The sequence below is a fragment of the Nerophis lumbriciformis genome, linkage group LG03 (genome assembly GCF_033978685.3).
Source record: "Nerophis lumbriciformis linkage group LG03, RoL_Nlum_v2.1, whole genome shotgun sequence".
NCBI classification, from domain to species: Eukaryota; Metazoa; Chordata; class Actinopteri; order Syngnathiformes; family Syngnathidae; genus Nerophis; species Nerophis lumbriciformis.
In genome coordinates, this window is record NC_084550.2 from 3072345 (window position 1) to 3144433 (window position 72089).

The window sequence follows — 72089 nt, forward strand, 5'->3', positions numbered from 1 at the left end:
ATATATATATATATATATATATATATATATATATATATATATATATATATATATATATATATATATATATATATAGTTTTGTTTGCATATTTTCAGGATATATATATATATATATATATATATATATATATATATATATATATATATATATATAGTTTTGTTTGCATATTTTCAGGATATATATATATATATATATATATATATATATATATATATATATATATATATATATATATATATATATATATAGTTTTGTTTGCATATTTTCAGGATATATATATATATATATATATATATATATATATATATATATATATATATATATAGTTTTGTTTGCATATTTTCAGGATATATATATATATATATATATATATATATATATATATATATATATATATATATATATATATATATATATATATATATATCCTGAAAATATGCAAACAAAACTGTGTTTGGATAATTGATACTTCAAACTTGCATAAATAAATATTAAGGAATATAACATAACTTGGCTTCTGAGAGCTTCAAAATGTAGTGAATAAAATGCTAAAGTTGTTGATAAATAAGCAATTTCTTTTAATAATTAAATATGGTCATTTTAAATGAATTATTATGATAATTTAAAATTAATTATTTCAAATATGTTTATTTTAATGTAAAATTCTATGGCTGCATGTAATAAGGAGTCAGAAAAAATAAAAATAAAAGTACAATTAATTTTGATGTTTTTAGCAAAATATAGTAAAAATGTATTTATTTTTTTTAATTTTTTTTAAATTAATAAATATCTATTTATTTTTAGGTAAGATAAACATAATAATACAATGTATCTCTAGTCTGGATGATTTAGTTCTTGTCACTCCCGTAGTGAAAAAAAGGCTGTCCTCACTCAGGTCCGCATGGCTGAGTGAGGACAGCCGGCTGAAAATCGGGAGATTTTCGGGAGAATATTTGTCCCGGGAGGTTTTCGGGAGAGGTGCTGAAAATTCGGGAGGGTTGGCAAGTATGCCAAAGATGCGCTTACATTGGTAAATGTTCAAATTCTCACTTTGACGTCTATTCTAATTCCAACAAATACAGTTAAAAAAAAGAAAGTGTACGTGTTATTGTACGCCGTGATTGGTCAATCGTATTCCGTTGATAAAATCTCCTCCAATCAGCTGTCGGCTTCTTGCTCAAGGGGACGTTCATAAATTCGAAACTGTCCAATCAGAGAGGAGCAAAGCGCCCAGCGCCCCAAACCGGTAATTTCAAAACTACACAACCCGATTGTTTTCGAGCTACAGAAAATAACTCAAACACCACGTTTGGTTGAAGTGGAGTCAACAGTTTGACGGGATATGGACGAAGAAGATCCCGCGGCGTCTTTGACAAACAGAAAAGGTCTGAAAGTTGATGTTTTTGTCATTTCAATAACGTTACGGTTAGTTTGCGCCAGATGCTAGCTAGCTAGCCAACCAGTTAGCATTAGTCGATGCAAACGTTTGTGATGCTAGCTGTTCAATTCATGTAATAATGAACACGAACATTCATTATTAATGATAAGATAACCTACACAAACTAGTACAAATGGCGATCTTAAAGAAAGCACACCCAACTATAATACAAACCCCGTTTCCATATGAGTTGGGAAATTGTGTTAGATGTAAATATAAACGGAATACAATGACTTGCAAATCATTTTCAAGCCATATTCAGTTGAATATGCTACAAAGACAACATATTTGATGTTCAAACTCAAACATTTTTTTTTTTGCAAATAATCATTAACTTTAGAATTTGATGGCAGCAACACGTGACAAAGAAATTGGGAAAGGTGGCAATAAATACTGATAAAGTTGAGAAATGCTCATCAAACACTTATTTGGAACATCCCACAGGTGAGCAGGCAAATTCAATCAATCTTTATTTATATAGCCCTAAATCACAAGTGTCTCAAAGGGCTGCACAAGCCACAACGACATCCTCGGTACAAAGCCCACATAAGGGCAAGGAAAAACTCACCCCAGTGGGACGTCGATGTGAATGACTATGAGAAACCTTGGAGAGGACCGCATATGTGGGTAACCCCCCCCCCCCCCCTCTAGGGGAGACCGAAAGCAATGGATGTCGAGTGGGTCTGACATAATATTGTGAGAGTCCAGTCCATAGTGGATCCAACATAATAGTAAGAGTCCAGTCCATAGTGGGGCCAGCAGGACACCATCCCGAGCGGAGACGGGTCAGCAGCGCAGAGATGTTCCCAGCCGATGCACAGGCGAGCGGTCCACCCCGGGTCCCGACTCTGGACAGACAGCACTTCATCCATGGCCACCGGACCTGTGCCCCCCCCCGCCCCCCCTCAAGGAAATGGCGGAGCAGAGGAGAAAAGAAAAGAAACGGCAGATCAACTGGTCTAACAGGGGGGATATTTAAATTGGGAACAGGTGTGGTGCCATGATTGGGTATAAAAGTAGATTCCACGAAATGCTCGGTCATTCACAAACAAGGATGGGGCGAGGGTCGCCACTTTGTCAACAAATGCGTGAGCAAATTGTTGAACAGTTTAAGAAAAACCTTTCTCAACCAGCTATTGCAAGGAATTTAGGGATTTCACCATCTACGGTCCGTAAGATCAGAATCAGAATCAGCTTTATTGTCATTACGCAAGGTAACGAGATTGAGGCCATTCCATACAGTGCGATGTGTGCATGCTAGAAAAACAATGTGCAAATATATAAAAATATAAAAAATGTAGAAGTGCAATGAATATGGTGTGAAATGAATATATACATGAAAAAAAACAAAACAAAAACAGGGTGGTTGGTGGAATGGGTTATTGCACCGAAGAGAAGGCAGTTATGAGGGACAATGGGGCAGTCCGTTCAGGATGGTTATGGCCCTGGGGAAGAAGCTGTTCTTTAGCCTGTTTGTTTTGGTTTTAATGCACCTGTAGCGCTTCCCAGAGGGCAGCAGGTGGAACAGGTCAGAGCCAGGGTGGGTGCTGTCCTTGATGATGGCACTGGCTCTGTTGAGGCAGCGGGAGGTGTAGATGTCCGTCAGAGAGGGGAGAGGGCGGCCGATGATCTTCTGAGCCGTCTTGACCACTCTTTGCAGCCTCTCCCTGTCTGCTGCAGTGCAGCTGCCGTACCATACCGTAATACAGTATGTCAGCAGGCTCTCGATGGACGAGCGGTAGAAGGTCAGCAGCAGGTCAGGCTTCAGGTTGTACTTCCCGAGGACTCTAAGGAAGTGTAGCCGCTGCTGAGCCTTCTTGATGATTGATGTGGTGTTGACTGTCCAGGAGAAGTCATTAGAGATGTGGACTCCAAGGTACCTGAAGGTGTGGACCCTCTCTACACGCTCGCCGTTGATGTAGAGGGGGGCAGGGTCGGTGCTGCTCCTCCTGAAGATCATCAAAGGGTTCAGAGAATCCGGAGAAATCACTGCACGTAAGCGGCGAAGCCCGTGACCTTCGATCCCTCAGGCTGTACTGCATCAACAAGCGACATCAGTGTGTAAAGGATATCACCACATGGGCTCAGGAACACTTCAGAAACCCACAGTCAGTAACTACAGTTGGTCGCTACATCTGTAAGTGCAAGTTAAAACTCGCCTATGCGAGGCGAAAACCGTTTATCAACAACACCCAGAAACGCCGTCGGCTTCGCTGGGCCTGAGCTCATCTAAGATGGACTGATACAAAGTGGAAAAGTGTTCTGTGGTCTGACGAGTCCACATTTCAAATTGTTTTTGGAAACTGTGGACGTCGTGTCCTCCGGACCAAAGAGGATTGTTATAGGCGCAAAGTGTAAAAGCCAGCATGTGTGATGGTATGGGGGTGTATTAGTGCCCAAGACATGGGTAACTTACACATCTGTGAAGGCGCCATTAATGCTGAAAGGTACATACAGGTTTTGGAGCAACATACAGGTAAAAGCCAGTAAATTAGAATATTTTGAAAAACTTGATTTATTTCAGTAATTGCATTCAAAAGGTGTAACTTGTACATTATATTTATTCATTGCACACAGACTGATGCATTCAAATGTTTATTTCATTTAATTTTGATGATTTGAAGTGGCAACAAATGAAAATCCAAAATTCCGTGTGTCACAAAATTAGAATATTACTTAAGGCTAATACAAAAAAGGGATTTTTAGAAATGTTGGCCAACTGAAAAGTATGAAAATGAAAAATATGAGCATGTACAATACTCAATACTTGGTTGGAGCTCCTTTTGCCTCAATTACTGCGTTAATGCGGCGTGGCATGGAGTCGATGAGTTTCTGGCACTGCTCAGGTGTTATGAGAGCCCAGGTTGCTCTGATAGTGGCCTTCAACTCTTCTGCGTTTTTGGGTCTGGCATTCTGCATCTTCCTTTTCACAATACCCCACAGATTTTCTATGGGGCTAAGGTCAGGGGAGTTGGCGGGCCAATTTAGAACAGAAATACCATGGTCCGTAAACCAGGCACGGGTAGATTTTGCGCTGTGTGCAGGCGCCAAGTCCTGTTGGAACTTGAAATCTCCATCTCCATAGAGCAGGTCAGCAGCAGGAAGCATGAAGTGCTCTAAAACTTGCTGGTAGACGGCTGCGTTGACCCTGGATCTCAGGAAACAGAGTGGACCGACACCAGCAGATGACATGGCACCCCAAACCATCACTGATGGTGGAAACTTTACACTAGACTTCAGGCAACGTGGATCCTGTGCCTCTCCTGTCTTCCTCCAGACTCTGGGACCTCGATTTCCAAAGGAAATGCAAAATTTGCATGGTTGGGTGATGGTTTGGGGTGCCATGTCATCTGCTGGTGTCGGTCCACTCTGTTTCCTGAGATCCAGGGTCAACGCAGCCGTCTACCAGCAAGTTTTAGAGCACTTCATGCTTCCTGCTGCTGACCTGCTCTATGGAGATGGAGATTTCAAGTTCCAACAGGACTTGGCGCCTGCACACAGCGCAAAATCTACCCGTGCCTGGTTTACGGACCATGGTATTTCTGTTCTAAATTGGCCCGCCAACTCCCCTGACCTTAGCCCCATAGAAAATCTGTGGGGTATTGTGAAAAGGAAGATGCAGAATGCCAGACCCAAAAACGCAGAAGAGTTGAAGGCCACTATCAGAGCAACCTGGGATCTCATAACACCTGAGCAGTGCCAGAAACTCATCGACTCCATGCTACGCCGCATTAACGCAGTAATTGAGGCAAAAGGAGCTCCAACCAAGTATTGAGTATTGTACATGCTCACATTTTTCATTTTCATACTTTTCAGTTGGCCAACATTTCTAAAAATCCCTTTTTTGTATTAGCCGTAAGTAATATTCTAATTTTGTGACACACGGAATTTTGGATTTTCATTTGTTGCCACTTCAAATCATCAAAATTAAATGAAATAAACATTTGAATGCATCAGTCTGTGTGCAATGAATAAATATAATGTACAAGTTACACCTTTTGAATGCAATTACTGAAATAAATCAAGTTTTTCAAAATATTCTAATTTACTGGCTTTTACCTGTATGTTGCCATCCAAGCAACGTTACCATGGACGCCCCTGCTTATTTCAGCAAGACAATGCCAAGCCACGTGTTACATCAACGTGGCTTCATAGTAAAAGAGTGCGGGTACTAGACTGGCCTGCCTGTAGTCCAGACCTGTCTCCCATTGAAAATGTGTGGCGCATTATGAAGCCTAAAATAGCACAACGGAGACCCCCGGACCGTTGAACAACTTAAGCTGTACATCAAGCAGGAATTGAAAGAATTCCTCCTGAGAAGCTTAAAAAATGTGTCTCCTCAGTTCCCAAACATTTACTGAGTGTTGTTAAAAGGAAGGCCATGTAACACAGTGGTGAACATGCCCTTTCCCAACTACTTTGGCACGTGTTGCAGCCATGAAATTCCAAGTTAATTATTATTTGCAAAAAAAAAAAAAAGTTTATGAGTTTGAACATCAAATATCTTGTCTTTGTAGTGCATTCAATTGAATATGGGTTGAAAAGGATTTGCAAATCATTGTATTCCGTTTATATTTACATCTAACACAATTTCCCAACTCATATGGAAACGGGGTTTGTAGGTTAAGTCAAATCAAATCCACTTTATTTAAAATTTACCACAGGGGTAGCCAAAGTGCTGTACAATGAACAGGTTAAAAGATAAAACGAGTACCGAGCAAACACAACACAACACAAACAGAACACGATAAAAAAATAAATAATTAAAATAGAATAAATAAAAACATAAAAACAGGTTCACAGCAGGTGTATTATGGGGCGCCATTGCAGGATGGATATCACTCAGTGTTAAAAGCCATGGAATAAAAGTATGTTTTTAAGAGAGATTTAAAAACAGGAAGAGAGGAGGCTTGTCTAACACTCAGAGGTAGGTCGTTCCAGAGCTTGGGAGCAGCAACGGCGAAAGCTCTGTCACCTCTAAGCTTCAGCCTTGTGTCAGGGACCGTCAACAGCAGCTGATCGGCTGATCTTAAGGATCGGGTGGGGCAGTAAGGCGTTACTGGTAGTATACACTTATAGTTTAAGGATACACACATACTTTTTCCATTATCCTAAAAAAAAAACATAAGTGCCCTTAAATAATGGAGCTGGTCGGATCTCTCTTTGAGGTGGCAGTCGGACAAATTTTAGAACTGTCTGCATTACTTTATTTACAATAAATTATACGATTATCGATCATTGACGTTTACTAATGGATTTTATAATCGTCCATGTCCGAGTTGCGATGCATCTGAAAATCGATTATTTCCCCCACCTCTACAAGACAATACACGATATTTTGGGTTCACAAAAAATGAGATAAGAATGACTTTTAATGCGTATTGCGTGGGAGTTCGGTATGCTTCTGCACTGAAACAAGGACTGATGAAAACTATGAATGTTTACCATTGCACACTTATTATCGACAGAGGTCTGAATACTTGCTGTCAGAATCAGATTTTTTGGGCCAAGTATGTTTAAAACACGAGGAATTGGACTTGGTAGACTGTGCTCGCTAGTGATGGGTTGATGAGGCGTCATGAAGCGTTTCGACACATTGCAAAACTGTATTGATACTGTGTCGATACTGTGTCACTAAATACTGACATCTGCTGGACATTAAAAATCCCTACAGGCAACCTATGGACCGACTCAACTGACACTGATTTGATGCCCTAGTACAGGGGTCACCAACCTTTTTGAAACCAAAAACTACTTCTTGGGTACTGATTAATGCGAAGGGCTACCAGTTTGATACACACTTAAATAAATAAATATATTGTCATTTGTAAGTTACACGTAAGTGTGATTTAAACAAGAATAGCTAAATAAATACATTTATATATATATAAAAATGGGTATTTCTGTCTGTCATTCCGTCGTACATTTTTTTTCCTTTTACGGAAGGTTTTTTGTAGAGAATAAATGATGAAAAAAACACTTAATTGAACGGTTTAAAAGAGGAGAAAACAAGAAAAAATTTAAAATAAATTTTTTAAACATAGTTTATCTTCAATTTCGACTCTTTATAATTCAAAATTCAACCGACAAAAAGAAGAAAAAAACTAGCTTATTTGAATCTTTTTGAAAAAATTAAAAAAAGAATTTATGGAACATCATTAGTCATTTTTCCTGATTAAGATACATTTTAGAATTTTGATGACATGTTTTAAATTGGTTAAAATCCAATCTGCACTTTGTTAGAATATTTAACAAATTGGACCAAGCTATATTTCTAACAAAGACAAATCAGTATTTCTTCTAGATTTTCCAGAACAAAAATTTTAAAAGAAATTCAAAATACTTTGAAATAAGATTTAAATTTGATTCTACAGATTTTTTTAGATTTGCCAGAATAATTTTTTTGAATTTTAATCATAGTAAGTTTGAAGAAATATTTCACAAATATTCTTCGTCGAAAAAACAGAAGCTAAAATATTTATTATTCTTTACAATAAAAAATAAATAAATTTACTCGAACATTGATTTAAATTGTCAGGAAAGAAGAGGAAGAAATTTAAAAGGTAAAAAGGTATATTTGTTTAAAAATCCTAAAATAATTTTTAAGGTTGTATTTTTTCTCTAAAATTGTATTCCAAAAAGTAATAAGAAGCAAAGTAAAAAATAAATGAATTTATTTAAACAAGTGAAGACCCATCCATCCATCCATTTTCTACCGCTTATTCCAAGTGAAGACCAAGTCTTTAAAATATTTTCTTGGATTTTCAAATTCTATTTGAGTTTTGTCTCTTTTAGAATTAAAAATGTCGAGCAAAGCGAGACCAGCTTGCTAATAAATAAATAAAATGTAAAAAATAGAGGCAGCTCACTGGTAAGTGCTGCTCTTTGAGCTATTTTTAGAACAGGCCAGCGGGCGACTGATCTGGTCCTTACGGGCTACCTGGTGACCGCGGGCACCGCGTTGGTGACCCCTGCCCTAGTATATACAATAATATAAACCAAGTCATTGTATTTCATTTAGGATTATTTCATATCTTCATTTAAATAAAAATATATTTTTATCTTTTTTAGATACAGTCAATAAATAATGTGAACATGTATCATAACATGGAAATCTAAGAGAACGTGTTGTGGATGATTGTGGACTGGGTATTTTTTTAATTTTATTTTTTACACATTTTTATAAAAAAAAAAAAAAAAAAGTTTTTCCGACGTATTACATTTTAGACGATTTCTCTTCTTAGTTATTATTTCACCGGCTGTAGAAAAGAGCCGCTCACAGGGCACAGAGGAGGCGTCAGTGCGACACAGTTGGCGTATCGGTCACGTGACCAAAACAGCTCATGATCGGTCACGTGACTTTCTAAAAGCGGTACGCGCACCGACACAGGGTTTTGCTCTATGAGCTCGACGCAAGCGCCGATGCATCGGTGTTGCCGGACCCATCACTAGTGCTCGCTTTCTTCAATGCAAACAATGAATATTAACAATGAACTAAAAATACAAACAAGTACTTAACTACCGAATATGTGCAAGGCTAATAAATAATAGTGCAGTGGTGAATAGAGCAAAAGCAAAAAGCTGATGACGTAACCATGAGTTAGTACATTCACAGTGACCGATTATTTCCATCGTTATTTCACAGCGTTCATCAGCCTGGGGACAAACTGTTGAATGACAGGTTGTTTTGGTGTACAGTGCATACCTGCCAACTACTCCGGTTTTCCCGTAATTAGTACGGTTTTCATCAACCTATTCCGGGTTACGGTTGCAGTGATAAAAAACACGGTTTTTCATTAATTAAAAATTTTCTTTTTTTGTAAGTTTTATTCACGAAAGCACGTAACAACAATGACAATCGACACTGCTTCCCGTAACTTCCTATCGAGCCTAGGGCTGCAGCTAACGATTATTTTTCTATCGATTAATCTATAGATTATTTTTTTCGATTAATCGGTTAATCTATAGATTATTTTTTCGATTAATCTATAGATTATTTTTCCTTTTACCGATTTTTTTTTTTTTTATTTAAAATGAAGAGGAAAAAATAAATGTAGGCCAGTTTTTTCAAAAGGCATGGCTTTTATTTACAAAAAAAAAAGTATGGCCACTAGTCAGTCAACATTGACAACAACATGACAAAATATTCTGTAACAATGTAAACATTTAAAACTTTTAACATTTAACAAAATTAAAAGTAGCTTATTTGCTTTTTAATGTGCAAATATAAAAGTAAACATCCAGTGCAAATCTTAATATTCTGGAATAGTATAAGCATTTCAAAAGTAAAAGTATTGCTTATTTTGCTTTAAAATGTGCAAAAATAAAGATAAACATCCAATACAAAAAAGTGCAAAACGGAAATATTCTGTAACAAGTGTAAACATTTCAACAAAAGTAAAAGTATTGCTTATTTGCTCAAATGTGCAAAAATAAAGCTAAACATCCAATACAAAAAAGTGTACAGTGTAAACATTTCAACAAAAGTAAAAGTATTGCTTATTTTGCTTAATAACACAACAATGATAGTATGATTAAAGTGAAAGTTAATTGTTGGTTTGTACATAGTATATGTAACTGTTAATGTTGTAAAAGGTATTTGCACAACTAATTAACGTTAGCGTTTGTGACACGTCTTGTGCCGTGGGGTTCTTTCAGGACCGACAGACTGAACGCCAGACGGCTTTGCCAGGTTTACAATCTTTTAATTTTACACAAAGTCTTTTCTCTTCCAACTGCGCGGATCGCGCACCTGGGCACGATTGCGGCGTCGCTCCCGGCGCGCCCCGCCTCGCCGCTCGCTCGCCGCCGCCGCCTCTCCACAGCGTTAAAGAGGAGCGCGTCTTTGTAAACACTGAACAGGCACGCCAAACGCGCCTCTCAGAGCGAAACGGTGCTTTAGTTTATGAATTTACAACGCAGATACAAATGACACATTCATGTTTTTGTGTAATAATGACAACGTATACGCACGCGGACGATTGACTTGTTGATGGTGATGGCAAGAACGCTGTCGGGGGTTTTCTTTTCAAATGTTTGTTCATAGCCGTTGTGCTGCTATGATAGGCCATTTCCGCTCGACACAGTGTGCATACAACAACATTATTAGGCCGTTTATTGAAATACTCCCACACTTTTGACGACTTTTGGCGTGCTTTTTTCCCCTCGCTCGCATCGTCTGCTTTGCTTTGTGTGACGTAAATATGCGACGCGCCGACGCACAAAAACAGCGTCGACGTATTTACGTAACCGATGACGTCGACTACGTCGACGCGTCGTTTCAGCCTTAATCGAGCCATTCCGAATGCCATGCGCGAGGCTATTTATAGCACCGCTGTCAAGCACGAGGCACCTGTTGCCATTGTTTCCAAACGAGGGAACGATCATGGAATCAGCCGGAGAAAAATCGCATACGAGTCTTAAACCGAAAAGAAAACTGCAGTCATTCCGTGAAGAATATTCAAAAGCCTATCCGGGAATAATTATCCGTTCCAAAAAGGGTGAAAACTACGCGAATTGCACCTTGTGCAGACAAGATTTTTCGATCGGACACGGAGGAATTAGCGATGTAAAAGACCACGTTGGGACAAAAAAAACACAAGTCTAATGCCGTTGTTGTACCGAAATCTGTTACCCATTGGAATTTGTAACTCCAGGGGGCGATGTTCCCATGACGTTTGTTTGATGGTTAAACGGCAAGCCCAAAGAGGAGAAGAAGAACGCTTGCGTAAATGGCGTAAACTATCCTTAATGCTGAAACGTCAGTTGTCAGAATTTCAGCATTAATAATAACAATGGACTCATTCTATAATGAAAGTACCGTATTTTCCGCACCATAAGGCGCCCTGGGTTATAAGCCGCGCCTTCAATGAACGGCATATTTCAAAACTTTGTCCACCTATAAGCCGCCCCGTGTTGTAAGCCGCATCTAACTGCGCTAAAGGAATGTAAAAAAAACAGTCAGATAGGTCAGTCAAACTTTAATAATATATTAAAAACCGGCGTTCTAACAACTCTGTTCACTCCCAAAATGTACGCAAATGTGCAATCACAAACATACGTATATCAACATGGACAGAGCTGCGTGAAAAAAGCCACCCGGCCTCTTCGCGTAAACTTAAACTTACCTTAACCACTCGCTCATCTTTTCTTCATCCATCCCTTCGAGTTAGCTTTTATGATGACGCCGGCTGGAAAGGTCTCTTTTGGCAAGGTCTTCCTTTTGAATATCACCATGGGTGGAAGTTTCTGGCCATTAGCATGGCAAGCTAGAACCACAGTGAAGGATGACTTCTCATTCCCTGTGGTGCGAATATTCACCGTACGTGCTCCCGTTGTATCCACAGTGCGGTTCACAGGAATATCAGTTGCTGTGAAATAGTAATCCGTGTGCGGATGGAGAGATTGCGTCTTTTCATGAACCGGATACCTGTCGCTTAGTAGGAGCCATTTTGTGGTCTTTACAGATGTAAACACACAAAGGAAATGAAACGTACGGTGATATCCGCGCGCTTTTTCTTCTTCTACGCGGGCGGGTGGTTGCTTACAGTAGAAGAAGAAGCGCTTCCTGTTCTATGGGGGCGGGTGCTTACCTTGGCGGTTGCTTGCGTAGAAGAAGAAGCGCTTCCTGTTCTACCGGGAAAAAAGATGGCGGCTGTTTACCGAAGTTGCGAGACCGAAACTTTATGAAAATGAATCTTAATATTTATCCATATATAAAGCGCACCGGGATATAAGGCGCACTGTCAGCTTTTGAGAAAATTTGTGGTTTTTAGGTGCGCCTTATAGTGCGGAAAATACGGTAAGTCATTGATTTCCAGAATATGTGTAATTTATTAATGCTGAAATTCTGACAACTGACGTTTCAGCATTAAGGATAGTTTACGCCATTTATGCAAGCGTTCTTCTTCTCCTCCTCTTTGGGCTTGCCGTTTAACCATCAAACAAACGCCATGGGAACATCGCCCCCTGGAGTTACAAATTCCGATGGGTAACAGATTTCGGTACAAGTGGAAAACTTTCAACGTTTTTCGTCGCCCAAACAGATTCTTTGGATGTGATAAATGCCGAAGTTTTATTTACGGAGGCAATAATTGAGCAAACAAAAAGGTAATGACACCAATGTTATCTATTGGAATTGTTTAGTACTGTTATACTGTTAAAAGTGTTTATACTATTTATGCTTTCAAGTCCAAGTTGAAGAAATCTTGTTAAATGTTGACAGCATAACTACCAAAATACAGAAGTATGTCCTTAATATTTTTGCAGTGCTATTTCTGTTGAAAAGTTCAAATGATTACATTAGAGATGTGATGTGCCACTTTTCAAGTGTCTGATGGCTTAAATTAATTTTCATTAATTTTTCATATTTTGAATTCTTTTGAAAGGCTTACAAAAAAACTACATTTGAATTGTAATTCCATGCTATTGACAGGACTATTAATTTTAATGAAGTTAGCTTACCATGTTTACAGTATGATAATTGTGATAGAAATGTGAATTTTAGGCACAGAATATTTTTTACAATTGAACAAGGCAGTAGATTATACAAGCTTGGACAGAAAGTTAATAATGACACCAATTTTTTTTAATGGAATTGTTTAGTACTGTTTTACCATTTGTTTACTGTAAAAAGTGTTTATACTGTTTATACTTTCAATTAACAAATTGAAGTCTTGTGAAAGGTTGACAGGATAACTGGCATTAACTGTCAAAATAATTTCAAACTATTGAAGTTAGCTTACAGAATAAACATGTCAATCAACCCATATGATTTTTGCTGTAATATTTTTGTTTTGAAAAGTCACTGTGACTGATAGAAAAGTGATGGTTTTAGCAACATTTTAACCTGTCTGAATGCAATCAATCATTTTGCGTCGGGGGGGGCGCAGGAACCCCCCACCAGGACTTTGTCCTGGACCTACCGGGCCCTGCGGCCCCTGGACCCTGGCTACTAGGTTTTTCTGATTTCAAAAGTTGGCAGGTATGACAGTGGTTTTTGTAACGCAATCGTGAAGTTTGCAACACTGATCCCTCCTGCTGCGTTTGAATGAATGTATGGGAAACACTGGGAGTGGATCCTTTTTCATTTTGTTTTTTAATCTCCTCTTTTACTGATTGATTTTGTCACAGAGCTGCGCAAGCAGAAGTTGATGGAGTATTTGACAATGAAAGGAAAATCCAAATTGCCCGGATCTAAGTAAGATATCAACTCTGCATTATTACCAATAGTTTGTTCTTTTCTTGGCTCAGGTGACCGTGTCATGTTTTAAGACCAAACTACCTAAAGGTCTTTAAATATTTGATTGAATGAACACTTTTCACACCACAGGCCAAACGTCGCTGATGGTCCGGTGAAAAAGTCTGAACCTGCGCGACGACCATCTTCACTCCAGGTGTGCTTTTAAGTTTTAAAAACCAGTACAAAGAAATACTTTGATGTCAACTAATGTGCAAAGGTTCTAATAGGCAGTTAATAATATGATTGTCGCTTGTCTTCTCTCTGCAGCTCATCAAGGGAAAAGAAAACAAAGCCCCCATCAGCAGTTTTAGACAGAAAGACAAAAACGCTCAACCTTTGGCTCCTCTTGCCAAGCAAAACTCGGGCAGAAAAACCTTCGTGGTTCGAAACAAAGAGAATCTGCAAAGCAGCATCCGGACTGAACCGCAGAAATCCAGAGGTTCGCTTAGTGTTTGTTCCACACTCGCTGAAAAGCCAGCTTTCAGGGCGACATACTCGCTTTCCTCCAAGCCCCTCCTGAAAGCAGACAGCCATCCCACAAATCAGACCAATGTCAGGAAACCGCCGACAGGGAAAGCCTCTTCCAATGCCAACTTTTCAGTTATGAAGAACCCGAAAGGCTCACACAGGGCTGCGACAAATATAGCCGCTTCCTTCCCAGCTACGGCTTACACCGTCAGGATGAGTTTGGGACCAATGGTCAAAACCAGGACTGGCCTCATTTCAACCATGATCATACCCAGAGTCTCTGAACCAGTACGGAATCAGAAATCCGCTCCTTTGCGATCCCGCGTTTCATCTTCCTGTCCCGTCTCCAAAATCCCACTATGTCAAAGACCAGCTGTCTCTTGTTTGACTGCCAGCAAGACTCAGGAGTCTCGCCACAAAGCCATCCTCGCCAGACAGTCGCAGCCGCCTTCTTTTAACCTGAAATCAACATTCACCACCTCCTCGTCACGCTCAGCACCACACGCTCAGCCGACGAAGCAGAGACCCGAGCTCGAAGCCAGGAAGACGAGCCAGCGCCCCAACGTCCACGGCGGAGTGGCGACGAGCAGATGCGTCGCCAAGATAGACGATAAAGCCCCTCCAGCTGTGGCACGAGTGGAGAAACCCAAGACGGGCAGAGACACTGCAAACAAGGTGGCGGATGACTCCATTAAGACCGCTCCAAAGAGAAGAAACGCTCCGGCGCCACGGACCGCCACTGCCATCAGTCAACCGAAGGCCGCTGCTCCAAAGGGAAGAAACGCTCCGGCGCCACGGACCGCCACTGCCATCAGTCAACCGAAGGCCGCTGCTCCAAAGGGAAGAAACGCTCCGGCGCCACGGACCGCCACTGCCATCAGTCAACCGAAGGCCGCTCCTGCTACGAAAGCGCCAAAGTCCCAAACTGTGGACAAAAAAGTTACTGCTGAGCAAGAGGCGAGAATGTAAGTAGAGAAAAAACAATTACACATACTGTATCTGACCACTGGTTGTAGTTTACCGAATATCCTGTCAAGAGAAAATTCTACAAAATGTAAACTTGGATATACTTTAGAGTAGACAGTGTTAGGGGTGTAGCGGTACACAAAAACACCTCCCAGTCAACCACTAGTAACATCACTTTGAGCCCGTTGACGTTCTAGAAACCTAAACGGCAGCTCAGCTCGCTCGCAGTCCTGGCTTGAGGTGAAGGCTAATTCGCTTTTAGCGCAACGTTAGCTCATTTTGCGCTGTGTGTGTGTTACGGACAGCAAAGCCCTGTCTGTCTGTTATTTCACTTGACCTTTTTCTGTGTTGATTGAGCTGTGTTGAAGCAGCAAAAAAGGACATTATGTTAAATGAAGAGTTTCTGTCTCTGATAGTTGATATAATAATGTAACTGGATCATTAAGCCTACCGTATTTTCCGCACCATAAGCCGCCCTGGGTTATAAGCCGCGCCTTCAATGAACGGCATATTTCAAAACTTTGTCCGCCTATAAGCCGCCCCGTGTTATAAGCCGCATCTAACTGCGCTAAAGGGAATGTCAAAAAAACAGTCAGATAGGTCAGTCAAACTTTAATAATATATTAAAAACCAGCGTGATGTGGGCGCGCATGGAGTCGTATATCAACATGGACGGAGCTGCGTGAAAAAAGCCACCCGGCCTCTTCGCGTAAACTTCCCTTAACCACTCGCTCATCTTTTCTTCATCCATCCATCCCTTCGAGTTAGCTTTTATGATGACGCCGCCTGGAAAGGTCTCTTTTGGCAAGGTCTTCCTTTTGAATATCATCATGGGTGGAAGTTTCTGGCCATTAGCATGGCAAGCTAGAACCACAGTGAAGGATGACTTCTCATTCCCTGTGGTGCGAATATTCACCGTACGTGCTCCCGTTGTATCCACAGTGCGGTTCACAGGAATATCAAAAGTAAGTGGAACCTCGTCCATGTTGATAATGTTCTCTGGCCGGATCTTTTTTTCAGCTATCTTGTTTTTACAATATGCACGGAAAGTAGCCAGCTTTTCTTGAAAGTCTTTAGGCAGTTGCTGTGAAATAGTAGTCCGTGTGCGGATGGAGAGATTGCGTCTTTTCATGAACCGGAAACTTGTCGCTTAGTAGGAGCCATTTTGTGGTCTTTACAGATGTAAACACACAAAGGAAATGAAACGTAATATCCGCGCGCTTCTTCTTCTTCTACGGGGGCGGGTGGTTGCTTACAGTAGAAGAAGAAGCGCTTCCTCTTCTATGGGGAAAAAAGATGGCGGCTGTTTACCGTAGTTGCGAGACCTAAACTTTATGAAAATGAATCTTAATATTAATCCATATATAAAGCGCACCGGGTTATGAGCCGCACTGTCAGCTTTTGAGTAAATTTGTGGTTTTTAGGTGCGGCTAATAGTGCGGAAAATACGGTACATTGACTCCATGGTGTTCAGGGATGAATAGTCTCTCCTATTGCTATTGTACTATTTTTTTCAGCTATAGTTACATTAATCATTAGTAATGCAGCAGCCTAGTTTTGAATGGCAGGGTCCCTGCTATCACATGTTGATAAAAATATAACATTTACATAATAAAAATCAACTCCAGGCTTCTGGGCAGCACGGTGAAAGAGGGGTTAGTGCATCTGCCTCACAATACGAAGGTCCTGAGTAGTCTTGGGTTCAATCCCGGGCTCGGGATCTTTCTGTGTGGAGTTTGCATGTTCTCCCCGTGACTGCGTGGGTTCCCTCCGGGTACTCCGGCTTCCTCCCACCTCCAAAGACATGCACCTGGGGATAGGTTGATTGGCAACACTAAAAATGGTCCCTAGTGTGTGAATGTGAGTGTGAATGTTGTCTGTCTATCTGTGTTGGCCCTGCGATGAGGTGGCGACTTGTCCGGGGTGTACCCCGCCTTCCGCCCGATTGTAGCTGAGATAGGCTCCAGCGACCCCAAAAGGGAATAAGCGGTAGAAAATGGATGGATGGAACTACAGGCTTCCCAAATGCTGTAAAAAATTAAGCATGATGAGTTGACTTGAAACTGTTTAATGTTGCACTTTTTATATGTAGAAGAAAAGTTTTGTCATTTTATTTAATCTGAGCAACAACTTGAGGCAGTTTAATGTTGATTAACGAGGAGAAGAATTATTATAGTGTTCCTAATGTTAAAAGGATAAAGCCATTGTTTACAAATTTGGTAAATAAATAGCCCAAAAATGTATATTTAGTTGTTTTCTTACTGTACCGAAAATGAACCGAACCGTGACCTCTAAACCGAGGTACGTACCGAACCGAAATTTTTGTGTACCGTTACACCCCTACTGTATCTTAACTTAAATGTAGAATATATGTAGAATATATTTATATTATTCATATATTATGTATAATATATTATATTATATATATTATATTATACATTATTTATTATTATTATTATTTATTATTATTATATACAAGACTCTGCAACATCGCGTGGACATCGGGGGCGGTACCTCTGGATTGGCAGACCGGGGTGGTGGTTCCTCTCTTTAAGAAGGGGAACCGGAGGGTGTGTTCCAACTATCGTGGGATCACACTCCTCAGCCTTCCCGGTAAGGTCTATTCAGGTGTACTGGAGAGGAGGCTACGCCGGATAGTCGAACCTTTCAGGAGGAACAGTGTGGTTTTCGTCCTGGTCGTGGAACTGTGGACCAGCTCTATACTCTCGGCAGGGTCCTTGAGGGTGCATGGGAGTTTGCCCAACCAGTCTACATGTGCTTTGTGGACTTGGAGAAGGCATTCAACCGTGTACCCCGGGAAGTCCTGTGGGGAGTGCTCAGAGAGTATGGGGTAACGGACTGTCTTATTGTGGCAGTTCGCTCCCTGTATAATCAGTGTCAGAGCTTGGTCCGCATTGCCGGCAGTAAGTCGGACACGTTTCCAGTGAGGGTTGGACTCCGCCAAGGCTGCCCTTTGTCACCGATTCTGTTCATAACCTTTATGGACAGAATTTCTAGGCGCAGTCAGGGCGTTGAGGGTATCTGGTTTGGTGGCTGCAGGATTAGGTCTCTGCTATTTGCAGATGATGTGGTCCTGATGGCTTCCTCCGGCCAAGATCTTCAGCTCTCACTGGATCGGTTCGCAGCCGAGTGTGAAGCGACTGGGATGGGAATCAGCACCTCCAAGTCCGAGTCCATGGTTCTCTCCCGGAAAAGGGTGGAGTGCCATCTCCGGGTTGGGGAGGAGATCTTGCCCCAAGTGGAGGAGTTCAAGTACCTCGGAGTCTTGTTCACGAGTGGGGGAAGAGTGGATCGTGAGATCGACAGGCGGATCGGTGCGGCGTCTTCAGTAATGCGGACGCTGTATCGATCCGTTGTGGTGAAGAAGGAGCTGAGCCAGAAGGCAAAGCTCTCGATTTACCGGTCGATCTACGTTCCCATCCTCACCTATGGTCATGAGCTTTGGGTCATGACCGAAAGGACAAGATCACGGGTACAAGCGGCCGAAATGAGTTTCCTCTCCCTTAGAGATAGGGTGAGAAGCTCTGTCATTCGGGAGGAGCTCAAAGTAAAGCCGCTGCTCCTTCACATCGAGAGGAGCCAGATGAGGTGGTTCGGGCATCTGGTCAGGATGCCACCCGAACGCCTCCCTAGGAAGGTGTTTCGGGCACGTCCGACCGGTAGGAGGCCGCGGGGAAGACCCAAGACACGCTGGGAAGACTATCTCTCCCGGCTGGCCTGGGAACGCCTCGGGATCCCCCGGGAGGAGCTGGACGAAGTGGCTGGGGAGAGGGAAGTCTGGGCTTCCCTGCTTAAGCTGCTGCCCCCGCGACCCGACCTCGGATAAGCGGAAGAAGATGGATGGATGGATGGATGGATACATTATTTATTATTGTCTATTGTGAGCGAACTGTGGTGCTGAATTTCCCCCAGGGATCAATAAAGTACTTTCTATTCTATTCTATTGTATCTACATTTTGCTGCATATTTTCCAACTCCAAACTTGACTGAGGATCGGATGACTTATGTGAGCTGTGTTTCTGTGGTTTTAAGGAAGAAACTGCAGGCCTGGCGGGAAGCCAAAGGTATTTCCTACAAGCGCCCTCCGATGACAGTCAAGCCCCCGGCCAAGCGAGCTGTGGCTTTGTCCGAACCTTCCTGGACCACCATGAAGGCGGAGGACGACTCTCGCCTGTTTGTCCAAGCCGTGGACAGATCCCTGTCCGACTGCATTAAACTGCTTGCTGAGGTATTGACTATTAATCACTGTTTGTTGTTGTGACTCTCAATGCTCGCCTTGTGTTGGGAATTGTCCTAATTTGGTCCCATTTTAAAAAGCTGTTGCTAGCATAAAACTTGTGAAAGGTCACATGTTATGCTATTTTCCACTCACTAAATGCGCCTGGGAAGTGCCCAAATAGTGTGTTGTCCAAAAATCTTGCCTAGATTCTGGAATATAGACGCTTTATGTAAGTTTTCATTAAGGACTCCACAGACTAATCTATTTGTGGAGGTAGCATACCTGCCAACTACTCCGGTTTTCCCGTAATTCGTACGGTTTTCATCAACCTATTCCGGGTTACGGTTGCAGTGATAAAAAATACGGTTTTTCATTAATTAAAAAAAAAAAAAAAGGGTGAAAACTACGCGAATTGCACCTTGTGCAGACAAGATTTTTCGATCGGACACGGAGGAATTAGCGATGTAAAAGACCACGTTGGGACAAAAAAACACAAGTCTAATGCCGTTGCTAGCGATACAAGTGGAAAACTTTCAACGTTTTTCGTCGCCCAAACAGATTCTTTGGATGTGATAAATGCCGAAGTTTTATTTACGGAGGCAATAATTGAGCATGGATTTCCAATCGCACTGGCTGATCACATGGGACAGTTAAATGTTTGTAATGCAACCTTTAAAAATCATTACGCGGTGATCACGGTCCCAAAAATAAACTTTTCTTGCATGATAATGTCCAGAAAAATTCGCTTTATATTACTATAGAGTCCTTTTAACGAATGAGTTTGATGGTTTATCACAAACCTTAAATGAAAGAAGTCCTTTGTTCTCCTGCACCATATGCGCTTTGGCCTTGCTTCGTGTTTGGTGCGCAATCCTGTCGGCTGTATTTCACAGCACGACATACTGTTAAAAGTGTTTATACTATTTATGCTTTCAAGTCCAAGTTGAAGAAATCTTGTTAAATGTTGACAGCATAACTACCAAAATACAGAAGTATGTCCTTAATATTTTTGCAGTGCTATTTCTGTTGAAAAGTTCAAATGATTACATTAGAGATGTGATGTGCCACTTTTCAAGTGTCTGATGGCTTCAATTAATTTTCATTAATTTTTCATATTTTGAATTCTTTTGAAAGGCTTACAAAAAAACTACATTTGAATTGTAATTCCATGCTATTGACACGACTATTAATTTTAATGAAGTTAGCTTACCATGTTTACAGTATGATAATTGTGATAGAAATGTGAATTTTAGGCACAGAATATTTTTTACAATTGAACAAGGCAGTAGATTATACAAGCTTGGACAGAAAGTTAATAATGACACCAATTTTTTTTTTAAATGGAATTGTTTAGTACTGTTTTACCATTTGTTTACTGTAAAAAGTGTTTATACTGTTTATACTTTCAATTAACAAATTGAAGTCTTGTGAAAGGTTGACAGGATAACTGGCATTAACTGTCAAAATAATTTCAAACTATTGAAGTTAGCTTACAGAATAAACATGCCAATCAACCCATATGATTTTTGCTGTAATATTTTTGTTTTGAAAAGTCACTGTGACTGATAGAAAAGTGATGGTTTTAGCAACATTTTAACCTGTCTGAATGCTAATAATCATTTTGCGTCGGGGGGGCGAAGCCCTGAACCCTCCACCAGGACTTTGTCCTGGACCTACCGGGGCCTGCGGCCCTTGGACCCTGGCTACTAGGTTTTTCTGATTTCAAAAGTTGGCAGGTATGAGGTAGTGTGGTGATTTATTTTCCCTCTCATGGCCTTGGACGCTAAAGTAAAGTAGACAGGTGATTAGATAACCAGCCCCAGCTGGGCAATCTACTCACCTGTCAGCTGGGCTTCGAAGCCGGGCCATACACACAATTTTGTACAGTTGGCCATGACGCATTTGCAAAATGTGAGTAAAAATATGAAAAGCGAAACAAATATGTTTATAGCTACAAAAAAAACAAGATGGCACTGGCAGTGCTTTCGTATAGGGGAGGAGCCCAGAGCAGCACTCACTACTCTTTGACAACATGTGTTTTCATGTTCAACTCCAAAAATCTCCCGAGTCTCCTCTTTGCACAGAAGTGTTTTTTTTAATTTATTTTTTTACACACTGTAGAGGTTGCCCTCTAGTGGGTTCTTCAGACCACCACACACTGCCAGGAGAGCCAGGAATTCCGGGTATAACACTGTTTTATTTTCATAGAATAGTGCAAAGTCTTTTGCTTTCCAGCAAACTGTCTTTCTATCCTGCGTCCGCTCAGCAGCACCTCCAACTCCAACTACTCGTCTCATTACGGCTGCTGCTAATAAAGGCGACAGGTGATTAGATAACAAGGCCCACTTGGGCCATCTACGCGCCTGTCGCTGTCTTCGAGGCCGGTCCTGGCAACACCCCGTTCCGCGGCAGGCCCGCAGGCCACACCCCCCTCCACATACCTCCACAGGCCGGGAAGCCGTCCGGCCGCGCCTAACCACCCTAACCCTAACCCAAAGGGTGGCTATTTTGAAAAAACTAGAATATAAAACATATTTTCAGTTATTTCACCTTTTTTGTTAAGTACATAACTCCAGATCAGATCAGATAGGTCTTTATTGACATTGCACAAGTACAACGAAACTTTGTTTTCAGCACAAACCCGTTCAAGATGAGACAAACAAACACTGTACAGGGTTACAAAACAGGAACGCTGATGGGTCGCCACAAGGCGCCCCTTAGAAGATGGGGGAAAAAGGTAAAACGCTGGGGAAAAAGATGAGTAAACAAATACAATCTAGACTGGGCTCCTAAGGGGGCCTAGTCTGGAGTGGGAAAAAACCTCCATGCAATGCACACATAAACACGTTACATTCAATCACCACTAACTCGCAACAGAGGGGCGGGGAGTTGGGGCCCTGGAAGGCGACCGCTGCTATGAAGCGCTGCCATCCGACTATCACCCCGAGGGGAAACAAGCGGTGGTGAAGGCGTGGGGTGGGGGACGGAGGGTGTGTGCCCAATTGTCTTGGGTGTGATGATGTAATGTTTTTTTATAGACTGAGGGCGATCTGCAAAAGTTCGACTCCAGTTGTCATTGAGGAGGGAGGCAGGTCAAAAGCGTCCATCATTGAGGTGTTTTTTCAGAACAGCCTGGTCCTGTTTTCACAGCGTCAAGGCCATTCGAGGGAGTCAAATCGTAGATTAGGATGTTTGTTTTCCGCGAGCAGACAAAACAATGACGTGTCTGTTCTATTCGTCCATGCTGGTTGCTCTCAAATTCAATTCAATTTTCCTTTTCAGCAAGCTTCTCACGTGTTCATTCATAGTTTTGATGCCTTTAGTAACAATCTACATTGTAAATAGTCATGAAAATTAAAAAACGCATTGAATGAGAAGGTGTGTCCAAACTTCTGGCCTGTACTGTATATCCATCCATCCATCCATCCATCTTCTTCCGCTTATCCGAGGTCGGGTCGCGGGGGCAGCAGCTTAAGCAGGGAAGCCCAGACTTCCCTCTCCCCAGCCACTTCGTCCAGCTCTTCCTGTGGGACCCCGAGGCGTTCCCAGGCCAGCCGGGAGACATAGTCTTCCCAACGTGTCCTGGGTCTTCCCCGCGGCCTCCTACCGGTGGGACGTGCCCTAAACACCTCCCTAGGGAGGCGTTCGGGTGGCATCCTGACCAGATGCCCGAACCACCTCATCTGGCTCCTCTCGATGTGGAGGAGCAGCGGCTTTACTTTGAGCTCCTCCCGGATGGCAGAGCTTCTCACCCTATCTCTAAGGGAGAGCCCCGCCACCCGGCGGAGGAAACTCATTTCAGCCGCTTGTACCCGTGATCTTGTCCTTTCGGTCATAACCCAAAGCTTATGACCATAGGTGAGGATGGGAACGTAGATCGACCGGTAAATTGAGAGCTTTGCCTTCCGGCTCAGCTCCTTCTTCACCACAACGGATCGATACAGCGTCCGCATTACTGAAGACGCCGCACCGATCCGCCTGTCGATCTCACGATCCACTCTTCCCCCACTCGTGAACAAGACTCCGAGGTACTTGAACTCCTCCACTTGTGGCAAGATCTCCTCCCCAACCCGGAGATGGCACTCCACCCTTTTCCGGGCGAGAACCATGGACTCGGACTTGGAGGTGCTGATTCTCATCCCAGTCGCTTCACACTCAGCTGCGAACCGATCCAGTGAGAGCTGAAGATCCTGGCCAGATGAAGCCATCAGGACCACATCATCTGCAAAAAGCAGAGACCTAATCCTGCAGCCACCAAACCAGATCCCCTCAACGCCTTGACTGCGCCTAGAAATTCTGTCCATAAAAGTTATGAACAGAATCGGTGACAAAGGGCAGCCTTGGCGGAGTCCAACCCTCACTGGAAACGTGTCCGACTTACTACCGGCAATGCGGACCAAGCTCTGGCACTGATCATACAGGGAGCGGACTGCCACAATCAGACAGTCCGATACCCCGTACTCTCTGAGCACGGGGTACTGTATATCTGTATCGTTTTATTGACACAGCCCTACTGGCTATTACATAACTGCTAACTAGCTTACTACCATCATATTGTTTCAGCAGAATGCCAATCACGCATTCAATGAGTCATTTCCTCAAGTGTTAATGTGAAGGTAGTGAGACTGTCTTTGCAACGCAGAGCCGCCAAAACCGCCAGGTGAAGGAGGTCCTCTCCCGGCTTCCCCCCGTCGCCCAGAAGTTTGTCAAATTCTGGATCCTTAAGGCCCGCCTGATGGAGCAAGAGGGCGACCTGGACGTCCTGCCCATGTTTGAGGAGGCCGTCAATGTTGTTTTGGAAGTAAGCGCTCGCCATTGTGGAGACGGTTGAGATCATTCAGCTCATTGCAAAAAGTGTACACGGGTTTTGTTTTGTGTCTTTGTCCGCCTACTGCAGCCTGTGGACGAGCTGCGCACGGTGGTCTTTGACATCTTGAAGAAAAAGGACAAGACCCAAGGTGGCTGTGATGGTGAAGCGTTTTCCTAATATTACACAAGCTGCATGTCACGATTGTCAGGGCTGTAAGATTAGCTTTTTCACTACTACTACTAAACCCCCCATAATTTGGAGCAATATGAAATGTATATGTTATCACAATTTAATTATTAACTCTTTAACAAAGTACACATGTGCACTCATTAGGGGTGTAACGGTACACAAAAATTTCGGTTCGGTACGTACCTCGGTTTAGAGGTCACGGTTCGGTTCATTTTCGGTACAGTAAGAAAACAACAAAATATACATTTTGGGGTTATTTATTTACCAAATTTGCAAAATCTTCCACCAAAAATATTTTTCTTAGTGGAATATTTGATGTGAAGTAATTGGAACCTTGGATAGGTCAATAATTCATAATAACATTGATTTTGATTCAATATTATGTTTTGAGCAATGACAGTTTGAAAGAAAAAAGAAACGCTTTTATTAGTCAACATTGCAACTTTTTCTAAATTACATTTAACCTTTAAGCTTTTTTATTTCACTTTTGTTATGTTTTTGTTTATTTGAATAGTATTTTTAGAATGTGCCGTGGGCCTTTAAAACATTAGCTGTGGGCCGCAAATGGCCTCCGGGGCACACTTTTGACACCCCTGCTATAGATGATAAAAAATTAAATGTGATAAATCTATGGATAAAAAGCAGAGCCTGGCGACGCATGCGCGTTTATCATAACTCTCTCTCTCTCTCTGTCTCTGCCCCTCCCTCACCAATGCTGCTGTTTGTTTTTAACCCCTTCTTAACCCTGAACGTACATTGAAAATACTCGCAACCCTAACTGAAAATGCCGGACATTTGAGGCATTTAAAAAACTCCGCCCTGACAGCTCTGCAAAAGAGGACATGTCCGGTGAAAAGAGGACGTATGGTCAGTCTATCCTAGCCCGTTAGCTGCTAGCATGCCGTGTGTTGTGCCTCGGTGTGCATTGTTTACACAACGAGCGTTACGCTACTTAATATGTCCGTGTGGAAACTCGTTCGGTACACCTCCTGTCGTGATCCATGTCCCGGATCATGTTTTATGTCCTGTTAGTTTTGGACTTCATAGTTCCTGTTTTTTGTGCACCCTTGTTTGTTTTAGTTACCACGGTTACTTATTATTTCCACCTGCCTCTGATTAGTGTTCGCCCGCTCACCTGCTGCCCGAGCACTAATCAGAGGCATTATTCAAACCTGCCTTGCCCTCCAGTCAGTGCTGGAGTATTGTTTGTTGTAGGTACACCTCCAAACCGAACCGGAACCCCCGTACCGAAACGGTTCAATACAAATACACGTACCGTTACACCCCTGGCACTCATACATATAAACACAATGCCATCATAAAGCCTACTGTAACCCTCAAACACAGAGAGCATCCCTAAATTGTGCGAGCACTGTGTTTAAGTTTATTTCGAACATGCTGCACAAAATCTTATGCAAGTTTGATCTAGGGCTGCAGCTAATGATTATTTTTCTATCGATTAATCTATAGATTATTTTTTCGATTAATCGGTTAATCTATAGATTATTTTTTTCGATTAATCTATAGATTATTTTTCCTTTCACCGATTTTTTTTTTAATTTAAAATGAAGAGGAAAAAATAAATGTAGGCCAGTTTTTTCAAAAGGCATGGCTTTTATTTACAAAAAAAAAAGTATGGCCACTCAGTCAACATTGACAACAACATGACAAAATATTCTGTAACAATGTAAACATTTAAAACTTTTAACATTTAACAAAATTAAAAGTAGCTTATTTGCTTTTTAATGTGCAAATATAAAAGTAAACATCCAGTGCAAATCTTAATATTCTGGAATAGTATAAGCATTTCAAAAGTAAAAGTATTGCTTATTTTGCTTTAAAATGTGCAAAAATAAAGATAAACATCCAATACAAAAAAGTGCAAAACGGAAATATTCTGTAACAAGTGTAAACATTTCAACAAAAGTAAAAGTATTGCTTATTTGCTAAAATGTGCAAAAATAAAGCTAAACATCCAATACAAAAAAGTGTACAGTGTAAACATTTCAACAAAAGTAAAAGTATTGCTTATTTTGCTTAATAACACAACAATGATAGTATGATTAAAGTGAAAGTTAATTGTTGGTTTGTACATAGTATATGTAACTGTTAATGTTGTAAAAGGTATTTGCACAACTAATTAACGTTAGCGTTTGTGACACGTCTTGTGCCGTGGGGTTCTTTCAGAACCGACAGACTGAACGCCAGACGGCTTTGCCAGGTTTACAATCTTTTAATTTTACACAAAGTCTTTTCTCTTCCAACTGCGCGGATCGCGCACCTGGGAACGATTGCGGCGTCGCTCCCGGCGCGCCCCGCCTCGCCGCTCGCTCGCCGCCGCCGCCTCTCCACAGCGTTAAAGAGGAGCGCGTCTTTGTAAACACTGAACAGGCACGCCAAACGCGCCTCTCAGAGCGAAACGGTGCTTTAGTTTATGAATTTACAACGCAGATACAAATGACACATTCATGTTTTTGTGTAATAATGACAACGTATACTCACGCGGACGATTGACTTGTTGATGGTGATGGCAAGAACGCTGTCGGGGGTTTTCTTTTCAAATGTTCGTTCATAGCCGTTGTGCTGCTATGATAGGCCATTTCCGCTCGACACAGTGTGCATACAACAACATTATTAGGCCGTTTATTGAAATACTCCCACACTTTTGACGACTTTTGGCGTGCTTTTTTCCCCTCGCTCGCATCGTCTGCTTTGCGCTCCGCCATGACAGTAAAGTAGTGTGACGTAAATATGCGACGCGCCGACGCACAAAAACGGCGTCGACGTATTTACGTAACCGATGACGTCGACTACGTCGACGCGTCGTTTCAGCCTTAGTTTGATCCGTGTTTTTTTTCAATACTCACACGACCTATTTCTGCTCGCAAATGCGGGTAAAATGCTCGCACTGTACAGCCCTGACTGTACTCACTCACCACTATTATACGCGGCAAGAGAGGACAAAAGCGCTTGCCAATGTCAGCCCTGGCATTTGGACAATGCAAAACAGTGGCCCTCTTGCCTCCTTGTTCGCCTGCATTGTTATTGTTTGCCGTTTCTCCTTTATTAATATTTGCCCGTCTCAGCCTGTGAGGACGACGAGAAGGAAGAATGCCAAACTCCAAGCAAAGTGGAAAGTGCAGCTGAGAGTGACGACAAGCACCCCATTGTGACTCCCCCGGCCCCAGTCAGAGCCCACATCTGGGGGGAGAAGACCTGCTCGTCTGTCGTCAAGTACAAGATCACAGTCACTCCTGGGTGAGTACCGTATTTTTCGGACTATAAGTCGCAGTTTTTTTTCATAGTTTGGCCGGAGGTATGACTTATACTCAGGAGCGACTTATGTGTGAAATGATTAACACATTACCGTAAAATATTGAATAATATTATTTATCTCATTCACGTAAGAGACTAGCCCAGGGGTGCTCACACCTTTTCTGCAGGCGAGCTACTTTTCAATTGATCAAGTCGTGGGGATCTACCTCATTCATATATATAATTTATATTTACTTATTTATGAAATATATGTTTTTGTTAACAAGTTAAAGGTGTTTAATGATAATGCAAGCATGTTTAATACATATATCAATCAATCAATCAATCAATCAATCTTTATTTATATAGCCCTAAATCACAAGTGTCTCAAAGGGCTGCACAAGCCACAACGACATCCTCGGTACAAAGCCCACATACGGGCAAGGAAAAACTCACCTCAGTGGGACGTCGATGTGAATGACTATGAGAAACCTTGGAGATATAGTTAATATTGTTAAAAAATTAAAGGTGTTTAATGATAATACAAGTACGGTATGTTTAATACATATAGTTAATATTGTTAACAAGTTAAAGGTGTTTAAAGATAATACAAGCATGTTTAACACATATAGTTAATATTGTTAACAAGTTAAAGATGTTTAATGATAATACAAGCATGTTTAACACATATAGTTAATGTTAATAAATTAAAGGTGTTTAATGATAATACAATAATGTTTAATACATATAGTTAATATTGTTAACAAGTTAAAGGTGTTTAAAGATAATACAAGCATGTTTAACACATATAGTTAATATTGTTAATAAGTTAAAGGTGTTTAAAGATAATACAAGCATGTTTAACACATATAGTTAATATTGTTAACAAGTTAAAGATGTTTAATGATAATACAAGCATGTTTAACACATATAGTTAATGTTAATAAATTAAAGGTGTTTAATGATAATACAAGAATGTTTAATACATATAGTTAATATTGTTAACAAGTTAAAGGTGTTTAAAGATAATACAAGCATGTTTAACACATATAGTTAATATTGTTAATAAGTTAAAGGTGTTTAAAGATAATACAAGCATGTTTAACACATATAGTTAATATTGTTAATAAGTTAAAGGTGTTTAAAGATAATACAAGCATGTTTAACACATATAGATTCCTTTCTTTCATGAAGACAAGAATATAAGTTGGTGTATTACCTGATTGTGATGACTTGCATTGATTGGAATCAGACAGTGGTGATGATAACGTCCGCATTTTCGAACGGAGGAGAAAAAAAGTCCGCCTTTCTGTCCAATACCACATGAAAGTGGTTGGTTTTTGGCATCTTATTTGTCCAGCTTCCGTACTCCTTTGTATACACTTTACAAGAAATACATTGTCGGCAAACTCCGTAGCTTGCTAGCTTGTGCACGCCAGCTTTCTGAGACTCTTATTTTGTTAGCGCAGGCAGGATGAAGCAGAGCTTTTATTGTGCAACTGTGCAGTCGGTCTTTGGAGTTTTGACGACAGGTACGGCGCCAGAGTCTGTTGAAATAAAGTGTTTCTCGCCTTCCAGTCGGTAATTTTAATGAGCTGGCAGCAGCCGGCGTCATCTCAGAAGACCCTCGGGTGCCGTGAATGTCAATCAAGTGACGAAAGTGACGTCATAGTGAAGATTTACTGTATGATCGCTCATTTTTAGGACTATTTTTTTAATGCCTGGCTGGTGATCGACTGACACACCCTCCGAGATCGACCGGTAGCTCGCGATCGACGTAAAGGGCACGCCTGGACTAGACGTATAAGATTTCATGGGATTTAGCGATTAGGAGTGACAGATTGTTTGGTAAACGTATAGCATGTTCTATATGTTATAGTTATTTGAATGACTCTTACCATAATATGTTACGTTAACATACCAGTTGGTTATTTATGCCTCATATAACGTACACTTATTCAGCCTGTTGTTCACTATTCTTTATTTATTTTGAATTGCCTTTCAAATGTCTATTCTTGCTGTTGGCTTTTATCAAATACATTTCCCCAAAAAATGCGACTTATACTCCAGTGCGACTTATATATGTTTTTTTCCTTCTTTATTATGCATTTTTGGCCGGAGCGACTTATACTCCGAAAAATACGGTAATGCACTTTGTGACTTCAATAATAAATATGGCAGTGCCATGTTGGCATTTTTTTCCATAACTTGAGTTGATTTATTTTGGAAAAACTTGTTACATTGTTTAATGCATCCAGCGGGGCATCACAACAAAATTAGGCATAATAATGTGTTCATTCCACCACTGTATATATCAGTATCGCTTGATATCGGAATCTGTAATTAAGAGTTGGACAATATCGGAATATCGGCAAAAAAGCCATTACCGAACATCTCTAATCATAATGTTAGTAAATTATCTACTATTAAAAAAACAAAAAATGTGTGGTACATTACACATACTTGCCAACCCTCCTGGATTTTCCGGGAGACTCCCGAAATTCAGCGCCTCTCCCGAAAACCTCCCGGGACAAATTTTCTCTCGAAATTCAGGCGGAGCTGGAGGCCACGCCCCCCTCCAGCTCCATGCGGACCTGAGTGACGTGTTGACAGCCTGTTCACACGTCCGCTTTCCCACCATATAAACAGCTAATGATGGAGGGAGAGTTCTTGGTTTCTTATGTGGGTTTATTGTTAGGCAGTTTCATTAACGTCCTCCCAGCGCAGTAACAACACACAACAACAGCAGTCAAGTTTTCGTCTACCGTAAAGCAGTTGGTCTGCCGTAAACAGCAATGTTGTGACACTTTTAAACAGGACAATACTGCCATCTACTGTACATGCATATGTGACCCACCCATAATGTGTCACATTTTTGTGTTGATTTATTTATTTTATTTTGTGGTTTGAATTCGTTTTTGGAGCTGTCATTACACATTTATCAGTAGGGGGCAGTAGGGCGTTTCTTCCCAAATGAATGCTATCACCTGCAGACCGGAAGTGTCTTGTCATTCTCTGATGAGCGCGACCAGTCTGTGAACAATTGAAACGTCCTGTGTGCTTTTTCCTCCTGTATAACAGGTTAGTTTTGGTGAATCAACTCACTGAATAATATCCATGTGATCTTTATAAGTTTAAGTACACATTCTGATGGTGGAGCCTAACTCTAAAGTGTTTGTGAGTTGTAGTTTGTATTTGTGAATGAATCCAGTGCACAGCTGCAGTAATCAATACAAAAAGGCGACGTGAGTGCGCAATGTTTATATAGGATCTTCTGATCCTAATTCAGACTCCCAAATTAGAGCTCCCGTTTTCTAATTTTATAATGTATATTGGTATAACGTGTGTGTTCTGAAATAGTGACAGAGAATAGAACAAGGATGGACAATTCAACCCTTAACTCAACAATGAGTAGATGAGTGTTATGTGTGTGTAAATGTGTAAATAAATGAACACTGAAATTCAAGTATTTCTTTTATTTATATATATATATATATATATATATATATATATGTATACATATATATATATATATATATATATGTAATAATAATAATATATATACCGTATTTTCCGCACCATAAGGCGCCCTGGGTTATAAGCCGCGCCTTCAATGAACGGCATATTTCAAAACTTTGTCCACCTATAAGCCGCCCCGTGTTGTAAGCCGCATCTAACTGCGCTAAAGGAATGTCAAAAAGACAGTCAAATAGGTCAGTCAAACTTTAATAATATATTAAAACCAGCGTGATGTGGGCGCGCATGGAATCGTATATCAACATGGACGGGGCTGCGTGAAAAAAGCCACCCGGCCTCTTCGCGTAAACTTAAACTTACCTTAACCACTCGCTCATCTTTTCTTCATCCATCCCTTCGAGTTAGCTTTTATGATGACGCCGGCTGGAAAGGTCTCTTTTGGCAAGGTCTTCCTTTTGAATATCACCATGGGTGGAAGTTTCTGGCCATTAGCATGGCAAGCTAGAACCACAGTGAAGGATGACTTCTCATTCCCTGTGGTGCGAATATTCACCGTACGTGCTCCCTTTGTATCCACAGTGCGGTTCACAGGAATATCAGCTGCTGTGAAATAGTAATCCGCTTGCGGATGGAGAGATTGCGTCTTTTCATGAACCGGATCCCTGTCGCTTAGTAGGAGCCATTTTGTGGTCTTTACAGATGTAAACACACAAAGGAAATGAAAGGTACGGTAATATCCGTGCGCTTTTTCTTCTTCTACGCGGGCGGGTGGTTGCTTACAGTAGAAGAAGAAGCGCTTCCTGTTCTATGGGGGCGGGTGCTTACCTTGGCGGTTGCTTGCGTAGAAGAAGAAGCGCTTCCTGTTCTACCGGGAAAAAAGATGGCGGCTGTTTACCGTAGTTGCGAGATCGAAACTTTATGAAAATGAATCTTAATATTAATCCATATATAAAGCGCACCGGGTTATAAGGCGCACTGTCAGCTTTTGAGAAAATGTGTGGTTTTTAGGTGCGCCTTATAGTGCGGAAAATACGGTGTGTATATATATATATATATATATATATATATATATATATATATAGCTAGAATTCACTGAAAGTCAAGTATTTCTTATATATATATCTCTTAACCACGCCCACAACCACGCCCCACCCCCGACCACGCCCCCCACTCCCCACCCCCCACCTCCCGAAATCGGAGGTCTCAAGGTTGGCAAGTATGATTACATGATAGAAATTGTATTCTTTTTTTTTTCTTCTCAATTTTCCTCTTATTATCCCTGTATTTGCCCTTGTGGCACATGTCAGATTTCGGGGTTCAAAATTTGTTTAGAAAAAGAATATGGGATCCAACAATGTATTTTCCACCTTCCTGCAGGGGCCCCTTAAGCCAGCAGAAGGAGCCCAAGCAAGTCAACGGCCAGAAGGTGCTCTTCTTCACACCAGTGAGGCGCTCTGTGCGCATCGACAGGGCGTCGCTGCAGTACCCGCCATACCTCCAGGAGCATGACCCTTGTGTGGGCTCGTTCAGTGACCTGCTGGCCGCCGAAGAGGAGGAGGAGGAAGTGGACGTTGAAAAAGAGTCAGGCGGCGAAGCGAGCTCCAAGGACGGTTCGCTGATATACATCTACCGGGACAACGAGGCGCTGAAAGACAAAACGTGTGTCCAGCTTTTGGGGGAGCAGGAGTCCTAACTGCTTTGGTACACCTGCCGACGACAGCTTTAAGTATTTTCAAATGTTTTGTTTACCTTTCAGGGTCCAAAAAGAACAGGATACTTTATGAAGAAAATGCCTCGGAAGTCAAGTGAAAATGTAAACTGTCAGCGTCCAAGGCATTGATAAACCTTAGCAATGATGATGAGCAATACAATTTACTACACCATTTTTACCAAGCACATCCACTTGGTGTCAACTTCAAAAGAAGTACCCATAAAAGACCACTAGGTGGCAGTATAGTCCCGCACATACCTTGTTCCCTGCATGTCCTCATCAAAGGGTGAGTTACTTTATACTTGTTTAACATTTGTTACAATGTTGTGGTACTTGTTCAAATGTTACCTGCGCTGTTAATAAAATATTTTATGTTGGCAAATGATGTTCGATTTCCTAAGGAGAAGCAGAACCCTAAATAACGACATCTGATTTTACCAAACGTCCTGTTACCTTTCCATCACGTGTCCTCTTTGAAGGGTGAGTACTTTTTGTAATATCTCTTAAAACGCATTGCTTGACCTTGTTTTACATTTGTATGGCAGGTAAAAATGCTCAAATGTTGCTTTAATCGAGTCATAAAAGGTTATACATGGGAGGCATCCGTTCATTATATATTCATGTGAAAAGGGTTTTCACATGAATATATATATATTCATGTGAAAAGGGTTTATTTTGCTCATAGAATTACAACATTATGGCTGTTAAGTTTATTCTTTGATTATTGTGAACTATTTTCAACATTCAACATTTACTCTAATCTGTATGCGCTTCTTAAATATTTTCGTTTAAAAGTATAATAATTATTTTAATCTTCGAGAATTTCGATTGTTTTTTTTCCTCTCAAATTATTATTTATTTTTGCCAATTTATTTTTTTCTCAAATTAATGCAAAATTCCCTGAATTATTGGTTGCTTGACTTTATGGGTCTATATTGTAGTATTCCATTTTTATATTTTTTTTTATAAAATAATCCAATAGTCTGATTTTCTTAGAGTAACCTGTGATTATATTTTTTGCTCATAATATTATGTTATTGCTGTTATTTCAAGTTTAGTCGTCAGCAATTGTAAACTTTTTTTCAAGGGTTCAACTTTTAAACTCATAATACTGTGCTTTTACACTGTTTTCATTCCAAATTGAATAAGTAAAATTACAACTTTATTTAATTTAGAATTTTTTTTCCCTCCCTCCATAATTACTTTATTTTTGTAAATGTTAATTTTTTTCCTAAAGCAATCCAAAATTCACCTGATACTTACATTGTAGTATTCCATAGCGCTTTTGTTGAATTATGATTATTTTTTGTATTCATAATATTACAACATTATTGCTGTAAAATATTTTTAAGAGTTTATTCTTGGACCATTATGACCTTATTTGGTTGGACATTTATGCTCAAAATAATGCACATTTATTAGGGCCCGCATGGCCCATTGTATAAGGACTCCCTTTGGGACCTATTGAATTTGTAAGGTTTTATTATTCTTTATTCTTTATTCTTCCGCCGCCACTTTAAACTGTAATTTGACCCACTTAACATGCTTCAAAACTCACCATATTTGACCCACACATCAGGACCTGCGAAAATTGCCTTTTTAAAAAAAAAAAACGAACCACAAAACTCAAAATTGCGCTCTAGTGCCCCCTACGAAAAAAATAAACTAGACTGCCTGTAACTCCCACTAGGAAGGTCGGAGAGACATGAAACAAAAACCTTTATGTAGGTGTGACTTAGACCTAGATTTCATAATAGTATATTCTCGGGCAAAAATCAACAGGAAGTTGGCAATTCCCCCTTCAAGACAAAAAAGTACTAAAAACAGTCACTTTTGCCTCTTTGAGCTGTAATTTGACCCCCTTAACATGCTTCAAAACTCACCGAACTGAACACACACATCAGGACTGGCAAAAATTGTGATCTAATAAAAAAAAACCTAACCCCAAATCTCAAAATTGTGCTTTAGCGCAATTTTTTAATGAAACGCACAAAAAACTGCTCCTCGGATGAAAAAACTGACAAAACTGCCTCCCTGGGAAGGTCGGAGAGACATGAAACAAAAACCTCTATGTAGGTCTCACTTAGACCTACATTTCATAAATTGACAACCCCCAGCAAAAATCAACAGGAAGTTTGCTATTCCCCCTTCAAAACACATTTTTTGTAAAAACCGGTCACCTTCCTTCAAATACTATCTCCTCTGAGCGCGTTTGTCGTTTCGGCCTCAAACTAACACAGGAGAGAGATTAAACCCTTGTGTATAAAATAACAGAACAGCGTTTTAATAACTGCTCCGGTTTTGATTTTATGACCCTTCAAAGACCCGCTGCGCTGCTGTTTTTTTAAGATGGCTGCTTAAAAGCAGGAAGCACCAATGTGCCCACACAATGCAGACAAGGTAGGTACACTAGTCAAAAGTCTTGGGACACTTCAGACTAAAAGTAGACAAAAGTATTGGGACACTTAGGACTAGCACCTGCCAAATACGCGGGCCCGACCAATGCTGCTTGCAGCTTTAATTGTGATTATTATTTATTTTTTTCTCTTAAAATTACAGCTTAATTATTCTAATAAAACATCTAAAAACTAAATTCATCCAAGGTTGCCCCATTTTAGGGTTTGTACTCAAAATATGTATGTTTGTAACATTGTGTTTATGTTTTCATAGAGAAAATGTTTCTTAAGATTATTAGGGCCACTTTCTGTAACACGTTATTATAATTACACACTATTAAGCATTAATAAAGCATTAGTAAAAACTAAATTCGTCATTAATAAAGCATGTTTCTAACATGAATATTCATTAGTATACATTTAAAGAACACAGTTATAAATGTTTTATTTATTAATAGGCTTATCAATAAAATTGTTATACTTCAATAATGATTGAGTCAGCATTTCAACATTAAGTATGAATAAAATATAATATATATAAGTATTAATAACACTGTAGGGATTACTTAAAACATTTTTAGAATACTTTAAAAATAGTAAACATGTAATGTTTGTAATTTATTTTAACATTTTGAATGCCCATTTTATTGACTGTCAGTTTTTTGTTAAAAATTTGCATAAAATGAGTTGTCATTCATTTAATAAATGTTAAAGGGCTGAGGTAGTGTGGGTAAAGATCAGATCTAAGATTGACAATCAGATTAATTGTCTATGCATTGTTTTATTTTTTGCTGGGTTAGATTACAAACTGACACCGGCGGTGAGGGATGCCGTCAAGCTGAAGAAGGAGTCCTATCGGGTTCTTTTGGCTCATGGGACTCCTGACGCAGCAGACAGGTACCGACAGGCCAAGCGGTGTGCGGCTTCAGCGGTCGCGGAGGCAAAAACTCGGACATGGGAGGAGTTCGGTGAGGCCATGGAAAAAGACTTCCGGACGGCTTCGAAGCAATTCTGGACCACCATCCGCCGCCTCAGGAAGGGGAAGCAGTGCAGTGTCAACACCGTGTATGGTGGGGATGGTGTTCTGCTGACCTCGACTGCGGATGTTGTGGATCGGTGGAGAGAATACTTCGAAGACCTCCTCAATCCTACCAGCACGTCTTCCTATGAGGAAGCAGGGCCTGGGGAATCTGTGGTGGGCTCTCCTATTTCTGGGGCTGAGGTTGCCGAGGTAGTTAAAAAGCTCCTCGGTGGCAGGGCCCCGGGGATGGATGAGATCCGCCCGGAGTTCCTTAAGGCTCTGGATGTTGTGGGGCTGTCTTGGTTGACAAGACTCTGCAACATCGCGTGGACATCGGGGGCGGTACCTCTGGATTGGCAGACCGGGGTGGTGGTTCCTCTCTTTAAGAAGGGGAACCGGAGGGTGTGTTCCAACTATCGTGGGATCACACTCCTCAGCCTTCCCGGTAAGGTCTATTCGGGTGTACTGGAGAGGAGGCTACGCCGGATAGTCGAACCTCGGATTCAGGAGGAACAGTGTGGTTTTCGTCCTGGTCGTGGAACTGTGGACCAGCTCTATACTCTCGGCAGGGTCCTTGAGGGTGCATGGGAGTTTGCCCAACCAGTCTACATGTGCTTTGTGGACTTGGAGAAGGCATTCGACCGTGTACCCCGGGAAGTCCTGTGGGGAGTGCTCAGAGAGTATGGGGTAACGGACTGTCTTATTGTGGCGGTTCGCTCCCTGTATAATCGGTGTCAGAGCTTGGTCCGCATTGCCGGCAGTAAGTCGGACACGTTTCCAGTGAGGGTTGGACTCCGCCAGGGCTGCCCTTTGTCACCGATTCTGTTCATAACCTTTATGGACAGAATTTCTAGGCGCAGTCAGGGCGTTGAGGGTATCTGGTTTGGTGGCTGCAGGATTAGGTCTCTGCTTTTTGCAGATGATGTGGTCCTGATGGCTTCATCTGGCCAAGATCTTCAGCTCTCACTGGATCGGTTCGCAGCCGAGTGTGAAGCGACTGGGATGGGAATCAGCACCTCCAAATCCGAGTCCATGGTTCTCGCCCGGAAAAGGGTGGAGTGCCATCTCCGGGTTGGGGAGGAGATCTTGCCCCAAGTGGAGGAGTTCAAGTACCTCGGAGTCTTGTTCACGAGTGAGGGAAGAGTGGATCGTGAGATCGACAGGCGGATCGGTGCGGCGTCTTCAGTAATGCGGACGCTGTATCGATCCGTTGTGGTGAAGAAGGAGCTGAGCCAGAAGGCAAAGCTCTCGATTTACCGGTCGATCTACGTTCCCATCCTCACCTATGGTCATGAGCTTTGGGTCATGACCGAAAGGACAAGATCACGGGTACAAGCGGCCGAAATGAGTTTCCTCCGCCGGGTGGCGGGGCTCTCCCTTAGAGATAGGGTGAGAAGCTCTGTCATCCGGGGGGAGCTCAAAGTAAAGCCGCTGCTCCTCCACATCGAGAGGAGCCAGATGAGGTGGTTCGGGCATCTGGTCAGGATGCCACCCGAACGCCTCCCTCGGGAGGTGTTTCGGGCACGTCCGACCGGTAGGAGGCCACGGGGAAGACCCAGGACACGCTGGGAAGACTATGTCTCCCGGCTGGCCTGGGAACGCCTCGGGATCCCCCGGGAGGAGCTGGACGAAGTGGCTGGGGAGAGGAAAGTCTGGGCTTCCCTGCTTAGGCTGCTGCCCCCGCGACCCGACCTCGGATAAGCGGAAGAAGATGGATGGATGGATGGATAGATTACAAACTTTATGGCAGTGTAGTATAACGGGGACTAAAATGATATACTACCATTATAACTACAGTCATTACACAATATGATCATACATTCTTTAATTTGAATAAAAGAAGAGTACACGGTGTCAAAATGTTTGTTTGTAATTAGACGGGATAATGCAAATAAATTGAAATAAAAAATATTGTATTTGCATCATTAGTTTTTGTACAATAATTAGTGCACTTGCTAGAGATGCGCGGATAGGCAATTTATTTCATCCGCAACCGCGTCAGAAAGTCGTCAACCATCCGCCATCCACCCGATGTAACGTTTGATCAGAACTGCACCCGCCCGCCATCCGCCCAATCTAATATAGATGATGCAAGGCATTAGTGAGCCTGCCAACTACTCCGGTTTTCCCGTAATTCGTACGGTTTTCATCAACCTATTCCGGGTTTTTCATTAATTAAAAAAAAAAAAAAGGGTGAAAACTACGCGAATTGCACCTTGTGCAGACAAGATTTTTCGATCGGACACGGAGGAATTAGGGATGTAAAAGACGACGTTGGGACAAAAAAACACAAGTCTAATGCCGTTGCTAGCGATACAAGTGGAAAACTTTCAACGTTTTTCGTCGCCCAAACAGATTCTTTGGATGTGATAAATGCCGAAGTTTTATTTACGGAGGCAATAATTGAGCATGGACTTCCAATCGCACTGGCTGATCACATGGGACAGTTAAATGTTTGTCATGCAACCTTTAAAAATCATTACGCGGTGATCGCGGTCCCAAAAATAAACTTTTCTTGCATGATAATGTCCAGAAAAATTCGCTTTATATTACTATAGAGTCCTTTTAACGAATGAGTTTGATGGTTTATCACAAACCTTAAATGAAAGAAGTGCTTTGTTCTCCTGCACCATGGCCTTGCTTCGTGTTTGGTGCGCAAGCTTTATAAACTCACTGAGGTTATAAAGCTTTTGCCTGTTAAAGAAAGGAGACTGATCCAACGCAGCACAGACTTTCGCGTGCCACGCTGTCACGACCCAGACGTACACCAGTGCGCAATCATATGGGTGCCGCGCTGAGCGCACCTCCAAGCGCGTCTCGCTGCCGGCGACGGCCGGGTATGGGCCCGACGCTCCAGCGCCATCCATTTTCAGGGCTAGTTGATTCGGCAGGTGAGTTGTTACACACTCCTTAGCGGGTTCCGACTTCCATGGCCACCGTCCTGCTCTCTATATCAACCAGGGTGAGCCCCACCCCTTTCGTGAGCGCACTGCGCGCGGAGTGACCCCTGTTACGCGCCCCCGGCAACAGGGGTGGCGGGCAGGTAAGCTGCGCGGGCGGAGCGCGCGGAGTGACCCCTGTTACGAGCCCCCGGCCACGGGGGTGGCGGGCAGGTAAGCTGCTTACCTGCTGCGCGTGACGCCGGCCGCGGCGAAGGCGGACGAGGCGGGGTGTCGGTGCGGTGGGCGCGGTAGTGACCCTGGACGTGCGTCGGGCCCTTCTCGCGGATCACCTCAGCTACGACTCCCGGTGGGGCCCTCTCGGGGGAAGGGGCCTCGGTCCCGGACCCCGGCGAGGCGTCCCTTCTCCGCTCCGTAAAAGTGTCCATCTCTTTTCTTTTTTTTTCTTCTGTTGTGGCATATGCTGCAGGTGCCTGCTCGTTTTTCGTATGTGGGTAACAACATTTAACTATGTATATATATTTCCCAATTGGTTTAACTGCCACCCGCAAAAAAAAAAAAAAATAATAATAAATCTAATTAATCCACCCGACCTGACCCGCGAGCGGATAAAATCTTATTTTTTTTAATTTCATCCGCCCGATCCGCGGATAATCCGCGGACTCCGCGGTTGTGTCCGCAAACCGCGCATCTCTAGCACTTGCACTCTGCTGCCCTCATGTGGTCATATAGGTGTAGTACCGCACTGGGGGTCAACTGGGGACATCAAAAGAACACGTTAAAGTACACACTTCGGCTCTGGAATATATACAAACTATCACTTTGGAGAAGCGTAATTAACTCTTAAGTGTGTTTGTGTAGACCGCAGGTGTCCAACTCGACGATCTTAGAGCAGATGCACATTTGGATCAATGTGCAAATAATAGAATGCAGATTTTTTTGATTTTTTTTTGCCATTTTTTCCACATGGCAACACTGGCTAAAAATAGCTCATTCGCCGCTACAGAATGATGCGTGCGAGCACACTTTGATGTCATGTTGACCCAGTACTATGAAATATGCATGAACAATTCTCATTCCATATACTATAGTATTTTGACTAACAATATTAGTCATAATAATAATAATATGACTTTTCAAGAGCGCGACCATCATTTTTGTAGCAGAATCTGGGGGGGAAAAAGCACATGGCTTCTGTCCTATAGAGCAGGGATTCTCAAACTGTGGTACGCCAAAGAAGTCTGTATCTACACTATTGTCAGGACTTGGACTGTGGCTTGGTTTGTTCTCCCGAGGTGCAAATGAACATTTGGACCAGACATGGCGTGAAGGTGAAGACATTATTTATTTTACACTAACAAAGGAACAAAAGGCGCGCTCAAGGCGGATGTACAAACTTGACTAACGAAAACAAAAGACTTGCACGAGGGCAAAAAACTATGAACAACAACAAAACACAAACTGTGGCTTAATAAACAAAAACCTACTTGGCATGGACATGAAGTGCGCAGAGGTGGACAGAGTGTGACAGGGGGCATAAATGCGGGGAATGTCGTCAGGACGAACAACAGAAAATGAATGAACTTAAATACTATGGACATGATTAGTGAAAGCAGGTGCGTGACTCAAAACGTGAAACAGGTGCGTGACGTGACAGGTGAAAACTAATGGGTTGCTATGGTGATAAACAAGAGTGCACAATGAGTCCAAACGTGGAACAGGTGAAACTAATGGGTAATCATGCAAACAAGACAAGGGAGTGAAAAGCCAGAAACTAAACAAAACATGACTTAAAACAAAACATGATTACACAGACATGACAACTATGTTGCCAAAAGTATCTGGCCACCCATCCAAATGATGAGAATCAAGTGTCCTAATCACTTGGCCCAGCCACAGGTGTATAAAATCAAGCACTTAGGCATGGAGACTGTTTCTACAAACATTTGTGAAAAAAATGGGCCGCTCTCAGTGATTTCCAGCGTGGAACTGTCATAGGATGCCACCTGTGCAACAAATCCAGTCGTGAAATTTCCTCGCTCCTAAATATTCCAAAGTCAACTGTAGGCTTTATTATAAGAAAAGTGAAGAGTTTGGGAACAACAGCAACTCAGCCACCAAGTGGTAGGCCACATAAACCGACAGAGAGGCCAGCATAGTGCAAAGACTTTCTGCACAGTCAGTTGCTACAGAGCTCCAAACTTCATGCGACCTTCCAATTAGCCCACGTACAGTACGCAGAGAGCTTCATGGAATGGGTTTCCATGGCCGAGCAGCTGCATCTAAGCCGTACATCACCAAGTCCAATGCAAAGCTCCTGTGTTCCTGTTCCATAAAAAAAAAAAAATTTGACTAGCGTTTTTGCAGTAGCTCCTCAAAAATTGCAGAACACTTCCGTCATCTAAAAGATCTTTCACTAGCGTTTTTTTTTTTTTACATTTCCAAAAACAGCAACATTTTCCTGTCACAGAGGATTTTAGTAGGTTATCAAAAACAGCAGCGCATGTTCCTGTTATTTAGACAGTTTTTTTGAGCTACCCGTTTTGCAGTAGATCCTCAAAAACTGCACGGCACCCCCGTCATATAAAAGATCTTTGACTAGCATTTTTGCAGTAGCTACTCAAAAATTGCAGAACACTTCCGTCATCTAAAAGATCTTTCACTAGCGTTTTATTTTTATTTTACATTTCCAAAAACAGCAACATTTTCCTGTCACAGAGGATTTTAGTAGGTTATCAAAAACAGCAGCGCATGTTCCTGTTATTTAGACAGTTTTTTTGAGCTACCCGTTTTGCAGTAGATCCTCAAAAACTGCACAGCACCCCCGTCATATAAAAGATCTTTGACTAGCATTTTTGCAGTAGCTGCTCAAAAATTTCAGAACACTCCCGTCATCGAAAAGATCTTTCACTAGCGGTTTTTTTTTTTACATTTCCAAAAACAGCAACATTTTCTTGTCACAGAGGATTTTAGTAGGTTATCAAAAACAGCAGCGCATGTTCCTGTTATTTAGACAGTTTTTTTGAGCTACCCGTTTTGCAGTAGATCCTCAAAAACTGCACAGCACCCCCGTCATATAAAAGATCTTTGACTAGCATTTTTGCAGTAGCTACTCAAAAATTGCAGAACACTCCCGTCATCGAAAAGATCTTTCACTAGCGTTTTTTGTTTTTTTTACATTTCCAAAAACAGCAACATTTTCCTGTCACAGAGGATTTTAGTAGGTTATCAAAAACAGCAGCGCATGTTCCTGTTATTTAGACAGTTTTTTTGAGCTACCCGTTTTGCAGTAGATCCTCAAAAACTGCACAGCACCCCCGTCATATAAAAGATCTTTGACTAGCATTTTTGCAGTAGCTGCTCAAAAATTTCAGAACACTCCCGTCATCGAAAAGATCTTTCACTAGCGGTTTTTTTTTTTACATTTCCAAAAACAGCAACATTTTCTTGTCACAGAGGATTTTAGTAGGTTATCAAAAACAGCAGCGCATGTTCCTGTTATTTAGACAGTTTTTTTGAGCTACCCGTTTTGCAGTAGATCCTCAAAAACTGCACAGCACACCCGTCATATAAAAGATCTCTGACTTGCATTTTTGCAGTAGCTACTCAAACATTGCAGAACACTCCCGTCATCGAAAAGATCTTTCACTAGCGTTTTTTGTTTTTTTTACATTTCCAAAAACAGCAACATTTTCCTGTCACAGAGGATTTTAGTAGGTTATCAAAAACAGCAGCGCATGTTCCTGTTATTTAGACAGTTTTTTGAGCTACCCGTTTTGCAGTAGATCCTCAAAAACTGCACAGCACCCCCGTCATATAAAAGATCTTTGACTAGCATTTTTGCAGTAGCTACTCAAAAATTGCAGAACACTCCCGTCATCGAAAAGATCTTTCACTAGCGGTTTTTTTTTTTTACATTTCCAAAAACAGCAACATTTTCCTGTCACAGAGGATTTTAGTAGGTTATCAAAAACAGCAGCGCATGTTCCTGTTATTTAGACAGTTTTTTTGAGCTACCCGTTTTGCAGTAGATCCTCAAAAACTGCACAGCACCCACGTCATATAAAAGATCTTTGACTAGCATTTTTGCAGTAGCTACTCAAAAATTGCAGAACACTCCCGTCATCGAAAAGATCTTTCACTAGCGTTTTTTTTTTACATTTCCAAAAACAGCAACATTTTCCTGTCACAGAGGATTTTAGTAGGTTATCAAAAACAGCAGCGCATGTTCCTGTTATTTAGACAGTTTTTTTGAGCTACCCGTTTTGCAGTAGATCTTCAAAAACTGCACAGCACCCCCGTCATATAAAAGATCTTTGACTAGCATTTTTGCAGTAGCTACTCAAAAATTGCAGAACACTTCCGTCATCTAAAAGATCTTTCACTAGCGTTTTTTTTTTTTACATTTCCAAAAACAGCAACGTTTTCCTGTCACACAGGATTTTAGTAGGTTATCAAAAACATCAGCGCATGTTCCTGTTATTTAGACAGTTTTTTTGAGCTACCCGTTTTGCAGTAGATCCTCAAAAACTGCACAGCACCCCCGTCATATAAAAGATCTTTGACTAGCATTTTTGCAGTAGCTGCTCAAAAATTTCAGAACACTCCCGTCATCGAAAAGATCTTTCACTAGCGTTTTTTTTTTTTTTACATTTCCAAAAACAGCAACATTTTCCTGTCACAGGGGATTTTAGTAGGTTATCAAAAACAGCAGCGCATGTTCCTGTTATTTAGACAGTTTTTTTGAGCTACCCGTTTTGCAGTAGATCCTCAAAAACTGCACAGCACCCCCGTCATATAAAAGATCTTTGACTAGCATTTTTGCAGTAGCTACTCAAAAATTGCAGAACACTTCCGTCATCTAAAAGATCTTTTCACTAGCGTATTTTTTTTTACATTTCCAAAAACAGCAACATTTTCCTGTCACAGAGGATTTTAGTAGGTTATCAAAAACAGCAGCTCATGTTCCTGTTATTTAGACAGTTTTTTTGAGCTACCCGTTTTGCAGTAGATCCTCAAAAACTGCACAGCACACCCGTCATATAAAAGATCTCTGACTTGCATTTTTGCAGTAGCTACTCAAAAATTGCAGAACACTCCCGTCATCGAAAAGATCTTTCACTAGCGTTTTTTTTTTTTACATTTCCAAAAACAGCAACATTTTCCTGTCACAGAGGATTTTAGTAGGTTATCAAAAACAGCAGCGCATGTTCCTGTTATTTAAACAGTTTTTTGAGCTACCCGTTTTGCAGTAGATCCTCAAAAACTGCACAGCACCCCCGTCATATAAAAGATCTTTGACTAGCATTTTTGCAGTAGCTACTCAAAAATTGCAGAACACTTCCGTCATCTAAAAGATCTTTCACTAGCGGTTTTTTTTTTTTTTACATTTCCAAAAACAGCAACATTTTCCTGTCACAGAGGATTTTAGTAGGTTATCAAAAACAGCAGCGCATGTTCCTGTTATTTAGACAGTTTTTTTGAGCTACCCGTTTTGCAGTAGATCCTCAAAAACTGCACAGCACCCCCGTCATATAAAAGATCTTTGACTAGCATTTTTGCAGTAGCTACTCAAAAATTGCAGAACACTTCCGTCATCTAAAAGATCTTTCACTAGCGGGTTTTTTTTTTTTTACATTTCCAAAAACAGCAACATTTTCTTGTCACAGAGGATTTTAGTAGGTTATCAAAAACAGCAGCGCATGTTCCTGTTATTTAAACAGTTTTTTGAGCTACCCGTTTTGCAGTAGATCCTCAAAAACTGCACAGCACCCCCGTCATATAAAAGATCTTTGACTAGCATTTTTGCAGTAGCTACTCAAAAATTGCAGAACACTCCCGTCATCGAAAAGATCTTTCACTAGCGTTTTTTTTTTTTTTACATTTCCAAAAACAGTAACATTTTCTTGTCACAGAGGATTTTAGTAGGTTATCAAAAACAGCAGCGCATGTTCCTGTTATTTAAACAGTTTTTTGAGCTACCCGTTTTGCAGTAGATCCTCAAAAACTGCACAGCACCCCCGTCATATAAAAGATCTTTGACTAGCATTTTTGCAGTAGCTACTCAAAAATTGCAGAACACTTCCGTCATCTAAAAGATCTTTCACTAGCGTTTTTGTTTTTTTTACATTTCCAAAAACAGCAACATTTTCCTGTCACAGAGGATTTTAGTAGGTTATCAAAAACAGCAGCGCATGTTCCTGTTATTTAGACAGTTTTTTTGAGCTACCCGTTTTGCAGTAGATCCTCAAAAACTGCACAGCACCCCCGTCATATAAAAGATCTTTGACTAGCATTTTTGCAGTAGCTACTCAAAAATTGCAGAACACTCCCGTCATCTAAAAGATCTTTCACTAGCGGGTTTTTTTTTTTTTACATTTCCAAAAACAGCAACATTTTCTTGTCACAGAGGATTTTAGTAGGTTATCAAAAACAGCAGCGCATGTTCCTGTTATTTAAACAGTTTTTTGAGCTACCCGTTTTGCAGTAGATCCTCAAAAACTGTACAGCACCCCCGTCATATAAAAGATCTTTGACTAGCATTTTTGCAGTAGCTACTCAAAAATTGCAGAACACTCCCGTCATCGAAAAGATCTTTCACTAGCGTTTTTTTTTTTTACATTTCCAAAAACAGCAACATTTTCTTGTCACAGAGGATTTTAGTAGGTTATCAAAAACAGCAGCGCATGTTCCTGTTATTTAAACAGTTTTTTGAGCTACCCGTTTTGCAGTAGATCCTCAAAAACTGCACAGCACCCCCGTCATATAAAAGATCTTTGACTAGCATTTTTGCAGTAGCTACTCAAAAATTGCAGAACACTTCCGTCATCTAAAAGATCTTTCACTAGCGTTTTTTTTTTTTTTACATTTCCAAAAACAGCAACATTTTCCTGTCACAGAGGATTTTAGTAGGTTATCAAAAACAGCAGCGCATGTTCCTGTTATTTAAACAGTTTTTTGAGCTACCCGTTTTGCAGTAGATCCTCAAAAACTGCACAGCACCCCCGTCATATAAAAGATCTTTGACTAGCATTTTTGCAGTAGCTACTCAAAAATTGCAGAACACTCCCGTCATCGAAAAGATCTTTCACTAGCGGTTTTTTTTTTTTTACATTTCCAAAAACAGCAACATTTTCCTGTCACAGAGGATTTTAGTAGGTTATCAAAAACAGCAGCGCATGTTCCTGTTATTTAGACAGTTTTTTTGTGCTACCCGTTTTGCAGTAGATCCTCAAAAACTGCACAGCACCCCCGTCATATAAAAGATCTTTGACTAGCATTTTTGCAGTAGCTACTCAAAAATTGCAGAACACTCCCGTCATCGAAAAGATCTTTCACTAGCGTTTTTTTTTTTACATTTCCAAAAACAGCAACATTTTCCTGTCACAGAGGATTTTAGTAGTTTATCAAAAACAGCAGCGTATGTTCCTGTTATTTAGACAGTTTTTTTGAGCTACCCGTTTTGCAGTAGATCCTCAAAAACTGCACAGCACCCCCGTCATATAAAAGATCTTTGACTAGCATTTTTGCAGTAGCTGCTCAAAAATTGCAGAACACTCCCGTCATCGAAAAGATCTTTCACTAGCTTTTTTTTTTTTTTACATTTCCAAAAACAGCAACATTTTCCTGTCACAGAGGATTTTAGTAGGTTATCAAAAACAGCAGCGCATGTTCCTGTTATTTAGACAGTTTTTTTGAGCTACCCGTTTTGCAGTAGATCCTCAAAAACTGCACAGCACCCCCGTCATATAAAAGATCTTTGACTAGCATTTTTGCAGTAGCTACTCAAAAATTGCAGAACACTTCCGTCATCTAAAAGATCTTTTCACTAGCGTATTTTTTTTTACATTTCCAAAAACAGCAACATTTTCCTGTCACAGAGGATTTTAGTAGGTTATCAAAAACAGCAGCTCATGTTCCTGTTATTTAGACAGTTTTTTTGAGCTACCCGTTTTGCAGTAGATCCTCAAAAACTGCACAGCACACCCGTCATATAAAAGATCTCTGACTTGCATTTTTGCAGTAGCTACTCAAAAATTGCAGAACACTCCCGTCATCGAAAAGATCTTTCACTAGCGTTTTTTTTTTTTACATTTCCAAAAACAGCAACATTTTCCTGTCACAGAGGATTTTAGTAGGTTATCAAAAACAGCAGCGCATGTTCCTGTTATTTAAACAGTTTTTTGAGCTACCCGTTTTGCAGTAGATCCTCAAAAACTGCACAGCACCCCCGTCATATAAAAGATCTTTGACTAGCATTTTTGCAGTAGCTACTCAAAAATTGCAGAACACTTCCGTCATCTAAAAGATCTTTCACTAGCGGTTTTTTTTTTTTTTACATTTCCAAAAACAGCAACATTTTCCTGTCACAGAGGATTTTAGTAGGTTATCAAAAACATCAGCGCATGTTCCTGTTATTTAGACAGTTTTTTTGAGCTACCCGTTTTGCAGTAGATCCTCAAAAACTGCACAGCACCCCCGTCATATAAAAGATCTTTGACTAGCATTTTTGCAGTAGCTACTCAAAAATTGCAGAACACTTCCGTCATCTAAAAGATCTTTCACTAGCGGTTTTTTTTTTTTTTACATTTCCAAAAACAGCAACATTTTCTTGTCACAGAGGATTTTAGTAGGTTATCAAAAACAGCAGCGCATGTTCCTGTTATTTAAACAGTTTTTTGAGCTACCCGTTTTGCAGTAGATCCTCAAAAACTGCACAGCACCCCCGTCATATAAAAGATCTTTGACTAGCATTTTTGCAGTAGCTACTCAAAAATTGCAGAACACTCCCGTCATCGAAAAGATCTTTCACTAGCGTTTTTTTTTTTTTTACATTTCCAAAAACAGTAACATTTTCTTGTCACAGAGGATTTTAGTAGGTTATCAAAAACAGCAGCGCATGTTCCTGTTATTTAAACAGTTTTTTGAGCTACCCGTTTTGCAGTAGATCCTCAAAAACTGCACAGCACCCCCGTCATATAAAAGATCTTTGACTAGCATTTTTGCAGTAGCTACTCAAAAATTGCAGAACACTTCCGTCATCTAAAAGATCTTTCACTAGCGTTTTTGTTTTTTTTACATTTCCAAAAACAGCAACATTTTCCTGTCACAGAGGATTTTAGTAGGTTATCAAAAACAGCAGCGCATGTTCCTGTTATTTAGACAGTTTTTTTGAGCTACCCGTTTTGCAGTAGATCCTCAAAAACTGCACAGCACCCCCGTCATATAAAAGATCTTTGACTAGCATTTTTGCAGTAGCTACTCAAAAATTGCAGAACACTCCCGTCATCTAAAAGATCTTTCACTAGCGGGTTTTTTTTTTTTTACATTTCCAAAAACAGCAACATTTTCTTGTCACAGAGGATTTTAGTAGGTTATCAAAAACAGCAGCGCATGTTCCTGTTATTTAAACAGTTTTTTGAGCTACCCGTTTTGCAGTAGATCCTCAAAAACTGTACAGCACCCCCGTCATATAAAAGATCTTTGACTAGCATTTTTGCAGTAGCTACTCAAAAATTGCAGAACACTCCCGTCATCGAAAAGATCTTTCACTAGCGTTTTTTTTTTTTACATTTCCAAAAACAGCAACATTTTCTTGTCACAGAGGATTTTAGTAGGTTATCAAAAACAGCAGCGCATGTTCCTGTTATTTAAACAGTTTTTTGAGCTACCCGTTTTGCAGTAGATCCTCAAAAACTGCACAGCACCCCCGTCATATAAAAGATCTTTGACTAGCATTTTTGCAGTAGCTACTCAAAAATTGCAGAACACTTCCGTCATCTAAAAGATCTTTCACTAGCGTTTTTTTTTTTTTTACATTTCCAAAAACAGCAACATTTTCCTGTCACAGAGGATTTTAGTAGGTTATCAAAAACAGCAGCGCATGTTCCTGTTATTTAAACAGTTTTTTGAGCTACCCGTTTTGCAGTAGATCCTCAAAAACTGCACAGCACCCCCGTCATATAAAAGATCTTTGACTAGCATTTTTGCAGTAGCTACTCAAAAATTGCAGAACACTCCCGTCATCGAAAAGATCTTTCACTAGCGGTTTTTTTTTTTTTACATTTCCAAAAACAGCAACATTTTCCTGTCACAGAGGATTTTAGTAGGTTATCAAAAACAGCAGCGCATGTTCCTGTTATTTAGACAGTTTTTTTGTGCTACCCGTTTTGCAGTAGATCCTCAAAAACTGCACAGCACCCCCGTCATATAAAAGATCTTTGACTAGCATTTTTGCAGTAGCTACTCAAAAATTGCAGAACACTTCCGTCATCTAAAAGATCTTTCACTAGCGGGTTTTTTTTTTTTTACATTTCCAAAAACAGCAACATTTTCTTGTCACAGAGGATTTTAGTAGGTTATCAAAAACAGCAGCGCATGTTCCTGTTATTTAAACAGTTTTTTGAGCTACCCGTTTTGCAGTAGATCCTCAAAAACTGCACAGCACCCCCGTCATATAAAAGATCTTTGACTAGCATTTTTGCAGTAGCTACTCAAAAATTGCAGAACACTCCCGTCATCGAAAAGATCTTTCACTAGCGTTTTTTTTTTTTTTACATTTCCAAAAACAGTAACATTTTCTTGTCACAGAGGATTTTAGTAGGTTATCAAAAACAGCAGCGCATGTTCCTGTTATTTAAACAGTTTTTTGAGCTACCCGTTTTGCAGTAGATCCTCAAAAACTGCACAGCACCCCCGTCATATAAAAGATCTTTGACTAGCATTTTTGCAGTAGCTACTCAAAAATTGCAGAACACTTCCGTCATCTAAAAGATCTTTCACTAGCGTTTTTGTTTTTTTTACATTTCCAAAAACAGCAACATTTTCCTGTCACAGAGGATTTTAGTAGGTTATCAAAAACAGCAGCGCATGTTCCTGTTATTTAGACAGTTTTTTTGAGCTACCCGTTTTGCAGTAGATCCTCAAAAACTGCACAGCACCCCCGTCATATAAAAGATCTTTGACTAGCATTTTTGCAGTAGCTACTCAAAAATTGCAGAACACTCCCGTCATCTAAAAGATCTTTCACTAGCGGTTTTTTTTTTTTTTACATTTCCAAAAACAGCAACATTTTCTTGTCACAGAGGATTTTAGTAGGTTATCAAAAACAGCAGCGCATGTTCCTGTTATTTAAACAGTTTTTTGAGCTACCCGTTTTGCAGTAGATCCTCAAAAACTGTACAGCACCCCCGTCATATAAAAGATCTTTGACTAGCATTTTTGCAGTAGCTACTCAAAAATTGCAGAACACTCCCGTCATCGAAAAGATCTTTCACTAGCGTTTTTTTTTTTTACATTTCCAAAAACAGCAACATTTTCTTGTCACAGAGGATTTTAGTAGGTTATCAAAAACAGCAGCGCATGTTCCTGTTATTTAAACAGTTTTTTGAGCTACCCGTTTTGCAGTAGATCCTCAAAAACTGCACAGCACCCCCGTCATATAAAAGATCTTTGACTAGCATTTTTGCAGTAGCTACTCAAAAATTGCAGAACACTTCCGTCATCTAAAAGATCTTTCACTAGCGTTTTTTTTTTTTTTACATTTCCAAAAACAGCAACATTTTCCTGTCACAGAGGATTTTAGTAGGTTATCAAAAACAGCAGCGCATGTTCCTGTTATTTAAACAGTTTTTTGAGCTACCCGTTTTGCAGTAGATCCTCAAAAACTGCACAGCACCCCCGTCATATAAAAGATCTTTGACTAGCATTTTTGCAGTAGCTACTCAAAAATTGCAGAACACTCCCGTCATCGAAAAGATCTTTCACTAGCGGTTTTTTTTTTTTTACATTTCCAAAAACAGCAACATTTTCCTGTCACAGAGGATTTTAGTAGGTTATCAAAAACAGCAGCGCATGTTCCTGTTATTTAGACAGTTTTTTTGTGCTACCCGTTTTGCAGTAGATCCTCAAAAACTGCACAGCACCCCCGTCATATAAAAGATCTTTGACTAGCATTTTTGCAGTAGCTACTCAAAAATTGCAGAACACTCCCGTCATCGAAAAGATCTTTCACTAGCGTTTTTTTTTTTACATTTCCAAAAACAGCAACATTTTCCTGTCACAGAGGATTTTAGTAGTTTATCAAAAACAGCAGCGTATGTTCCTGTTATTTAGACAGTTTTTTTGAGCTACCCGTTTTGCAGTAGATCCTCAAAAACTGCACAGCACCCCCGTCATATAAAAGATCTTTGACTAGCATTTTTGCAGTAGCTGCTCAAAAATTGCAGAACACTCCCGTCATCGAAAAGATCTTTCACTAGCTTTTTTTTTTTTTTACATTTCCAAAAACAGCAACATTTTCCTGTCACAGAGGATTTTAGTAGGTTATCAAAAACAGCAGCGCATGTTCCTGTTATTTAGACAGTTTTTTTGAGCTACCCGTTTTGCAGTAGATCCTCAAAAACTGCACAGCACCCCCGTCATATAAAAGATCTTTGACTAGCATTTTTGCAGTAGCTACTCAAAAATTGCAGAACACTTCCGTCATCTAAAAGATCTTTTCACTAGCGTATTTTTTTTTACATTTCCAAAAACAGCAACATTTTCCTGTCACAGAGGATTTTAGTAGGTTATCAAAAACAGCAGCTCATGTTCCTGTTATTTAGACAGTTTTTTTGAGCTACCCGTTTTGCAGTAGATCCTCAAAAACTGCACAGCACACCCGTCATATAAAAGATCTCTGACTTGCATTTTTGCAGTAGCTACTCAAAAATTGCAGAACACTCCCGTCATCGAAAAGATCTTTCACTAGCGTTTTTTTTTTTTACATTTCCAAAAACAGCAACATTTTCCTGTCACAGAGGATTTTAGTAGGTTATCAAAAACAGCAGCGCATGTTCCTGTTATTTAAACAGTTTTTTGAGCTACCCGTTTTGCAGTAGATCCTCAAAAACTGCACAGCACCCCCGTCATATAAAAGATCTTTGACTAGCATTTTTGCAGTAGCTACTCAAAAATTGCAGAACACTTCCGTCATCTAAAAGATCTTTCACTAGCGGTTTTTTTTTTTTTTACATTTCCAAAAACAGCAACATTTTCCTGTCACAGAGGATTTTAGTAGGTTATCAAAAACATCAGCGCATGTTCCTGTTATTTAGACAGTTTTTTTGAGCTACCCGTTTTGCAGTAGATCCTCAAAAACTGCACAGCACCCCCGTCATATAAAAGATCTTTGACTAGCATTTTTGCAGTAGCTACTCAAAAATTGCAGAACACTTCCGTCATCTAAAAGATCTTTCACTAGCGGTTTTTTTTTTTTTTACATTTCCAAAAACAGCAACATTTTCTTGTCACAGAGGATTTTAGTAGGTTATCAAAAACAGCAGCGCATGTTCCTGTTATTTAAACAGTTTTTTGAGCTACCCGTTTTGCAGTAGATCCTCAAAAACTGCACAGCACCCCCGTCATATAAAAGATCTTTGACTAGCATTTTTGCAGTAGCTACTCAAAAATTGCAGAACACTCCCGTCATCGAAAAGATCTTTCACTAGCGTTTTTTTTTTTTTTACATTTCCAAAAACAGTAACATTTTCTTGTCACAGAGGATTTTAGTAGGTTATCAAAAACAGCAGCGCATGTTCCTGTTATTTAAACAGTTTTTTGAGCTACCCGTTTTGCAGTAGATCCTCAAAAACTGCACAGCACCCCCGTCATATAAAAGATCTTTGACTAGCATTTTTGCAGTAGCTACTCAAAAATTGCAGAACACTTCCGTCATCTAAAAGATCTTTCACTAGCGTTTTTGTTTTTTTTACATTTCCAAAAACAGCAACATTTTCCTGTCACAGAGGATTTTAGTAGGTTATCAAAAACAGCAGCGCATGTTCCTGTTATTTAGACAGTTTTTTTGAGCTACCCGTTTTGCAGTAGATCCTCAAAAACTGCACAGCACCCCCGTCATATAAAAGATCTTTGACTAGCATTTTTGCAGTAGCTACTCAAAAATTGCAGAACACTCCCGTCATCTAAAAGATCTTTCACTAGCGGGTTTTTTTTTTTTTACATTTCCAAAAACAGCAACATTTTCTTGTCACAGAGGATTTTAGTAGGTTATCAAAAACAGCAGCGCATGTTCCTGTTATTTAAACAGTTTTTTGAGCTACCCGTTTTGCAGTAGATCCTCAAAAACTGTACAGCACCCCCGTCATATAAAAGATCTTTGACTAGCATTTTTGCAGTAGCTACTCAAAAATTGCAGAACACTCCCGTCATCGAAAAGATCTTTCACTAGCGTTTTTTTTTTTTACATTTCCAAAAACAGCAACATTTTCTTGTCACAGAGGATTTTAGTAGGTTATCAAAAACAGCAGCGCATGTTCCTGTTATTTAAACAGTTTTTTGAGCTACCCGTTTTGCAGTAGATCCTCAAAAACTGCACAGCACCCCCGTCATATAAAAGATCTTTGACTAGCATTTTTGCAGTAGCTACTCAAAAATTGCAGAACACTTCCGTCATCTAAAAGATCTTTCACTAGCGTTTTTTTTTTTTTTACATTTCCAAAAACAGCAACATTTTCCTGTCACAGAGGATTTTAGTAGGTTATCAAAAACAGCAGCGCATGTTCCTGTTATTTAAACAGTTTTTTGAGCTACCCGTTTTGCAGTAGATCCTCAAAAACTGCACAGCACCCCCGTCATATAAAAGATCTTTGACTAGCATTTTTGCAGTAGCTACTCAAAAATTGCAGAACACTCCCGTCATCGAAAAGATCTTTCACTAGCGGTTTTTTTTTTTTTACATTTCCAAAAACAGCAACATTTTCCTGTCACAGAGGATTTTAGTAGGTTATCAAAAACAGCAGCGCATGTTCCTGTTATTTAGACAGTTTTTTTGTGCTACCCGTTTTGCAGTAGATCCTCAAAAACTGCACAGCACCCCCGTCATATAAAAGATCTTTGACTAGCATTTTTGCAGTAGCTACTCAAAAATTGCAGAACACTCCCGTCATCGAAAAGATCTTTCACTAGCGTTTTTTTTTTTACATTTCCAAAAACAGCAACATTTTCCTGTCACAGAGGATTTTAGTAGTTTATCAAAAACAGCAGCGTATGTTCCTGTTATTTAGACAGTTTTTTTGAGCTATCCGTTTTGCAGTAGATCCTCAAAAACTGCACAGCACCCCCGTCATATAAAAGATCTTTGACTAGCATTTTTGCAGTAGCTGCTCAAAAATTGCAGAACACTCCCGTCATCGAAAAGATCTTTCACTAGCTTTTTTTTTTTTTTACATTTCCAAAAACAGCAACATTTTCCTGTCACAGAGGATTTTAGTAGGTTATCAAAAACAGCAGCGCATGTTCCTGTTATTTAGACAGTTTTTTTGAGCTACCCGTTTTGCAGTAGATCCTCAAAAACTGCACAGCACCCCCGTCATATAAAAGATCTTTGACTAGCATTTTTGCAGTAGCTGCTCAAAAATTGCAGAACACTCCCGTCATCGAAAAGATCTTTCACTAGCGTTTTTTTTTTTTTTACATTTCCAAAAACAGCAACATTTTCCTGTCACGGAGGATTTTTGTAGGTTATTAAAAACAGCAGCGCATGATCCTGTTATTTAGACAATTTTTTTGAGCTACCCTTTTTGCAGTAGATCCTCAAAAACTGCACAGCACCCCCGTCATATAAAAGATCTCTGACTAGCATTTTTGCAGTAGCTACTCAAAAATTGCAGAACACTTCCGTCATCGAAAAGATCTTCCACTAGCGTTTTTTTTTTTTACATTTCCAAAAACAGCAACATTTTCCTGTCACAGATGATTTTAGTAGGTTATCAAAAACAGCAGCGCATGTTCCTGTTATTTAGACAGTTTTTTTGAGCTACCCGTTTTGCAGTAGATCCTCAAAAACTGCACAGCACCCCCGTCATATAAAAGATCTTTGACTAGCATTTTTGCAGTAGCTACTCAAAAATTGCAGAACACTCCCGTCATCGAAAAGATCTTTCACTAGCGTTTTTTTTTTTTACATTTCCAAAAACAGCAACATTTTCCTGTCACAGAGGATTTTAGTAGGTTATCAAAAACAGCAGTGCATGTTCCTGTTATTTAGACAGTTTTTTTGAGCTACCCGTTTTGCAGTAGATCCTCAAAAACTGCACAGCACCCCCGTCATATAAAAGATCTTTGACTAGCATTTTTGCAGTAGCTGCTCAAAAATTTCAGAACACTCCCGTCATCGAAAAGATCTTTCACTAGCGTTTTTTTTTTTTACATTTCCAAAAACAGCAACATTTTCCTGTCACGGAGGATTTTTGTAGGTTATCAAAAACAGCAGCGCATGATCCTGTTATTTAGACAGTTTTTTTGAGCTACCCTTTTTGCAGTAGATCCTCAAAAACTGCACAGCACCCCCGTCATATAAAAGATCTCTGACTAGCATTTTTGCAGTAGCTACTCAAAAATTGCAGAACACTTCCGTCATCTAAAAGATCTTTCACTAGCGTTTTTTTTTTTTTACATTTCCAAAAACAGCAACATTTTCCTGTCACAGGGGATTTTAGTAGGTTATCAAAAACAGCAGCGCATGATCCTGTTATTTAGACAGTTTTTTTGAGCTACCCGTTTTGCAGTAGATCCTCAAAAACTGCACAGCACCCCCGTCATATAAAAGATCTTTGACTAGCATTTTTGCAGTAGCTGCTCAAAAATTTCAGAACACTCCCGTCATCGAAAAGATCTTTCACTAGCGGTTTTTTTTTGTTTTTTTTGCAGTGCGTTCCTAAAAACAGCAGTCTGTCACATACACAGAGGATCTAATGGTTTTTTTTTTCAGTCGGTTGTCAATCCTTAAAAAACAGCATAAAGAGGATTTTATCTACACTCTTTAAAGTGTATTTGAATTAGTTCAGGATTTGTTTTTAATGATTGCCTTCTTGCAATTGTAGGCATCTGTAAAGCACTACAAAGTTGGGCTTGTATATTTTTTTTGTATTGATCAAATTCTTTCATTTAAGAGAAAACAAATATTGCTGACGCGTCCCTATTTTCTGAAACAACAATGCCGTAAGTGCAGTGTGAATTATAGGTAATACAGGTCAAGGAGTCTAATTGGGCAGCTTCCAGGGTGTAGTCTTTGAGGTTTTTACCGCGACCAAAGCCTAAAAATACACACGGAGGTCAACAGGGCGACACGTGAAAGTCCTGACGGGGTGCGTTTTATTTTGGAGCTAACGAAAGTTAGCCAGCTGTTGTAATCTGTCAAGACGTGTAGAGAGCGGCCACTTTAGGTGCCGGTCATGCCCCCGCCACCAAGATCATCTATGTGACAAGAGTGCACTGCTGTGTATAGAAATCTACTGCAAGATCCGCCATGTGACAAGAGCGCGCTCTTTTTGTGGGGATCTGCTGCAAAAAGACCAGTCAAAGATCCTCCGTATAAAAAGGTGTGCCGTGCTGTTTTTTAGGACCTATTGTAAAAATGCTACTCAAAGATCCTCTATGAAGCAGTTAAGTTTTGCCGTTTTTAGGACCTACTACAAAAACACTGGTCAAAGATCCTCCATATGACAGGAGCACTCTGCCGTTTTTGACAACCTCAGTGAAATATCCTCAATCTCAGACTTCTGCTGATTAATGCGCTGCAAATACGCCAGTCGAAGATCATCGATATGACGGGAGTGCTCTGTAGTTTTTTAGGATCTGTTGTGAAAACCCTCGTCAAAAATCCTCTTTATGCTGTTTTTTAAGGATTGACAACCGACTGAAAAAAAAAAAACATTAGATCCTCTGTGTATGTGACAGACTGCTGTTTTTAGGAACGCACTGCAAAAAAAAAAAAAAAAAAAAAACGCTAGTGAAAGATCTTTTAGATGACGGGAGTGTTCTGCAATTTTTGAGTAGCTACTGCAAAAATGCTAGTCAAAGATCTTTTATATGTCGGGGGTGCTGTGCAGTTTTTGAGGATCTACTGCAAAACGGGTAGCTCAAAAAAATGTCTAAATAACAAGAACATGCGCTGCTGTTTTTGATAACCTACTAAAATCCTCTGTGACAGGAAAATGTTGCTGTTTTTGGAAATGTAAAAAAAAAAAAACGCTAGTGAAAGATCTTTTAGATGACGGAAGTGTTCTGCAATTTTTGAGTAGCTACTGCAAAAATGCTAGTCAAAGATCTTTTATATGTCGGGGGTGCAGTGCAGTTTTTGAGGATCTACTGCAAAACGGGTAGCTCAAAAAAATGTCTAAATAACAAGAACATGCGCTGCTGTTTTTGATAACCTACTAAAATCCTCTGTGACAGGAAAATGTTGCTGTTTTTGGAAATGTAAAAAAAAAAACGCTAGTGAAAGATCTTTTAGATGACGGAAGTGTTCTGCAATTTTTGAGTAGCTACTGCAAAAATGCTAGTCAAAGATCTTTTATATGACGGGGGTGCTGTGCAGTTTTTGAGGATCTACTGCAAAACGGGTAGCTCAAAAAAATGTCTAAATAACAAGAACATGCGCTGCTGTTTTTGATAACCTACTAAAATCCTCTGTGACAGGAAAATGTTGCTGTTTTTGGAAATGTAAAAAAAAAAAACGCTAGTGAAAGATCTTTTAGATGACGGGAGTGTTCTGCAATTTTTGAGTAGCTACTGCAAAAATGCTAGTCAAAGATCTTTTATATGTCGGGGGTGCTGTGCAGTTTTTGAGGATCTACTGCAAAACGGGTAGCTCAAAAAAATGTCTAAATAACAAGAACATGCGCTGCTGTTTTTGATAACCTACTAAAATCCTCTGTGACAGGAAAATGTTGCTGTTTTTGGAAATGTAAAAAAAAAAAAACGCTAGTGAAAGATCTTTTAGATGACGGAAGTGTTCTGCAATTTTTGAGTAGCTACTGCAAAAATGCTAGTCAAAGATCTTTTATATGTCGGGGGTGCAGTGCAGTTTTTGAGGATCTACTGCAAAACGGGTAGCTCAAAAAAATGTCTAAATAACAAGAACATGCGCTGCTGTTTTTGATAACCTACTAAAATCCTCTGACAGGAAAATGTTGCTGTTTTTGGAAATGTAAAAAAAAAAACGCTAGTGAAAGATCTTTTAGATGACGGAAGTGTTCTGCAATTTTTGAGTAGCTACTGCAAAAATGCTAGTCAAAGATCTTTTATATGACGGGGGTGCTGTGCAGTTTTTGAGGATCTACTGCAAAACGGGTAGCTCAAAAAAATGTCTAAATAACAAGAACATGCGCTGCTGTTTTTGATAACCTACTAAAATCCTCTGTGACAGGAAAATGTTGCTGTTTTTGGAAATGTAAAAAAAAAAAACGCTAGTGAAAGATCTTTTAGATGACGGGAGTGTTCTGCAATTTTTGAGTAGCTACTGCAAAAATGCTAGTCAAAGATCTTTTATATGTCGGGGGTGCTGTGCAGTTTTTGAGGATCTACTGCAAAACGGGTAGCTCAAAAAAATGTCTAAATAACAAGAACATGCGCTGCTGTTTTTGATAACCTACTAAAATCCTCTGTGACAGGAAAATGTTGCTGTTTTTGGAAATGTAAAAAAAAAAAAAACCGCTAGTGAAAGATCTTTTAGATGACTGAAGTGTTCTGCAATTTTTGAGTAGCTACTGCAAAAATGCTAGTCAAAGATCTTTTATATGACGGGGGTGCTGCGCAGTTTTTGAGGATCTACTGCAAAACGGGTAGCTCAAAAAAACTGTCTAAATAACAGGAACATGCGCTGCTGTTTTTGATAACCTACTAAAATCGCGTCAGCAATATTTTTTTTCTCTTAAATGAAAGAATTTGATCAATACAAAAAAAATATACAAGCCCAACTTTGTAGTGCTTTACAGATGCCTACAATTGCAAGAAGGCAATCATTAAAAACAAATCCTGAACTAATTCAAATACACTTTAAAGAGTGTAGATAAAATACTTTCAGTTGTCGTATGCACAATTAAATAAAAGTGTTTTCAGCCCGCATTTGACCATTCCGGATTTCATGAGCGTAAAACTGAATTTCAGTCTTAACCAGGTTTCAGGTGCCGACTCTAGGCACCAGCAGGAGACCACTCCCTGAGGTTCTCAAATGGTTCAAATAGTTCTAGCATGTCAGACACGTACTTTGGCGCAAGACCATTAAAAAAGTTGTTTTAAAGTCTATTCTCTTATCGACCGTGGCCTAAGCACTGGACTAATACGGTTGTAGTTCCTGGTTCTAGTCGGGACTTGAGCAGCAGTATTCCGTATGTACTGCAGCTGCTTCGCGGCTCATTTAGAGCATACTTGCCAACCCTCCCGGATTTTCCGGGAGACTCCCGAAATTCAGCGCCTCTCCCGAAAACCTCCCAGGACAAATTTTCTCCCGAAAATCTCCCGAAATTCAGGCGGACTCAGGGTTAGGGTTACCCTAACCCTAACCAGCATACCTGCCCAATCGCGTTATAACTGTAGAATGATGGAGGGCGAGTTCTTGGTTTCTTATGTGGGTTTATCGTTAGGCAGTTTCATTAACGTCCTCCCAGCGCAAAAACAGCAGTCACGTTTTTATATACCGTAAAGCAGTTTGTCTGCCGTAAACAGCAATGTTGTGACATTCTTAAACAGGACAATACTGCCATCTAGTGCATTTGATGAAAGCACTTTTGTGCGTGCCACACATCAATGCATCATCATCAGAGTTCAGCATGTTTAGAAAAATAGTGACAGAGAATAGAACAAGGATGGACAATTCAACCCTTAACTCAACAATGAGTAGATGAGTGGTATGTGTGTGTATATGTGTAAATAAATGAACACTGAAATTCAAGTATTTATTTTATATATATATATATATATATATATATATATATATATATATATATATATAATAAAATTTATATATATATATATATACGTATATATATATATATATACATATAATAAAATTAATATATATATATACATATAATAAAATATATATATATATATATATATATATATATATAGCTAGAATTCACTGAACGTCAAGTATTTGTTATATATATATATATATATATATATATATATATATATATATATATATATATATATGAAATACTTGATTTGGTGAATTCTAGCTGTAAATATACTCCTCCCCTTTTAGCCACGCCCCAAACCACGCCCCCACAGACACAACTGCTCCTAGGAAGAAAACTCAAGACAAAACTGCCTGTAACTTCCAGTAGGAATGTCTTAGAGACATGAAACAAAAACATCTATGTAGGTCTCACTTAGACCTACATTTCATATATTGACAACCCCCAGCAAAAATCAACAGGAAGTTTGCAATTCCCCCTTCAAAACAAAAGTTTAGTAAAAACAGTCACTTTTGTCTCTTTGAGCTGTAATTTGACCCCCTTAACATGCTTCAAAACTCACCATATTTGACACACACATCAGGACTGGCGAAAATTGCCATCTAATCAAAAAACCAAACCCGAAAACTCAAAATTGCGCTCTAGCGCCCCCTAGGAAAAACCACAGACAAAACTGCTTGTAACTTCGGGTAGGAATGTCGTAGAGACATGAAACAAAAACCTCTATGTAGGTCTGACTTAGACCTAGATTTCATACATTGACATCCTTCAGCAGAAATCAACAGGAAGTTGGCAATTCCCCCTTCAAAACAAAAGTTTAGTAAAAACAGTCACTTTTGTCTCTTTGAGCTGTAATTTGACCCCCTTAACATGCTTCAAAACTCACCATATTTGACACACACATCAGGACTGGCGAAAATTGCCATCTAATCAAAAAACCAAACCCGAAAACTCAAAATTGCGCTCTAGCGCCCCCTATGAAGAAAACACAGACACAACTGCTTCTAGGAAGAAAACTCAAGACAAAACTGCCTGTAACTTCCAGTAGGAAAGTCTTAGAGACATGAAACAAAAACATCTATGTAGGTCTCACTTAGACCTACATTTCATATATTGACAACCCCCAGCAAGAATCAACAGGGAGTTTGCAATTCCCCCTTCAAAACAAAAGTTTAGTATAAACAGTCACTTTTGTCTCTTTGAGCTGTAATTTGACCCCCTTAACGTGCTTCAAAACTCAACATATTTGACACACACATCAGGACTGGCGAAAATTGCCATTTAATCAAAAAACCAAACCCGAAAACTCAAAATTGCGCTCTAGCGCCCCCTAGGAAAAACCACAGACAAAACTGCTTGTAACTTCGGGTAGGAATGTCGTAGAGACATGAAACAAAAACCTCTATGTAGGTCTGACTTAGACCTAGATTTCATACATTGACATCCTTCAGCAGAAATCAACAGGAAGTTGGCAATTCCCCCTTCAAAACAAAGGTTTAGTAAAAACAGTCACTTTTGTCTCTTTGAGCTGTAATTTGACCCCCTTAACATGCTTCAAAACTCACCATATTTGACACACACATCAGGACTGGCGAAAATTGCCATCTAATTGAAAAACCAAACCCGAAAACTCAAAATTGCGCTCTAGCGCCCCCTAGGAAAAACCACAGACAAAACTGCTTGTAACTTCGGGTAGGAATGTCGTAGAGACATGAAACAAAAACCTCTATGTAGGTCTGACTTAGACCTAGATTTCATACATTGACATCCTTCAGCAGAAATCAACAGGAAGTTTGCAATTCCCCCTTCAAAACAAAAGTTTAGTAAAAACAGTCACTTTTGTCTCTTTGAGCTGTAATTTGACCCCTTTAACATGCTTCAAAACTCACCATATTTGACACACACATCAGGACTGGCGAAAATTGCCATCTAATTGAAAAACCAAACCCGAAAACTCAAAATTGCGCTCTAGCGCCCCCTAGGAAAAACCACAGACAAAACTGCTTGTAACTTCGGGTAGGAATGTCGTAGAGACATGAAACAAAAACCTCTATGTAGGTCTGACTTAGACCTAGATTTCATACATTGACATCCTTCAGCAGAAATCAACAGGAAGTTGGCAATTCCCCCTTCAAAACAAAAGTTTAGTAAAAACAGTCACTTTTGTCTCTTTGAGCTGTAATTTGACCCTCTTAACATGCTTCAAAACTCACCATATTTGACACACACATCAGGACTGGCGAAAATTGCCATCTAATTGAAAAACCAAACCCGAAAACTCAAAATTGCGCTCTAGCGCCCCCTAGGAAAAACCACAGACAAAACTGCTTGTAACTTCGGGTAGGAATGTCGTAGAGACATGAAACAAAAACCTCTATGTAGGTCTGACTTAGCCCTAGATTTCATACATTGACATCCTTCAGCAGAAATCAACAGGAAGTTGGCAATTCCCCCTTCAAAACAAAAGTTTAGTAAAAACAGTCACTTTTGTCTCTTTGAGCTGTAATTTGACCCCCTTAACATGCTTCAAAACTCACCATATTTGACACACACATCAGGACTGGCGAAAATTGCCATCTAATCAAAAAACCAAACCCGAAAACTCAAAATTGCGCTCTAGCGCCCCCTATGAAGAAAACACAGACACAACTGCTTCTAGGAAGAAAACTCAAGACAAAACTGCCTGTAACTTCCAGTAGGGATGTCTTAGAGACATGAAACAAAAACCTCTATGTAGGTCTCACTTAGACCTACATTTCATATATTGACAACCCCCAGCAAAAATCAACAGGAAGTTTGCAATTCCCCCTTCAAAACAAAAGTTTTGTAAAAACCGGTCACCTTTTTTCAAACATTATCTCCTCTGAGCGCGTTTGTCGCGTCGGCTTCAAACTAGCACAGGAGAGAGATTGAACCCTTCTGATTAAAAGTTGACCGAGGAGTTTTAATTCCTGCTCCAGTTTGGATTTTATGTGCCGTCAAAGTCGGTCCCATCCATCGCTGCTTGCAGCTTTAATTCCTAGTTTATTTTTCAAGCAACGCTTCCCGGTTGCCTTGGTGGAGGTCTGCGTTCGAGCAGGCCCGGCCCTAACCAATCTGGCGCCCTAGGCAAGATTTTAGATTTTTTTTTACTTACAACCAGAGGTGGGTAGTAACGCGCTACATTTACTCCGTTACATCTACTTGAGTAACTTTTGGGATAAATTGGACTTCTAAGAGTAGTTTTAATGCAACATACTTTTACTTTTACTTAAGTATATTTATAGAGAAGGAACGCTACTTTTACTCCGCTACTTTTATCTACATTCAGCTCGCTACTCGCTACTAATTTTTATCGATCTGTTAATGCACGCTTTGTTTGTTTTGGTCTGTCAGACAGACCTTCAAAGTGCCTGCCTTACTGGTGACGTTTCACTTCGTTCCACCAATCAGATGCAGTCACTGGTGACGTTGGACCAATCAAACAGAGCCAGGCGGTCACATGACCTGACTTAAACAAGTTGAAAAACTTATTGGGGTGTTACCATTTAGTGGTCAATTGTACGGAATATGTACTGTACTGTGCAATCTAATCATAAAAGTTCCAATCAATCAATCAAAAGTGTGAAGGAAAAAAGGTACTTTTTTATTTCAACCGTACACCCCGTCAAAAGCCTAAAGACTGACTGCACAGTTCCTGTCTTCACAATAAAAGTGCCGCTCCATCGCGCCTGCGCTTTCAAAACAAGAGTCTCCGAAAGCCAGCGCAAACAAGCTAGCAAGCTACGGAGTTTGGCGCCAATATATTTCTTGTAAAGTGTATAAAAACAAATATGGAAGCTGGACAAATAAGGTGCCAAAAACCAACCACTTTCATGTGGTATTAGACAGAAAGGAGGAACTTTTCTTCTCCTCCATTTGAAAACGTGGACGTTATCATCACTACTGTCTGATTACAATCAATGCAAGTCATCAGAATCAGGTAATACACCAACTTATATTCTAGTCTGCATGAAAGAAAGGAATCTATATGTTAAACATGCATGTATATTCATTAAAACATCTTTAACATGTAAACAAAAACAGCAAAATAAATACATATAAATTATATACTGTATATATCTATGTATATATATATATATATATATATATATATATATATATGTGTGTGTGTATGTTACTCATCAGTTACTCAGTACTTGAGTAGTTTTTTCACAACATTCTTTTTACTTTTACTCAAGTAAATATTTGGGTGACTACTCCTTACTTTTACTTGAGTATTAAATCTCTAAAGTAACAGTACTCTTACTTGAGTACAATTTCTGGCTACTCTACCCACCTCTGCTTACAACTATACCTAATATATAAAGGGGTGGAAAAGTGACTATTACCTGCAGGGCAAACATTAGCTAACCAGAAGGCAATAACAATGTAAACAAAAAAACACCTGCTTAAAAGATCTAATACAAATGTCCCTGAGGAATGTAAGGTGGGAGTACTGTAATTACCTAACGTTACATTATTATTTTCCATAACAATTTAGCCCCCTCCACAATATTAACCCGACGTTAAAACAGAACTAGCTATTTTATTGATTAGCAATTGCCGAATCATGTAACAATTAGCTTAATGCTAAAAAGCCAGGTTACTATCACATTCTGTAACAGACAAATAATTTCATGTACCGTATTTTCCGCACCATTAGCCGCACCTAAAAACCACAAATTTACTCAAAAGCTGACAGTGCGGCTTTTAACCCGGTGCGCTTTATATATGGATAAATATTAAGATTCATTTTCATAAAGTTTCGGTCTCGTAACTACGGTAAACAGCCGCCATCTTTTTTCCCGGTAGAACAGGAAGCGCTTCTTCTTCTACGCAAGCAACCGCCAAGGTAAGCACCCGCCCCCATAGAACAGGAAGCGCTTCTTCTTCTACTGTAAGCAACCCGCGTAGAAGAAGAAAAAGCGCGCGGATATTACCGTACGTTTCATTTCCTGTTTACATCTGTAAAGACCACAAAATGGCTCCTACTAAGCGACAAGGATCCGGTTCATGAAAAGACGCAATCTCTCCATCCTCACACGGATTACTATTTCACAGCAACTGATATTCCTGTGAACCGCACTGTGGATACAACGGGAGCACGTACGGTGAATATTCGCACCACAGGGAATGAGAAGTCGTCCTTCACTGTGGTTCTAGCTTGCCATGCTAATGGCCTGAAACTTCCACCCATGGTGATATTCAAAAGGAAGACCTTGCCAAAAGAGACCTTTCCAGCCGGCGTCATCATAAAAGCTAACTCAAAGGGATGGATGGATGAAGAAAAGATGAGCGAGTGGTTAAGGGAAGTTTACGTGAAGAGGCCGGGTGGCTTTTTTCACGCAGCTCCGTCCATGTTGATATACGACTCTATGCGCGCCCACATCACAGATGGTGTCAAAAAACAAGTGAAGCACACAAATACAACACTCGCCGTCATTCCGGGTGGATTAACCAAAGAACTCCAACCGCTGGATATTGGTGTCAACAGGGCATTCAAATCACGACTGCGAACGGCGTGGGAACAATGGATGACCGAAGGCGAACACACCTTCACTAAGACAGGGAGACAGCGCCGGACGACATACGCCAACATTTGCCAGTGGATCGTAAATGCCTGGGCGGATATTTCGGTCACAACTGTGGTCCGAGCTTTCCGGAAGGCAGGATTCACAGAACTGCTGAACAGCGACACCGACTCCGATGACTTCGACGAGACGGAACCGGCCATTTTGGATCCCGCATTTGCCCAACTTTTCAATTCGGACACCGAAGACGAAGAATTCGAAGGATTTACGAATGAAGAATAACTTCAGAAAGTGAGCGCTATGTTTATTTTGTGTGTTGTGACATTAACGTCCGAGCAACATTATGTTGCTATTGCTCTGCACTATTTTGAATTTTACTATGTTTGTGATTGCACATTTGCGTACATTTTGGGACAGAGTTGTTAGAACGCTGGTTTTTAATATATTATTAAAGTTTGACTGACCTATCTGACTGTTTTTTTGACATTCCCTTTAGCGCAGCGTAGGCGCGGCTTATAGTCCGGGGCGGCTTATAGGTGGACAAAGTTTTGAAATATGCCATTCATTGAAGGTGCGCCTAATAATCCGGTGCGCCTTATAGTGCGGAAAATACGGTAGGCTAACATTACCTACCTGCTACCTCTGTCTTTTCTCGTTTCTCCTCCTCTTCTTTTCTCTTTTTTCTTCCCTGGGCACCTGACAGTTTTGGCCGCTTTGACATCTTGTGTTGATTTTTTGATGTGGTAACGTCCAAAAAGAGTCATGATACGGGAAGGGGGGGGCGCGCACCGTGCGGGGGGGCGTAATGTTGTAACAAATAATATTTCTATTAAATAGGCTTTAATTTGCATTTTAATTAACGTGGGATTATTTTTTGTATTTAGAAATACTTAGTATTTTTTTTTTTTCTCCAACATTTGTGGCACTGGCGTGGCGCCCCCTGATGGACGGCGCCCTTAGCATTTGCCTATACGGCCTATGCCACGGGCCGGCCCTGCGTTCGAGTAAGGAAATGACCACACGTGTCATGGGCAAAAAAAACATTTTTTTTATTATTATTATTATTATTTCTGGTTGCAAAGAACTTTACAGCAGAACACACATGACCAAAACAGCTGCCATTTCACAGAACACAGTACAGAAAGTATGGATGTGTTATATATCTCTAAATATATCTATATATTATACCTATGTCAATAGAAAAGAACAAAACTATTGTTCCCGGGTGATTTTATCATGTGTCATTTCTCGCTGTTTCAGTCAAATTCAACGCAAAAAAAGGAAATGGGACAATAACACGATTCCCCAAAAGCGCGTTTTGTTTAAAACTTTTATCATCGAGCTTAGAAGTAAGCTTTTTTTTTTTTTTTTTTTTTTTTTCGCCATACACAATATGGTCTGACATTTTTTTGGGGGGGGGATAAATAGAGCACTCAACATCGTATACGCAAAGAAAAAGAACACAAGGCAGCGAGAGCAGGCATGCAAAACCAAAATGTTGGGGGTTAGGGCGTAAAAGAACAAATAGTTGACGATGGAGGCGTTTTCTTTTCTTTCTTTTTTTTTGGAAGCTGATCGAGGACAAAAGGTGGACAAAAAAAAGGAGCGCTGATGCTCTGTAAAGTGAGCTGGAGTGCTGCAGAGTGCCAACAATTTCTTACATTTCCTCTAAGGCAGGGGTGTGCAAACTTTATCCACCAAAAAATAAAAACATATGCCGGGGCCATTTAGAAACAATTCAATGTAGGTCAATCTATAGCGGGGGGTCAGCACTAGTGGCTCCCTGGACCATTTTTAAAAAAAGGATTGAAAAATGGAAAAAGATGGTGGGGAAATAATTTTTTTGTTTTCACACAAAACTTCCCAATTGTTAGAACAACCACTGTTTAATATGTTTGTGTGTATGCTTCACTGATGAGAGTGTTTAGCGAACATCTTTTTGTCCGACTAATTTCGGCGTTTTTTTGAGCTCGCCATAGTGTGGACTGTGTCTTTTTGTCCACCAAACGTTTTATACTGTGCGTGAATGCACAAAGGTGAGCTTTGTTGATGTTATTGACTTGTTGGAGTGCCAATCAGGCATATTTGGTCAGTGCATGACTGCAAGCTAATCAATGCTAACGTGCTATTTACTAATTTACTGATGTTTTTTAATGTAAAAATGTGTAGAATATTACATTTCAACATAGATTTATGCTTCACTGATGAGTGTTTAGCGAACATCTTTTTGTCCGACTAATTTCGGCGGTTTTTGAGCTCGCCGTAGCGTGGACTGTGACACAACAGTTTGTTTACACGTAAAATCTTCCACTCCTTTGTCTCATTTTGTCCACCAAACGTTTTATACTGTGCGTGAATGCACAAAGGTGAGCTTTGTTGATGTTACTGACTTGTTGGGAGTGCTAATCAGGCATATTTGGTCAGTGCATGACTGCAAGCTAATCAATGCTAACATGCTATTTACTAATTTACTGATGTTTTTTAATGTAAAAATGTGTAGAATATTACATTTCAACATAGATTTATGCTTCACTGATGAGAGTGTTTAGCGAACATCTTTTTGTCCGACTAATTTCGGCGGTTTTTTGAGCTCGCCGTAGCGTGGACTGTGACACAACAGTTTGTTTACACGTAAAATCTTCCACTCCTTTGTCTCATTTTGTCCACCAAACGTTTTATACTGTGCGTGAATGCACAAAGGTGAGCTTTGTTGATGTTACTGACTTGTTGGAGTGCTAATCAGGCATATTTGGTCAGTGCATGACTGCAAGCTAATCAATGCTAACATGCTATTTACTAATTTACTGATGTTTTTTAATGTAAAAATGTGTAGAATATTACATTTCAACATAGATTTATGCTTCACTGATGAGAGTGTTTAGCGAACATCTTTTTGTCCGACTAATTTCGGCGGTTTTTTGAGCTCGCCGTAGTGTGGACTGTGACACAACGATTTGTTTACACGTAAAATCTTTGTCTCATTTTGTCCACCAAACGTTTTATACTGTGCGTGAATGCACAAAGGTGAGCTTTGTTGATGTTATTGACTTGTTGGGAGTGCTAATCAGGCATATTTGGTCAGTGCATGACTGCAAGCTAATCAATGCTAACGTGCTATTTACTAATTTACTGATGTTTTTTAATGTAAAAATGTGTAGAATATTACATTTCAACATAGATTTATGCTTCACTGATGAGAGTGTTTAGCGAACATCTTTTTGTCCGACTAATTTCGGCGGTTTTTGAGCTCGCCGTAGCGTGGACTGTGACACAACAGTTTGTTTACACGTAAAAATCTTTGTCTCATTTTGTCCACCAAACGTTTTATACTGTGCGTGAATGCACAAAGGTGAGCTTTGTTGATGTTATTGACTTGTTGGAGTGCTAATCAGGCATATTTGGTCAGTGCATGACTGCAAGCTAATCAATGCTAACGTGCTATTTACTAATTTACTGATGTTTTTTAATGTAAAAATGTGTAGAATATTACATTTCAACATTTCTGTCAACATAGATTTATGCTTCACTGATGAGAGTGTTTAGCGAACATCTTTTTGTCCGACTAATTTCGGCGGTTTTTTGAGCTCGCCGTAGTGTGGACTGTGACACAACAGTTTGTTTACACGTAAAATCTTTGTCTCATTTTGTCCACCAAACGTTTTATACTGTGCGTGAATGCACAAAGGTGAGCTTTGTTGATGTTATTGACTTGTTGGAGTGCTAATCAGGCATATTTGGTCAGTGCATGACTGCAAGCTAATCAATGCTAACATGCTATTTACTAATTTACTGATGTTTTTTTAATGTAAAAATGTGTAGAATATTACATTTCAACATTTCTGTCAACATAGATTTATGCTTCACTGATGAGAGTGTTTAGCGAACATCTTTTTGTCCGACTAATTTCGGCGTTTTTTTGAGCTCGCCGTAGTGTGGACTGTGACACAACAGTTTGTTTACACGTCAAATCGTCCACTCCTTTGTCTCATTTTGTCCACCAAACGTTTTATACTGTGTGTGAATGCACAAAGGTGAGCTTTGTTGATGTTATTGACTTGTTGGAGTGCTAATCAGGCATATTTGGTCAGTGCATGACTGCAAGCTAATCAATGCTAACATGCTATTTACTAATTTACTGATGTTTTTTAATGTAAAAATGTGTAGAATATTACATTTCAACATTTCTGTCAACATAGATTTATGCTTCACTGATGAGAGTGTTTAGCGAACATCTTTTTGTCCGACTAATTTCGGCGTTTTTTTGAGCTCGCCGTAGTGTGGACTGTGACACAACAGTTTGTTTACACGTAAAATCTTTGTCTCATTTTGTCCACCAAACGTTTTATACTGTGCGTGAATGCACAAAGGTGAGCTTTGTTGATGTTACTGACTTGTCGGAGTGCTAATCAGGCATATTTGGTCAGTGCATGACTGCAAGCTAATCAATGCTAACATGCTATTTACTAATTTACTGATGTTTTTTAATGTAAAAATGTGTAGAATATTACGTTTCAACATTTCTGTCAACATAGATTTATGCTTCACCGATGAGAGTGTTTAGCGAACATCTTTTTGTCCGACTAATTTCGGCGGTTTTTGAGCTCGCCGTAGTTCGGACTGTGACACAACAGTTTGTTTACACGTAAAATCTTTGTCTCATTTTGTCCACCAAACATTTTATACTGTGTGTGAATGCACAAAGGTGAGCTTTGTTGATGTTATTGACTTGTTGGAGTGCCAATCAGGCATATTTGGTCAGTGCATGACTGCAAGCTAATCAATGCTAACATGCTATTTACTAATGTTTTTTAATGTAAAAATGTGTAGAATATTACATTTCAACATTTCTGTCAACATAGATTTATGCTTCACTGATGAGAGTGTTTAGCGAACATCTTTTTGTCCGACTAATTTCGGCGTTTTTTTGAGCTCGCCGTAGTGTGGACTGTGACACAACAGTTTGTTTACACGTAAAAATCTTTGTCTCATTTTGTCCACCAAACGTTTTATACTGTGCGTGAATGCACAAAGGTGAGCTTTGTTGATGTTATTGACTTGTTGGAGTGCTAATCAGGCATATTTGCTCAGTGCATGACTGCAAGCTAATCAATGCTAACATGCTATTTACTAATTTACTGATGTTTTTTTATGTAAAAATGTGTAGAATATTACATTTCAACATTTCTGTCAACATAGATTTATGCTTCACTGATGAGTGTTTAGCGAACATCTTTTTGTCCTACTAATTTCGGCGGTTTTTGAGCTCGCCGTAGTTCGGACTGTGACAACAGTTTGTTTACACGTAAAATCTTTGTCTCATTTTGTCCACCAAACGTTTTATACTGTGCGTGAATGCACAAAGGTGAGCTTTGTTGATGTTATTGACTTGTCGGAGTGCTAATCAGGCATATTTGGTCAGTGCATGACTGCAAGCTAATCAATGCTAACATGCTATTTACTAATTTACTGATGTTTTTTTAATGTAAAAATGTGTAGAATATTACATTTCAACATTTCTGTCAACATAAGATTTATGCTTCACTGATGAGAGTGTTTAGCGAACATCTTTTTGTCCGACTAATTTCGGCGGTTATTGAGCTCGCCGTAGTGTGGACTGTGACACAACAGTTTGTTTACACGTAAAATCGTCCACTCCTTTGTCTCATTTTGTCCACCAAACGTTTTATACTGTGCGTGAATGCACAAAGGTGAGCTTTGTTGATGTTATTGACTTGTTGGAGTGCCAATCAGGCATATTTGGTCAGTGCATGACTGCAAGCTAATCAATGCTAACATGCTATTTACTAATTTACTGATGTTTTTTAATGTAAAAATGTGTAGAATATTACATTTCAACATTTCTGTCAACATAGATTTATGCTTCACTGATGAGAGTGTTTAGCGAACATCTTTTTGTCCGACTAATTTCGGCGGTTTTTGAGCTCGCCGTAGTTCGGACTGTGACACAACAGTTTGTTTACACGTAAAATCGTCCACTCCTTTGTCTCATTTTGTCCACCAAACGTTTTATACTGTGCGTGAATGCACAAAGGTGAGCTTTGTTGATGTTATTGACTTGTCGGAGTGCTAATCAGGCATATTTGGTCAGTGCATGACTGCAAGCTAATCAATGCTAACATGCTATTTACTAATTTACTGATGTTTTTTAATGTAAAAATGTGTAGAATATTACATTTCAACATTTCTGTCAACATAGATTTATGCTTCACTGATGAGAGTGTTTAGCGAACATCTTTTTGTCCGACTAATTTCGGCGGTTTTTGAGCTCGCCGTAGTGTGGACTGTGACACAACAGTTTGTTTTTACGTAAAATCTTTGTCTCATTTTGTCCACCAAACGTTTTATACTGTGTGTGAATGCACAAAGGTGAGCTTTGTTGATGTTATTGACTTGTTGGAGTGCTAATCAGGCATATTTGGTCAGTGCATGACTGCAAGCTAATCAATGCTAACATGCTATTTACTAATTTACTGATGTTTTTTAATGTAAAAATGTGTAGAATATTACATTTCAACATAGATTTATGCTTCACTGATGAGAGTGTTTAGCGAACATCTTTTTGTCCGACTAATTTCGGCGTTTTTTTGAGCTCGCCGTAGTGTGGACTGTGACACAACAGTTTGTTTACACGTAAAATCTTT

General features: G+C 40.1%; 1 protein-coding gene across 3 annotated transcripts; it reads left to right on the top strand.

The window, feature by feature from the left end:
* The first annotated feature begins 1211 nt into the window (after nucleotides 1-1211).
* Nucleotides 1212-32968, top strand: ckap2l (cytoskeleton associated protein 2-like). 3 transcript variants are annotated; one of them, XM_061931917.1, is made up of 10 exons: nucleotides 1212-1386; nucleotides 13572-13638; nucleotides 13771-13834; nucleotides 13948-15113; nucleotides 19168-19363; nucleotides 23997-24155; nucleotides 24252-24324; nucleotides 27440-27611; nucleotides 32463-32744; nucleotides 32842-32968. In XM_061931917.1, exons 1-10 carry the CDS (start codon nucleotides 1344-1346, stop codon nucleotides 32867-32869), a joined length of 2250 nt encoding a protein of 749 aa, XP_061787901.1. In that variant the 5' UTR covers nucleotides 1212-1343; the 3' UTR covers nucleotides 32870-32968. The 3 variants fall into 3 exon arrangements, with proteins under 3 accessions (XP_061787901.1, XP_061787892.1, XP_061787910.1); XM_061931908.1 differs by having other exon boundaries at nucleotides 32463-32968; XM_061931926.1 differs by having other exon boundaries at nucleotides 1213-1386; nucleotides 24252-24312; nucleotides 32463-32968.
* Nucleotides 32969-72089: the final 39121 nt, after the last annotated feature.

Excerpts from the sequence above, each read along its gene's own strand:
- ckap2l (XM_061931908.1), top strand. The coding sequence starts at position 1,344 with ATGGACGAAGAAGATCCCGCGGCGTCTTTGACAAACAGAAAAG. Across the intron at positions 13,835-13,947 it reads GACGACCATCTTCACTCCAG|CTCATCAAGGGAAAAGAAAA; the intron begins GTGTGCTTTTAA and ends TTCTCTCTGCAG. Across the intron at positions 19,364-23,996 it reads GCATTAAACTGCTTGCTGAG|AGCCGCCAAAACCGCCAGGT; the intron begins GTATTGACTATT and ends TTTGCAACGCAG.